At 45.2% G+C, this 62,826-nt stretch overlaps 1 long non-coding RNA gene and 2 gene segments (V, D, J or C); 2 read left to right on the forward strand and 1 right to left on the reverse strand.

Annotated features, from left to right (window-relative positions):
* Window positions 1–612, forward strand: part of LOC118078106 (Ig gamma-3 chain C region-like) — a 10,556-nt gene extending 9,944 nt beyond the window's left edge. The window contains 1 exon segment of the C gene segment in view: window positions 523–612. Coding sequence covers window positions 523–612 — 90 coding nt within the window.
* A 7,815-nt stretch (window positions 613–8,427) lies between these two features.
* Window positions 8,428–19,232, forward strand: LOC148684132 (Ig gamma chain C region-like). The segment is given in 5 exon segments: window positions 8,428–8,434; window positions 13,842–14,141; window positions 16,141–16,473; window positions 17,209–17,532; window positions 18,741–19,232. Coding segments are annotated over 5 exon segments (1,302 nt in total).
* A 24,365-nt stretch (window positions 19,233–43,597) lies between these two features.
* Window positions 43,598–54,980, reverse strand: LOC148684133 (uncharacterized). The gene is made up of 2 exons (XR_015946514.1): window positions 51,597–54,980; window positions 43,598–45,238 (listed from the first exon to the last, which is right to left on the reverse strand). It is a non-coding gene; the product is annotated as an uncharacterized LOC148684133 (long non-coding RNA).
* Window positions 54,981–62,826: the final 7,846 nt, after the last annotated feature.

Consider the following 62,826-nt stretch of genomic DNA (forward strand, 5'->3'; position numbering starts at 1 on the left):
ATTTGTACTGTTTATTGTAAATTAGTGAATGGTTCTGTGGAGGACTTTACACTGTGTCAAACAGTCCATTAAAATCAGAAGAATGGGTGAAGAAAAAGATGTGACTTGTTGGTTGGCAAGACAAGTTGAGGAATAGGAGGATGGGGAAAAGGTGACAAGGAAAGATTTTATTATAACATTGCCAAAAGGACGTACTTCTTCATAGTTAAACGATGGAATTTGCTCCCACAAGAGGCAATGTTGGCCATTCAACTTGTAAAGCTTTAAAAGAGGGTTAGACAAATTAGTGGATAAGGTTAAGACTGACTAATACCCGCAAGGACACTGTTTTACTTCCATTGTTGAAGGCAGCATGCCTTCTGAACAACTTGTGAGTATAGCACCTTCAAGTCCTGCTTTGAGGCTTCCAACGGGGGCATCTGATTGGTCACTAATAACAAATAGAACTTGCATATTTTTATTTTTCCATACTCATGTCTGTTCTACGTCTTTCTTTATCCCCACCCTCACTCCTTCCCACAGGTAAAATGGCTCTTCTCTATGATGCTGAAGCTGAAGCAGCAGCAGCCACCAGGCCCTGACTATAAGAATGTGATCCAACGAGCGGCCTAGAAGCATTTTCCTGGGAGCTTGCCCTATACCTTGGGAGGTGCAAAGAAGAAGTCGCTGGCTGGGGACAGGACTCCATCTCCAGTATAAACACCTTAAGTTTCTCTCTAACAGCCCAAGTTCTTCCCTGGTCTATATGAAGCCCTGTCCACTCAGGGACGTGTCATGTGAGAGAGGCAATTTTGCGAAAACCTAGAGCACGGCATTCCTATTATGCCATATGCTGAGACTGCGCTCCCTAGATACCTGATTTCCACAGTCAAGGAGAGCAACCAGTTCTCCCGCCCAGCCTGCGATTGCAAAGCATGGAGGCAGACACACAGGCCTTGAGAAAGGTGCTTTGGCATGTCGGCTTAGAAGTAAGCCCTACTGAATTCAATGGGGTGAATTTCTCAGTGTGCATAGGACTTCAGCCTTAGTGTCTTGAGCTATCGCTGAGTACCCTCAGTCCTTACTTCTACTGCAACCTCCCCATTTCAGAGCTTCAGGCCTCCTCTCCACCCCATGTGGAATCCTATGCTGTGCTCCTCCAATGTCCCCTCTTCACTAGCAGGCTTCCAGCCTCACGAAGCCATGAGCATCTCTGACCTATTCTAGTCAGATCCACTTATGTACAGTAAATAAACATTCTATAACTCTTTCCATATACTTAAACAAACCCATTTTATGACCTACCTACCACTACTGTGTTCTTCATCAGACCTGCGACTAGCACTGAAGACATTTCTGCTTATTTTCATATATTGCATGTTTTGTGGTCATAACTATGTTTACTAGACAATAATAAAAACACAAATAAAGAAAATCATCTTCTGAAGGTTTTTGTTTGTTTTTGTTCCTCCTTCTTCACATACTTCCAGGAAGGAATTTCATCCTCTGTTGTCCTTCATTCCCATAAAATCAGTGGCGGAGGAACCTGAAGACCACCAGGTGTCGTTGGACTCCAGCTCCCAGCAGCAACAGCCACGATAACAAATGGTCAAGGGTGATGGGTTTTGTAGTCCATCAACCTCTGGAGGGCCACAGTTTCCTCTGTCAGTTTGCATTTCTCAGTGCAGAAAGTATTGATCTGATGTGCAGAGCTCTTTCCTATTCTAATTAATTCAAGAGGGTTCTGGAAGATTCTCTGTGTGAAAGAAGCAAGCAGAAGGTTCATGTTGTTTGGGTTATACCTTCAGAGAAGCCGAGTACAGCTGGCTTAAACTGGTTTTCTTATCTCTTTCTGTCAAGGTCATGCTGACTATAAAAATAGACTAGAAGGAGCCTAGGTTTCACTTTCTCTTTCTATCTCTTTTCCTTCTGGTATGGTGTTCTGTACATGTGTTTAGTGTTAAGGCTTAGACTTATTATAAGTTATTGTAAGTTTAAGTTAAGTCTGCTGCAACTGGATTTCTTATGGACGGTGCCAATCCTGAATGCATAGTGGTACATTAATTCGTTCTGGAGGTCCATTCTTAACCTGAAACTGTTCTTAACCTGAGGTACCACTTTAGCTAATGGGCCCTCCTGCTGCCGCCACGCTGCCGCCACACAATTTCTGTTCTCATCCTGAAGCAAAGTTCTTAAGCTGAGGTACTATTTCTGGGTTAGCAGAGTCTGTTAGCGGAGTCTATAACCTGATGGGTCTGTAACCCGAGGTAACTGTATTGGATTTGTGACCATTATGCTCATTTGCCTTCAGTAGCAGTAAAGCTCTGCTGGATGAAATATTCATCGCCTGTGGTCTGTTTTTTTGGGAATCCTGCAACATGTTTAAGGTTTTACTCTGCTAACTATACGTCGGAGTTCTGCTCTGGATCATATTGAGTAGAATTTCAATGACATCCTCACCCTTTACTTACATCTTGGATTGCCTGGACTCTTTACGCAGAGCCACTTCTATCTGTTCCTTCAAAGGCTTTATCAAAGCTCACCTTTTCCCTAAACCCCTTTGGCCCTTCAGGCTCATCCATGTCTCAGAGGAAGCCGGATACTAGAGGAGAGAAAGATGTTTTTAAAAGCCTTCACTGCTCTTCTTTTGTAAATTTATGCCACTTTTACTACTGGGACAAAGCCTTGAAAAGGCTCCTGTTGTGATGCCAAAAGAAAACCCACCCACAATTTGTTTCACCTGATGGGACATTTCCAATACACATGCAACCTTTCTACTTAAAAGGCTTGTTGAAGAAGGAAGTCCTTGGGTGCCCTAGGTAATGGAAAGAAACTCCAAAGGGTAGGTAAAGGTAAAGGGGCCCCTGACCATCAGGTCCAGTCGTGTCCGACTCTGGGGTTGCGGCGCTCATTTCGCTCTATAGGCCAAGGGAGCCGGCGTTTGTCCGCAGACAGCTTCCGGGTCATGTGGCCAGCATGACAAAGCTGCTTCTGGCGAACCAGAGCAGCACACGGAAACGCCGTTTACCTTCCCACTGGAGCAGTTCCTATTTATCTACTTGCACTTTGATGTGCTTTCGAACTGCTAGGTGGGCAGGAGCTGGGACCGAGCAACGGGAGCTCACCCCGTTGCAGGGATTCGAACCACCGACCTTCTGATCAGCAAGCCCTAGGCTCTGTGGTTTAACCCACAGCGCCACCTGGGTCCCTATACAAGTATTTACATGTATATAAATTTTGGGCACTGGTCCCATCACCTCCTGGCAAATGGAAGGGGAAGAAATGGAGGCAGTGAGAGATTTTACTTTCTTGGGTTCCATGATCACTGCAGATGGTGACAACCGTCACAAAATTAAAAGACGCCTGCTTCTTGGAAGAAAAGCAATGACAAACCTAGACAGCATCTTAAAAAGCAGAGGCATCACCTTTCCTACAAAGGTCCGTATAGTTAAAGCTATGGTTTTGCCAGTAATGATGTATGGAAGTGAGAGCTGGACCATAAAGAAGGCTGATCGCCGAAGAATTGATGCTTTTGAATTATGGTGCTGGAGGAGACTCTTGAGAGTCCCATGGACTGCGAGAAGATCAAACCTATCCATTCTGAAGGAAATCAGCCCTCAGTGCTCACTGGAAGGACAGATCGTGAAGCTGAGGCTCCAATACTTTGGCCACCTCATGGGAAACATTAAGCCAAACCATGGCCTAGCTCGTTGCAGCATAGAGAGAAAGGTGGTTAAGTTTAATGAACTGATAATTAGTACAGTATATCCTTAATTAATTAAGAATTAGGTAAGGAAGTGAAAACTAACAGTTGGAGTTTTTCCTTGGCAAGGTTAACTGCAACAATTTTAGCTATTTCACAGCCATATGTATCTCAGGAAAGTAATGCCTGGATTTTGAAAACAAGTCAACAAGTCAACATAAACAACCGGGGGTGGGTAGGGGAAGTTGTGTGCGGATGAATGTTTCATATGACCAGTTTTGGATCCCAATTATAGCCCCTAGGCCTCACTCAACCATGCTAAAAAAAATTATTTCAGAACATCAGCTACAATGATGTCATAACTGTAATTTCCTTTTTTGGCTTCTTTTCTGATAGCATGATTAGGGGGAAAATCTCTGAAGCCCCCATTAGAACAGAAATGACATCCAAAGGGAAACAGATGGCAGGTCAGTGGCAAAAGACCACTTGCTTCAATCAACTCCAGACTTTGGTTGGGTGAGTAAGAAAAGGTTTGATTATGTGTATTTTGGAACTTGCTCCGCACAGAAGTACAGCCAGCATCTTTACACTTAAAGTACTTTGTTTTGAGGGACCCAACTCTACAATTCTATTATTCTATGACCCACCTTTTTGTGGGATTTATATTGTTCCATTTTGCTTGAAGCAGTCTTGCCTGTTTTATCATTGTAATGGTTTTATCTGTTTTATAAGGGCGTATCTTTTTGTTTTCACCCGCATTGGGACCTTAAGCTGAAGAGCAGGTAAGTAACATTATAAAACTCAATAACTAACACTTTGGGGCTCTGGAAAGATCGAAACATAGATAAGCCAGAGGAAGGGACTTTCCGAAATCAATCCCTGTCTCCAGGCATAGTGTGACTGAAACGTGGACTAATATTTCTCAGTGGGCTTCCAACCTCAGATTAAATGTAAGGTATAAATGTTATAAGTAAATATTTGTGTTTTGGGTGTGTTGTATTGATATTCAGGCCTCCCAGCTGAGATTGAACTGTAAGGCTTGCTTGCCTCCACCCTGGGCATCTCCAAATCAGGCACCAGCTTAATGTCAGTGAGTTGGAACAGGCTGAAATGGTAGCCTAGATCCATCCCATCAGCTTCCCTGGAGATAAGCAATGAGTGTCTGGTTTACTTACCAGAAACTTGGCATGTCAATGCTTCAGTGAAAGCAGATGCACGTGAACCTGATCCAAGTACTCCCTGCCACTAAGCTGAGCAAGAGGCCTTCTGAGATGGTGTTATTTGCCATCTTGCCCTACCCTAAGTGCTTCCCTCCTTTCCATTACACATTTATCCTTATGGAAGCTCTTGTTTGGTGGAAAGAGCTTCACCGGAAAGCCTGGACCAAGCCTGATTCATAGAATCATAGAACTGTAGAGTTGGAAGGGACCCTGAGGATCATCTAGGAATATGCAGCTGTCCCATAGGAGGATCAAACCTGCGACCTTGGTGTTATCAGCACCCTGCTCTAACCAACCAAGCTATCCCAGTCAAGAGATCTCCGATTCCCTGGCAAAACACCAGCTTGCATAAACAAAGTTAGTGTGGAGTAGGCAAGTCTCAATGAACCTGGGGCAGAAAAAGTGGGCTACTTTAAAAACTTATCGCAGACTTATCTTCCCACTTGGGAGGTTTTTCACTTCCTGGGTGAGCATAACGTTCCATGTAGCCAAGGTAGCAACCTCTCCAGAAGGCTGATAATTATAAAGAAAATTCTTCCCCTCCTAGCTGAGCGGGAGGCATGTAAGAATCTGTTGATGAGCAAATGGACCCTGGAAGTCTTCTTCGAGTTGGGTGTTCAGGTGCACTGTTGCCCCACCCCACACCCCACCCCATCCTCTCAGCTCAGCACCAGTTTTCAAGGGAGCAGGGAGCACGGAAGATATTTTAAAGTCAGCCCCAAACGTAACGTTCTGCTAGGAGATCACTGAGCTCCCCCGATATGTGTTAGGTTTCCAAGAAGCTGTCAGAGAGGAAGGGGTTTGCCTGACCTCCTAGATGAGCACAGCAGGCTTCACTGAGCCTGGACAAGGGCTACACAATAAGCCGCCCTAAATCTGAGGCTTCGTTGGGATTTTCTTCAATACCTTTCAGCTTCGAGAAACCTGACCTGGGGCAGGTTAGGTGCCCGAGCTCAGCTGGGACATCCCTGCCCTCCCAGGTGAGCAGCTGGCTTCACAAAGCTGTCAGCAAGCCAGGGGGATACCAGAAAGTATTTTGCAAGCATGATGCTCAGCCGAAAGATGTCTGACCTCCCAGGAGAGTCCCAGGCTTCAATGAAGTGGAAAGGGAGTGAGGAGGCTATCTGAAAGCTTGCCTGGAGCCTGATACTCAGCTGTGAGAATCCTGGCCACCCACCTTTGCAGTATGCTTCAAGGTGGCTTCCTGGAGGGTAAACCGGGAGGAATATGATTTTAAACTGAAAGATTCATGTGGCTCAGCTATAGGCTTCAGGGAATCTGGCTTGGAGAAAAAGGCTCTCTACCTTAGCCAGCCTGGTGCTCAGCTGGGCAATTGCTTGCTCCCCAACAGGAGTATCTGGCTTTGGGGGAGTCACCAGGGAGCAGTGTTTCCCAAGCAGCTCTGGGCTAACTCCAAAACAGCAAGCACAAACAAGGAGCAAGAGGGTTGAAGAATGAGGGCTCTGAGGAGCCGAGGCTCCTGGGTCCTGCTCTCTGCTCCAAAAGTCGGGGGGGCCTTTGGAGCAGAAAGACCCCTTCCCAAGCATTGTCAGAGCTGAGGCAGGCAGGACCCCTGGATTCTGGCTGGAGTGAACTGAGGAGTGGGCCAGAGCAACTTAGGGCACTTCTGAAAGCCTAAACTCTCCATAGCTGACTTATTCCCACTCTCAGGAAAACAGGGAAAACAATCTTGTTTTAGCTTGGGAAGAGTAGTGTTGACAAGTGGTTTACAGCAACAGCCAGACTGGGAGCTGGTCGCCCTTTCTAGTTCTTAAATGGAAATCTCACGTGGTGCATTTAAGAAGGAGTAGCATTGGCTGCTGTCCCCATGGAGGGGTGTAGAGCCACAAATTTAAAGCCCCAGCTTTAGAAAGGAAAGGTAAGCTGGAGCAAGTGAGAGCAAGTGAGAGGGCTCCTGAGTTCTGTCCTGAGCTCTGGGAGAGGGAGAGAATGACTGTGTTTTGCCCCCCAAATGCTCAAGTCCCATCCCTAGCTGAGTGAGGAAGGGGACATTTCCAGAAGGTTTGTCTGTAGCTCGTCAGAGGCAGCATGGCTCTGAATGCCAGTTTGCTGGGCAATCACAAGTGGGGAGAGCACTGTTTGTGGGGTTGCCATGAGCATCTGTGAGAATGGGATGATGCACTAGATTGACCATTGGCCCAATCCAGGAGAATGCTTCCTATGTTGTGTTTGAAGGTCCCTAGAAAGCCATAGCAGTGGGGTGTTGAGACCCAGCAGCTGTGGGTTGTATGTCAGAAGGAAAGTTAGCTATGGCATTCTAGAATAAAAGGAAGCCCAAGCTTTGTAAGGCGCGTGTTTTGTGTGTGCAGGGAATTGGGACTCCACCTAAGCTTTTATGTGAACATAGGAAGCTGACTTATACTAAGTCAGGTAATTGGTCCACCTAGTCCAGGGCTATGTAAACTGACTGGCCGTGGTTCTCCATGGTTTCTTTCCTGGTTGTAAGCAGAGATTCCCTGAACCAACTAGGTTGCAATGGGTTACAAAGCACCAGCATTGCCTAATGGTTTAGACCAGGCATCCCCAAACTTCGGCCCTCCAGATGTTTTGGACTACAATTCCCATCTTCCCCGACCACTGGTCCTGTTAGCTAGGGATCATGGGAATTGTAGGCCAAAACATCTGGAGGGCCGCAGTTTGGGGATGCCTGGTTTAGACTGAGCAAGACAGCTTATTGGGAGCCAAGTTTTTGGCAGCTCTGTTTAGGCAGATGGCTCAGATGTTCAGAGCACATCTTAGTAGGAAGGGGGGATTTAATGGCTTGGAGTGCTCCTAAGGACTCAACCAACCATTGCACAGAAAGTGGGGGTGCTTCAGGGGCATCTTAAGGTTATCTGGCGCCCTCTCCCTTGGGCCCCTCTGCAGCCCACCTTACTCCCCCCCCCACGCTGCCATGGCGCGCCTTCTGCTTCTTGCCCACCGCAGGCAGGAGCGATGCTGGCAATGCCGGACTTGCGCTCCACCAGCCGGGGCCAGGCATGGTGGGCTGCCGGAGGGGACGGCCCGATGGGCAGGGACGCTGCCAGCTGTGCTCCGCCTCCACCTCCGCCTGCTCGGCAGAAGTGGCTGCGCAGCCGTCCAGGGAGCCCTGGCTGCCGCACCAATGGGAAGCTCGCGGACGGCTTCCCCACAACGGCGCCCGCAGCCCAAGAAGAGGCGGGCGAGGGCGACGCTGCCAGCGGGGCTTGAGGCGGCTCTTCCAGCAGGGAGGAGGCTCCGGGCATGGCACAGCCTGGCAGAGGCGCCCTCTAGGACTTGCCACCGTGGCGCCTTGCACCAGTAGCCTCTATGACTAAGACGCCCCTGGGGTGCTTTAGCTTAGAGAGGAGTCCCTTCCACTCCTCAAACACACATCTTCAAGGGGAATGGAGTACAAATGTTGCTTTCTATCTGCAACATTCGCAGGGAAGGTTAGCCAACAGAGCAGGTTTGCCTTGGGAATAGGCCACTAGGCTGATCTGCACACAAGAAGCCTCCAGCTTGCATGAGGGGCATGGGGTAAAGATGGAAGGTGAGAGCAGAGAGTTCTCATAAGAAGCGTACCTGAGGTCTAAAAGATGGCTGAGAGCTGGAGGGGTGAGGAAGGGAGTGCAAGTCAGGACCCCAGGGTCCTAGTGCAAACTGGTGGAGAAGAGATAAAGTGGAGGACAGCAGATGAGCTGGCTGGGCAAAGACAAGCCAGACTCTCTGGCCTCTGCTCCAATGAGTTATTGCCAAGTGAGCTGGGAACCAGGATTTCTGGGTTCTAGGGCCAGCTCTGAAAGCCACACTGAGAAGCCAGAGTCTGAAAATGGAGCTGAGAGGGATGTGGGTTGATGAGACTCCTCAGTGAGAAGCAGTGTGGTGTAGTGGTTAGGGTGTCTTGCTAGAACCTGGGTGACCAGGGTTCAAATCTCCACTCAGCCATGAAGACCTTGGGCCAGTCACTCACTCTCAGCCTAACCTATTTCACAGGGTTGTTGAGAGGGTAAAATGGGGATCAGAACTATGTACGCCACTGTGAGCTTGCTGGAAGAAAGGTGGGGTAGAAATGCAATCAATCAATCCTCAAGTGGCCAGGTGCAAAACAGGCAGGGCTCTTGCGCTGTTTATGATTGCCTAGGAAAGGGGATTTTAGCGGGGGGGGGGGGTTTCATTGGCAAGGAAACTTGCCGGTTGCTGCCAGGGAGTGAGGATCTGGCTGGCAGGAGAGCAAGGGACTGGTGGGGATTAGGGCTGCTGCCTGCTTTTCTGACACTACTTCTGTACCTGTAACAGTAGTCTGAGAGGCACAGAAATTCTGCAATGAAAGTGTATCCAGGCATCAAATTTTTCTCCTGCTAAATTGTGCTTTGTGTGTGTCAGGCATTGGAGACCAAAAAATAATAATGTGCCAACCCCAGGGAGAAAGGCAACGTGGTTTTCAACTGTGGGACACAAGCAGTGCAAAGAGGGGGCAGAAAAGGCCTGCTGTCGTTGCTCCGTGGTTTCTGTACGTTGAAATGTGGGGAGGAAAAAGCCCAATATTTAGTTTAAGCCAATGCTTTACCCCAGGCACGTCCAATAGGTAGATCGTGATCTACCAGTAGATCACTGGACATCTGTGGTAGATCACTGGCTCCCCCCCAAAGAAGCTCAACAACTTTGACTCCCCTAAAAAAAGCTCATTTTTTGCCATGCACCCCCAAAAATGGGGCTTTTCCCCCCTGAAAAAGCTCAACAACTTTGACCTGAACCCCAAAAAAGGGGGTAGATCACTGCCAGTTTTTAACTCTGTAAGTACTGTAGATCGAATCTCTTGGGAGTTCATTTCTAACTTTAGATTGTGTGAGTTAATAATATAAGGTTAATAAGAATATGAAGTTAATACTAAAAAGGAGGGGGTTTCCAATCGTTGGGGGGGGGACGACTTGGTCTGTTGTTAACAGCTGCTAAATTTGCAGAAAATCAGTAATGCCTGCAGGTTGACTAATTGTTACAAAGACAGGCCCCTGGCTTTGTTAACCTACACACACACACACACACACACACACACACACACACACACACACACACCTCAGCTTTCCTTTTTAAGCAGACTTAATCAAACTCTTTTGTAAAAAAAACTCAGCTGAGCCTGACAGGTCAAGTGGGGAGCCAGCAAATGGATCAGAACAGGGAATGAGAGTCGCAAGCAATGAACTGAAGGAGGCATGTGTGAGTATTATGGGGTGGGAGGTAGGAGTCGGCAGGAAGACTACTGTATGGTCAATTGCCAACTTTTTTTACATGGCCCTGCAGCTGGGGGGCGGGGTGGTTGAGCCTAACAATTCAAGTGGGGAGTTATCAGGTGGTTCACAGAGCTGCAATGAATTGAATCCCAAGTTCCCAGGATTCTTTGGGGGAAGTAATATGCTTTAAATGTATAGCTTGGATGTGACCAAAATGGCAAACAGTAAGAGAAAATATGAAGCTCCTATCATTAGTGCAGCTACATCATTGCTGCATCTGCGTGCTGTGGGAAAAACTTCACCTGCTGAATTTATGCCCTGCTGATGGAAGTTCAAGTTCAATTTTTATTACAGCAAAAGCCAGCAATATAGAATATCATAACTCCAAACAAAAGAAAATCAGCAATAACATCACCAGAAATAGAACAATTACACAAAAGGAATTTGCAATGTGTCATTCAATAGAAGGGATTTATGCTTCTTAATAGCTAAAGTGCAGAATTTGGCCACGTCATATGACACTGGGCTTGAGGAATCTTCCAGAAGGAATTTTCGTAAGATTTCAGGGGGAAATTCCAAATAATATTGTAAGGGTGTAAATTTTGATAAAAGGGGTAAAATGAGTTGAGCTCGTTCTTCACTATAAAATTCACAAAATAAAAGAATGTGAGTCACAGATTCTACCTTGTTAGACATGCAAGGGCAAAGGCGCTCATGAATTGGTACCCACATAAATTTGCCGTACAGCACCGCTGAGGGCATTGCCTCAAAGCGAGCTCTAGAGAAGGCCCATCTATACGCTTCGTTAGTGATGTCAGATAAGTAAGGGGCAGCTGTAAAATTAGGCCATGATTTTAGACATCTATAATTCTCTGGGAGTAAGGCATCTTCTTGTTGTAATTCGACATTGTAAAGTCTCTGAGTAATAATTATTTTTGCCTTGTTCAGAGTTCCATTGAAAAGATCTTCAGGATTTAGGCCAATTTGTTTGATCTTGTTAGTTATTTGCATAAGCCAGGGTGGATAGGGAACAGCGGCCAGGAGCTGATGGAAGTTGTTGTCCAAAACATTTGGCTGGCTAAGACTGCACTAGAAGGAAAATGCTGGGCCAAGAATGGAGCCCCTGTGGCCCTACAGATGATGATGACTACGTCTCCCATCACCCCTGCCCTTTGGCAATGCTTGCTGGGGCTGATGGGAGTTGGAGTCCAGCAAGATCTGGAAGGCCCTGGTCCCTGGGCTGCCCAAAATACCATTATTTCTGGGTTATTTGGGGCCCGTAAAACTCCAGTTGTTGATAACCTGCATGGAATCTTCAAAATATTGAGCATAATATGGAACAGATTGAAATTGATTATACAATTTGTTATTAGTAATAGTAATAGTATTTAGTATCGCCATCAGCTGGTGTGGTTCAAATGTTCTCTACCACCGTTTGCTTGCTGTTTCTTCCATTTTTCTTCTGAAAAAAATTCTTCTGTACAGTTTTTCCATTTTTCTTCTAGATGCTTCTATTTGCTCTACCTTTTACTGAATGCAAGAGGGTGGTAAACAGGATGCAGGAAGCCTGTGCAGATACAGATGGTGCTGAAATAAGAGGAAGTGAAACAGAAAATAGAGCTAAAACAGGCCATGAATGTTGAGACCTGGTTGATGGTAGTAAAAATGCTACCTAGGACAAATATTTGGATCTTAATCTACAATTCATTTATAGGCCCAAATGATCATAGGAAATGTGCTTTTGAAACCAAGCACTGTGACTGAAGCATGTGTCTGCTCTTCTCCCTCTGCACATTAATTAAAAATATTAAACCACTTTTATCTACTCAAAAGAAATATACACACCATGCATTTAAAGCACACACTTAACCCAAAGAATTCTGGGAACTCTGGTTCAGAACTACAATTCCAGGCACCCTTAACAAACATTCCCAGGATCCTTTGGGGGGAAATTGTGTGCTCTAAATGTATGGTGTTTGTGTAGTTGGAGTCTAGCAGTGAACAATAAAATGGCATTAAAAACTTTTTAAAAGGAGCAACAGTTACAATAAGAATCAAAATGCACCCAGTAAAACACTTTCAAAAGCTAGCACATTCTCTCTTTCTCTCTTTCTCTTTCTCTCTCTCACACATACATATGCTGCAGCAGTTAATGTTTTTACCACAATTTTAATTCCATGTCTGCTAAATTTCCAAGTATCCGGCATTGGAACAGGACCAGTTTTTAAAAAGTGGGGAGCTCTAAGTAAAAATTATGTATTTTTGTTCGTGTGATGGCTCTGGCTGTTTATAATTTAGAAGCTATTGAGCCATGCAAGGTTCTTCTTTAGAATTAAAGTCACCTTCTGGTCTAGTGGCCACAGAAACACACATCCCTTTCCTGTAACCCACCCTTCTGGGGCCCCCCTGGGGCCCCTCTTAATGTCCCACTGAGCCTTCCGCATTGCCACAGAAGCATGTCCTTTCCTCACAGACAGGACCCCACCCACTTGGGCACCCATGAAATAAAATAAAATGTCTCCCATATTTAATTTCATATGATAGCTTAGGGGGAGAAATATTACCTTGACACAAAACTATGCACAATCACTTGGAGTCAACTAATTAACTATGTGGGGTATACTTCACAGCAAGCCTTCGTAGGATTGCACTGTAAGTGGATGTCAAATGAAATTATAGCAGAATCCCATGCATGTTTCCTCAGAAGTAATACCCACTGTGTTCAATGAGGATTATTCCTTTGGGAAGTGTGTGCCAGATCCTTTGGGGAGTGTGTGTGGCCTTAGGGTTTAGTGGTTGTTCAAGGTTGGGTCATGTATTCTACATGTGTGAGAGTATATGAGTGGCTTTTTAATGGATTGTTTTAGAACATAGGGAGAGTTATGTTGGATGAGGCCAATGGCTCATCTAGTTCAGCACAGGTCCAAGGCAGATGTTAATGGTTGTTTGTTTGTTTCTTTCAAATAATCTTTATTCAATTTATAAGAATGAAAAAATACAAAAGACAAAAAAAAGGAAAACCATAAAGACAAAACCCAAAAAAGAAAAAATAACAATAACAATGATATTTCTTATTACTTAACATTGCTATATAGACTTCCTAGATTCCCCCCCTCACTGGGTCCATTTTTAATCCATCCTTAGCAATTTTCATATTGTATCTTAATCCATTTCCTAACACTTATACATTTTCATCTTCCTCTATTTCATAAACAATTTCCTCTTCATTATCCCTCAAATATTCCTAGCCTTTAATCATCAATTATTCTTAACCTATAATCATCAAATATTCATAACCTTTAATTAACCCCTCAGCCTATAACTAATTCCCAAAAATGCCCATAATTTTAAACATTACTTCTTCTATCTCAAGAATGGTTGTTAATCAGGCCTGAGTGTTTTCTCCATAGAACTCAGCACTGTAAGGTTTTCAAACCTCACAACTGTGAAAATAAGCTTGAAAGTGGTTGGGCAGTCCCTGGAAACAAATCTTGGAAGATGGCATAAGGGTGCTGAATATGCTTCTCAGCAGCTTCCTTGTCCCTGGGGTAACAAGAAACCGCAACTCAAATTATGCAATAATTCCAGGTAGCCTTCACAGCTTTTGACCAGGGCTGAACACCAGATTGGCATGGAAGTGAACAATATCTTGTTTCCCACTCTTGGCAAGGAGACACAAATGCTTGCCCAAGGAATAGATTGTCATCGCATCTTTTTCTTCATTTGCAGCATCTCCCACAGCCCCAGTTGTCTTCCCATTGTCCCCCTGTTGCCAAGACCTCGCCACTGCCTCCCAGGTTACCGTGGGCTGTCTGGTCTCTGGCTTCTTTCCCGAACCAGTCAAAGTACAGTGGAATTCAGGATCCTCCTCTGACATCCGGACCTTCCCTGCACTATTGGATTCATCCAGTGGCCACTACACCCTCAGCAGCCAGCTCACCATCCCAACCAGCACTTGGGAATCAGAGAAGCTTCAGTGCCATATTGCACATACAGCTACCAGCTCCTCAAGCAACAAAGAGATTGGACGTGAGTCTGGTTGAGCCTTTGTTATCTGCTTTCTTCCTCCTTCAGTGTTTGAAAGAAAGAAATGAAAGAAAGTGTTTGAACAGAAAGAAATGAAATATGGATTGTGTGGGTGAAGGGATGGATAATGACTGCAATATTTTCTGGTCCTACCATCTGACTTTTGTATCTTCAGAAGCACATCGGGCACTACAGATAACACTCACAAATATTGTGGGTTGTATCCAACCAAATTCTAATCAAGAGTAGACCCACACATTGAAATTAAGGAACCTAAATCAGCCATGCCCATTAATTTCAGTGGGTCTGCTGTAAGTATGACTACCAGCGGATACAACCCAGCGAGATCAGGTGTAGGGAATCCTTGGCCCTCCAGATGTTGCTGAACTACAATTCCCAACTGGCCATTCTTACTTATGAGAGTTATATTTCAGCAACATCTGGAGAGCCAAAGGTTCCCCACATGTGCCTGAGTTAGACAAGACAGTAGTGGAAAGAAAGGATTTAGAATTATCCAGTTACAGCGGTGCTTCGCAAGACGAAATTAATTCGTTCCGCGAGTCATTTTGTATTGCGAAAATTTCGTCTTGCGGTTTTCCAATGTAAACAAATCAAAGCAAAAAAAATGCAAATAAATTCGTCTTGCGAAGCACGGCCATAGAAAAAATCGTCTTGCGAGTCAACAAAAATATCGCAAAACGCTTTCGTCTTGCGAGTTTTGCGTTGCGCGAGGCATTCGTCTTGCAAGGTAGTACCGGTAATAGGCGGCAAAATTCAGCAAAAACACCCTCTTCATTTTTCTTATGAGAATATTAGCAACACAGGATGTTCTGCACCTGCGCGCATGCACACACACATTCTTAAATTAAAGTCTTTTTTATATATAAAAAAGCAAAGGGAATGCTGCATTTAACATGCGTGATCTCTCTGTGGTCCTTAGGCCTACTCTGAACTGACAATGAAATAGAAGCAGGAACTGCCCTCCACTGTCCTCCTTGGCGCTGGACCCAGCAGAGTGAAATTTGATGTTTAAGAAAAGAAGTGGGTTTAGTGCAGGGATTCAGAGGATTCAGAGCTTGATTAACACAGATAGTGAGGCTGTTCTACCTTCTTTGGAAAAGGCTAGCATAAGGAGAGAGGGAAGTGAATACAGGAACCAAAGGGAACTAATGGTCAGTGAATTAGAAGCCACTCACATTTAGGGAATTGGGGGGGGGGGTTTCAGTTCAGTTTGCATTTCAATACAAAGTAATTCGCACCACCTGGAACAATGCACAAACAGAAAGCCCATTCACCTCCTAAATTCATGGTCCTCTGAATTTTGTAATGCAGTTCCCCTGCCCAAAAAGTGCACAAACCTATACAAAAAAAGACATATATTCACAAAAACAGCACACAGAAATGCATTATGTTCAGGAAAATTGTCTCTCTCCAGACTGTGTATTTTCAGGTGAGACTCGGAAAATTAGAATATCGTCGAAAAGTGTATTTATTTCAGTAATGCAACTTTTTATTTCTTATTTTTCTTTTAATTTTTATAAATGCTTTCTTTTGGAAATTCCACAGTAATAAAACAAATAGTTACAATAATACAAAAATAAACACCGCTATTACATTTCATTAATTACATTCCATTTATAATTGACCCGCCTAACGACAAATAATTACAATTACAACAAATAAAGGCTTGACATAGCTTGCTTTGCATGTCACGCATCTATCTCATATATTGGTTTCACCTTTTAAGTTGCATTACTGAAATAAATGCACTTTTCGAAAATATTCTAATTTTCCGAGTTTTACCTGTATTCAGCAAAATTGCATACGAGGCATGAATATTAAGCGCAGTTTGTACTAAAATCCTGGCTAATTCTTAACTAAATATTGTAGACATACGGAGAACTGAATTTAAGTTTGGGGAAATGGGACAGGTGGTAAGGTGCACTGTACATCATTAAAATACAGGTATTCATGAGACTCCCTATACTTCCTATTCCTCCAGCCTGTGAAAAGAAAGATCCCGTAGCCCCAAAGGTCCGCTTGCTCCATTCCTCCTGCAAGGCCAGCTCCGGAGATGCCACCATTGAGCTGGTGTGCGTTATCTCCAGCTTCTACCCCGACAATGTGACGGTAAATTGGCTGGTGAGTGGGAAACCTATGTCGCAACCCTCATTCACTGAGCAGCCCTGGAAAGACACCCGTGGCCACACCTTCAGTACCATCAGCACAGTCAACATTAGCCAAGCGGACTGGGAGGATGGGAATGTCTATGTCTGCCAGGTGTCCCACACAGCAACCCAAACCATGGTGAGAAGCAAAGCCAAGATCTGTGAAGGTAAGAACTCTTGACTCAGTTCTGACTTGGTTAGGCGTGGATTGAAGAATGGAAAAGCCAAGAGCAAAGGGCTACTTCCCTTTCATGGTGGGTTTCCCAATGACCCAGAAATACATCCATCATGGTCCTTTGGGATTTGGAATGGCTTTCTCCAACCTTTTGCCCTACTGGTGATATATTTGAGGTTTTCTCCATTTATCTGGAACTTGAGAGACTGAACCAACTGGAGCCAGGACTCTGTGTCATAGAGGAGGGCACCAACTCAGTTTTCCTTTGAAAAATCTTGATAGGTGGCTTTTTTGCACGCTCAGATTTCTCCAGTTTAGATTAAATATTTGTCAGGGAGTTGAGGGAACACATTTCTCTTCTTCTGCAGGAGGCAGTTTGGCTTGATTACTTGTGCCACCGGCTGTAAATCTCTCTATGGCACACTGGTGTTGAAAGTGGTCCATCGGGGAATCTGGGGAAAGGGCAAACACTCTAGTTAAAGGGGTGCAAGTTCCAAAAACAACAGAGAACTGGGATTATTCAGCAATGGTAGAAAGTACTGGAGTTGTTCAAAGGAAGGAAAGAGACAGACAGGACCTCTGGGTTAGCCAAATGGGGAGCCTGGACTTAGCTGTAGAGCTGACTCTGAAAGAGCATCAAACAGAGCAGGTTAAGATTCTGTGGGCAGGCTGGGAGGGGAGTGGTGGAAGGAGACTTGGGACTTGACATGGGTTTTTACATTCCCAGAATCCTCAGGAACTCCCCTCAAAGTTTTCATCCTACCCCCAAGCCCCAGCGACATTTACATGGATAAGCAACCCAAACTCAGCTGCGTGGTAGTCAACTTAGAGAGCGAAGAGGAAGAACTGGAAGTGACCTGGTCACGGCAGGCAGCAGGAAGTCTAAGCCCTGAGCCACTCGCCTGGAGAGAGGAGGTCAATAACACCTTCACAGCATCCAGCTCTGTGACCATTTCCGAAAGCGACTGGTTGTCAGGGGCGACTTTTATCTGCACAGTCAAACACCCGTCCCTGCCTCAACCAAAAGCAAGAGAGATTAGCAAGAAGAAAGGTAAGCGGGAAGCAGGCCTGCTCTCCACCCTGCAACTGATGTCCCTAATTTCCCAGCAACCTCCTGAGCAGGAAAGAGATTACTGAAAATACATATCAACATGGCACCATTTAGAACAGGCACCCCCAAACTTCAGCCCTCCAGATGTTTTGGCCTACAATTCCCATCATCCCTGACCACTGGTCCTGTTAGCTAGGGACCATTGGAGTTGTAGCCAAAACATCTGGAGGGCCGCAGTTTGGGGATGCCTGATTTAGAACAAACACAAAATACCAACGTGGGAAATGAGATCTGGCAACGCAAAATAATCATAATCATAATCATAATTCAACATGTTGCAAGTAGTTTGATGGGGGCATAGTTGCTTATGGTCCCCACAACCATCCCACCATCACCTCAACCCACATGCCGTGCTTAAAAAACCTGTACAGCATGTTTTGACGCTTGTGCCAAGGAAAGGTGTACCACATAGGAAAGGATGCCTCTAGCATACTGCCTTCCACCGTCATAAAAATTAAGTCTTTGTTCCGTGTGATAACTTTCCATCTGACTAATAATAATAGTTGTGCAACATGTCCTGATGTAAATGGACTATTGTTGCTATTATGTACAAAGCAGTAATTAACATCATTGTGTCTTGTTCATTCACCACAAAGAAGCCCGACATGTCAGGGGGTTTTCTGAACCATGTTTCCCTAAGCCAAGGATGGGAAACCTGTGGTTCTCCAGATGTAGCTGGACCTCTGCTCCCATCAACTCTAGCCAGCAGGACAAATGGCCAGGGATTATGGGAGTTGTAGTTCAGCAGTATCTGGGAGGCTACAGGTTGCCCATACCTGGCACAGAAGCCTCCACAGAGAGCCAGCCTGGTGTAGTGGTTAAGAGCGGTAGACTTGTAATCTGGGGGACCGGGTTCGTGTCTCCACTCCTCCACATGCAGCTGCTGGGTGACCTTGGGCTAGTCACATTTCTCTGAAGTCTCTCAGCCCCACTCACCTCACAGAGTGTTTGTTGTGGGGGAGGAAGGGAAAGGAGATTGTTAGCCGCTTTGAGACTCCTTTGGGTAGTGATAAAGCGGGATATCAAATCCAAACTCTTCTTCTTCTTCTTCCATTCCCCAGCTCCCCACATGGTTTGCACTAATTTGACCTAAACTGAATAGTCATTTCCTTTTTCTCTTTCTTTCTGTTTCCCTATGGCATAACAAGAAACCAAAGAAGCTCCAGGTGTGTATCTCTTCCACCCCCACAATGATGAGCTCAGGTCTAATGGCCGTTATGTCTCCATCACTGCCCTGGTGAATGGGTTCAAGCCCAGTGACATATCCCTGAAATGGCTCAAGAATGGGAACCCACTTCCTGAAGCTGACTATATCAGCACCCCAGTCTACAGTGATGGCGACGGTTCCTATTTCTTGTTCAGCAAGCTGAAAGTCCCAAAAGCAGACTGGAACAGAGGTGATGCCTATACCTGCATGGTTGTCCATGAAGGTCTGACCCTCAAGTTCATCCAGAAGACCATTGAGAAATCCCGGGATAAAAAATGAAAACTGCCCTCAGCCACCACTGCACTGCAATCCCCTCGCCCTATGGCCCCAGATATATATTTTCTCTCTCTCGAGATTGTTAGACCAACCCTGTGTAAGTAATCTCCATGCAAAAATGTACCCAATGGCTGAATAAAAAAAGAACTCATCCAAAGACTGCCATAGATATCTATTATTGTCGCTCTTCCAGGAGCAAAGGTGACTTGTGTGGGGATTGATGGGGAAACGGGGTTAATCTCTCAAAAACAAATGCCAAGTGTTTAAGGTCGGAAGCAGAGGGAAAGTGTGTTCATCATTGTCACAGTTGTATCCTATTTCCAACAAGGAGCCCAGGCCTTGATAAATCAGGTAATCTCAAACTAGTCTCACAGCAGCCTCGAGGAAGCATGGTTTCTTCCAGGCCACCCAGTGAATCTTCATTTCCAAGAGGTGATTTGACTCTCCAAGCCTCACGCACATCTCCCTGCACCAAGTGCCAACACACTGCTCCACACTGCCCTACGCTCTTCACATGCACAGAAGGGCACACTCTTATTTTCCATTTGGGGAAGCAAAATCCGGCTTAAGTGTTTCAGTCGGTCATACTGCAAGGACACATATAGATACATGGCGTGGTCTCAAAAGGAACACACAGACACACATGTACACCACAGGATTTTTATATAAAAGAGACCCTAAAAAATAAGAGACAAAATGTCAGGTGTGTTTTACAATTTCCTGTCATTTTAAAAAAAAAATTTTAAAGCAAGCTTTGGTCAGTATGGTCACTTTCTTGGCATCTATTTACAGAGAGAGAGGGCAACAGAAAATTATGTTTTCTGGTGTAATCTCTCCTTCCCCCATCCCATTTCCCCCATCAAACAGGTACAAAGCATATGGTGTAAAAACTGGAGTCAGAGGTTGACCAAAAAACAATAGGATAATGTTTTCTTTGGGAAACTTTGGTGGCGGTAAAGGTTAGAAGAAGTAGAATTTGGAAATTGGGGGTGTATGTAAGGGGTCTTACAGGGAAAGTGGGGTATCTTCCTCCCCTGACCCCCACCCCCCGCAAGCAGGGGCGTAGGAAGATAGGGGCGGTGGGGGCGGGGCGCCCCGATCGGCGCAATCCCAGGGGCGCCATCACGGCTGCCCGTCCCGCCCCCAAAACGCGTGTCCCTCCAGTGACAGTCTGGAGGCACCTCTTATAGGAAGCAAGGAAATCCAAATTCACAAAGCATTCAGGCCAGATTAATGGAGCGCAAGATTGAAAGTAACATTTACTTTGACTTAAGGGGCTTGTGAACTCTGCCTCAGATACAGCTGGGCCTAAAAAAAATGACTCAGAAATAGACACCAGACCTCAAGCACAGAGTGTGCTCTTGTTCACCTAACAAGGCTAGAAACATTGTAAGAGACATAACAGCTTGACACTAGGAATTTTTTGCATTTGAATGTGTAAGAGAAAACTATTTAGGGCCAACAGAGCAAACAAAGAGACGGGGGGGGCACAAAACCAACATAAAACATCCACATGCCCATAGAGAAGAGCATGGATAAATGAACATGTGCACACAAAATTCATTATGCCCTCTTCATGTGTGGACAGAAAGTCGCCAGCCCTTATTTGGCACAGCTGTTTAGAAGCCGCAGTTGTAAGAGATGTGTTTCTTGCATAACGAATCTGTTAAGCCAGTCATAGGAAATTTGTGCCTTATATGTGGCCTCTTGACTTTGTTAGCAAAATAATTGGAATAAAGCAGAGAGAATCCAGAGAGAAAGGAGACAGATAAGACTGTACTGTACTGAGGTAAACGGGGCAAAACCAGTTTATGAAATGAAACAGGGAGATTTGTCTTTCTTAGGTCAGATCTATGCAGCTGGGAGGGGGGAATCCTTCAGAACCACACATATCTCTACCTCTCCTCCAGCTGTCAAATCTCAGCTTCCTTCCTCATGGACAAGGAATCTCCAGTCAATCAGAGTCTGCTGTCACCAAGACCAATAGCAGAATCAACCCCTTCAAGGCATGCACTGAATGCATTTCCAACAGACTCAACACAGAGAGACTCACAAACTTCTTCTTTTTTCTACACTGCCCTCACCAAATCCTTGGTTACTTCTACGCCAAGGTTAACCACTGCCCTACTTGTTGGTGTTGGGTTTGGTGGCTAGGCCTCCAGATTCAAATCCCTGCTCAACCATGAATCTCACTGCGTGGCCTTTCTAAAGCAACTGGCTCCCTCGTAAAATAAGTTTACTAAGGCTGAATTAAGACATCCCTGCTCTCTCCAAGTATCACAAGTTTTCCACAGGATTGTTTCATCCTGTCGTTCCCAGTGCCTCGTCATCACCATCAAGGATAGGATCCAGTTTGCCATGTGGCAAACATGTCTAGCAACTGTTTTCAACACCTCTGCAGATCCGTAATACTCAGGTGCTCAGTAAAATGGCCAAAAGGGCATCACAAGTGGTGCCCTAGAGACATGAGAAATAAACCCAGAAAAACTGGGTGAACCAGTGTTTCCGCAGAGAGACACGAGAAATGAAGGGAGGGAGAGCTCTCATGAGAGTGAACCTACTTTGTATGCCTTGGTCTAAATGTCACATGGGGTGAACAGATGTGTTCCCCAAACCACCAGTACACAATTTAAATGATTGTAGTTCTTGTTATGTGGAATTTGGAGACAAACCAACGCTTGTGCATTTCGTTCATATTCACAGTGCATCATAAGCTTCATAGTTGCCATCAGACTAAAAAAATAATACTGAATCCATGATGCAGCACAACTGTGAATGAAGTGTGGATGAAAAGGGTTATCTGACACCTGTATAACATTAAAGATAAGACTAGATGGGAACAAACATTTGCATAAGAGTTCGGTACAGTGGTACCTTGGTTTAAGAACAGCTTACTTTATGAACAACTTGGATTAAGAACGCTGCAAACCCGGAAGTAGGTGTTTTGGTTTGTGAACTTTGCCTTGGAAGCAGAACATGTTCCACTTCTTGTTGAGCGTGTTCCATTTGTAAATTTAGTCCCCAGCTGCTATGGGAAAGCACGCCTTGGTTTAAGAGCACTTTGGTTTAAGAACAGACTTCCGGAACGGATTAAGTTCGTAAACCAAGGTACCACTGCACAGTCATATTCTAGGGGAAGGCAGGCTCCATATTTATGCAGAATGGTGGGATTCAGAAGTAGATGGATATACTTGGGGGTCAATAGATGGATGGACTATTCATATTGGGGGATTTTATATTCATGAACACTGAGAGTGGTGTCTCTTTCTTCCCCGTAGTGATAATATCAACAGGGGTTGATCTCAACGACGAGGTTGAAGAGGAACTGGAAAATCTAAGGACCACCATCTTGGTTTTCTTCGTTCTCTTCCTCATCAGCGTGTGTTACAGCACCACAATGACACTCTTCAAGGTGAGGGGAAAGGAAAGGGAAAATACATCTCAGCATTTGCATTTGGCAGTGAGGGAGCCTGAAGGAGGAAGTAAGCAACAACTAAAACCCAAGAGATAAGTGTTTAAAATATATGTATCATTCACTGCTTGCTGGGGAGGAGAGAATATAGGTTGCACACACTAGACATTTAAAGCCCTTGGCTTCCCCCAGAGAACCCTGGGAACTCTCATTTATTCCTCACAGAGCTACATCTTCCAGCAGCCTTAGCAAACCACAGTTCCCATGATTCTTTGGGGGAAGTAGGGTTGCCAGACTCAATAGAGGACAGGACTTCTGTGCCTTTAATTGCCCTGCTCTCTTTTGAGTCTGGAAACCTTAAAGAGAAACCAGCAGACCCTTTGCTTGGAAATTAAACAAAGGGTCTGCTGGTTTCTCTTTAAGGTTTCCAGACTCAAAAGAGAGCAGGGCAATTAAAGGCACGGAAGTCCTGTCCTCTATTGAGTCTGGCAACCCTAGGGGGAAGCCGTGTGCTTTAAATGTATGGTGTGTAGACGGCCTATTTCTTTAACCTCCTAACCTACTCTCCTTCCCCTTTAATAAACCTCTATAGCACGGGTGTCAAACACAAGGCCCGGGGGCCTAATCCGGCCCGCCAGACCTCGTCATGTGGCCCACGTAGCCGCCGCCGACAGTAGCCGCTGACAGTAGTTCTGGAGCCTGCGATTGGCCGAGGGTCAAAACCGGGGGCGGGGCTGCAGGCGGAGGCCGGGGCGCTGGAGCCACGCTGACGGCCTTGGCCAGGGAATTTCAATTTCGAATGAGGCTGAGGGAGGCGGTGGCACAGCGGCCAGACGGGGAAGTGAGATGCAGGAGGAGGAGGAGGAAGCCCGCCGAAGAGGTAGGAAAGCCCTACAGGCGCCGCCAGCAAAGTTGGTGCCGGGACGGAGCAGCGCTGGATTTTTTTTTGGCGGGCTTTGCTGTTGTCTCCGAGAGCGAGTGAGGCAGCACTGGGGAGCCGCCGCCCGCCGCTTCCCTTCCTCTCCTCGGCTGCATCCGGGAGGTGGGCGAGCGAGCGGGCGAAAGGGACGCGGAGTGAGCCTGAGGGGGAAGTAGGCGAAGCGCAACAGTCGCTCTCTTGATAGAGCCAGGTTTCTCTTCCCTCTTCCCCCGTTTTCTCCTCATAGACACCCGGGAGGGTGCCTGGCTTTTGCTCTGCCCCCCACCCCGAGCCGCCCTTTGGCTTCTCAGTTCCGGCAGAGCTGCTCCCCGGGGGGCGGCCAGGAGGGAGGCGGCGGCGACGGCATGGGTTCCTGCTCTTCCCGCTCTGCCGCCGCCTCCTCTCAGCCCCTCGTGATTTAGGGCTCCAGATGGAGTCGCCTCGCGGTTTGAGTAGGTGGGAGGGGAATTTTTTTGGGGGGGGAGGTTTTCAAGCCTCCTCTGCCTGCAGTCCCGGTAGGGAGAGGCGGCGGCGAAGACGACAACAGCGCGGGTGGGGGGAAGAGCAGCTCTGAGGTGAAGATGCACGTCCGCTGGGGCTGCCGCCGCCTTCCTCCTCAGGAAATCCGCTGCCCTCCCTCAGCGTGAGGGGAAGGGACTCTGGCGCTGAGGAGGGAGGATGCAAAAGCAAAGCAGGGAGTTGGTGCTGCACCGCATGTTCCTGCCCCTCTCCAAAGCATGGGGTGGGTTGCAGCGTGTGGCATCCTGCCTAGCGGGGTTTGGGTGTGCGCAGGGCCGGAGAGGGAAGCCCTCTTTCCATCTGCAGGTTTTTAATCCCAGCAGTGGCTTTCTCCTTCCTGCCGAAGGTTTAGTTGAGCCCCCCCCCCCCGGAAGCCGTCGATCCCCACCTTTTGTTCAAATTTCCCTTGTTTACATCCCCTCCCACACACACGCCACGACGCAGGAATGTGATCCGCGTGGGGGCGGGAATGAGCTTACATTATTACAAAAAACAGTAATAATTGAATGCAGTGACAATAATTTATGATAATAAAGAGTGGACACATAGTCCTACAGACACAACCGGCCCTTTGAGGGTGACCAAACTGCTGATGCGGCCCCCCGATGAATTTGAGTTTGACACCCCTGCTCTATAGGGTCCAGAACTTGTGGAAACTTCCAAGGATCTGCTACCACTCTGGATCATAGCTGCCAAGTTATCCCTTTTTTTCAGGGATTTTCCATTATGCTGAATAGGCTTCCTCGCGAGAAAAGGGAAAACTTGGCAGCTATGCTCTGGATCATGTGGAGTATGAAAGGCTCAAGGCACAGGGTGTAATAAAAAAAAAAGACTGCATTTGTTTGAGGAAAATATTCTTTATGTGGCACTTCAAAGTGGAAGAAAAGAAATATCTTAAAATGGCAAAAGTGTAATAACAGTACATTCGAGGTAACTTAGGTGAAAGTCCTTTTTACACTGACTGCCTTTGAACATTCCTTCAGCCATTGGTTGGCAGAGTTTTGCTTCTAAATAACCTCATGTTAATGTAGGCAAGAGACGACATTTTTGAAGGTTCAAAGAACAGCATAGGACTGTTTGCAAAGGGGCTTTCAAAAAGCCCTGTACTGTTCTTTTCTATGTATGTATCTATCTATTTATTTGAAGTCCCAATAGTCAGTGTTTCAAAATGCAGCATCACCTGATGTACCTAAGACATACCTGCCAAGTCTCCCGCTGAAAAATGCAGGATCAGCAGCAGCATGGCACCAGAACTTGCATAGAAGCAACTCCCGGGGCCACTCTGATCATGTGTGGGCACCGAAAATAGGGCAGAGCAGCACCGAAAGTCGCTTCTACGCATGTCCAGCAGCCATCTTGGTGGTGGTGGCATGGCGGCGGCCATCTTGGTGGTGGCCACATGTCGGCAGCCATCTTGGTGACAGCCGCCGCCATGAGGCCACCACCAAGATGGCCGTTGGGCATGCGTAGAAGCGACTTCCGGTGCCGCTCTGCCCTGTTTCCAGTGCCCAGAGTGGCACCCAAAATGGAGGCTCCCTGGCAAGTAGGAAATCCAGGGAATTTCCGGGATTTTTCTCCATTCGGGAGAACAGCAGGAAACGGATTAAAATCTGGGGGTTTCCCATGAAAAATGGGATACTTGGCAGCTAAGACCTAAGACAACAGGTGACTGACATGTGAGAGCCCTCATCTATCTGTTAAATTATGCCCTCTCAGGTGTGCAGATAAGGACCTGGTCCACCAGCCAAAAAGGGTTCCCCAGCCCTGTTCAACACTCACCCCTGTCCTCTCTTCCCCACTCTTCACCCTCCATCCCAACAGGTAAAATGGATTTTCTCCACTATGGCAGACTTGAAGAAGCAGCCTGTAGGCCCTGAATACAAGAATGTCATCCCACAGACATTCTAGGGGCATTTTCCTGGGAATCACATCCTCCATCTTCAAAGGTGCAAAGAAGAAGCCACTGCTTGGACCCGCAGCTTCATCTCCAGTGTCAACATCCTGGGCCTTCTCTTGTTTCCTATCTCATTCAGCTCCTACTTCCCTCCTGGCAAGTGACAAGGCCCTTTCAGCACAGTGATTGTCTTAGGGGGAGGCAATTATCCTGAATGGCATGTGTTGGGACAGTGCCTTCAAGAGGAAACACTTTTATGTGGTCTGATATCCTAACTGGCTTCCACCAAGAGTCAGAAACATCCAGTATCTGCGTCTCCCACCCAGTCTATGCTTGCATTAGAAGTCTCTGAGAAAAGGAGCCTAGCCAGCTGCCCCAGAGATGTCCTCTGCCCTTATATCTACCACACCCTTCCCCTTTCGGAACTTCAGCTCTCCCTTTCACCCCCATGTGAGTTGGGATCCAAAAACATCTGTAGGGCTACAGGTCCCCCAACCCTGACCAAAGGATGATCAGGCAGGGAGGGAAATCTGGACCAACAACACTTTGTGTGGTCTTGCATTATGGCAAGATATAACGCTGACATATATAGCAATCCCGCAACTTGCGCACATTTAACTTGTGTGCATTCAGCTTTACGCAGGTGGTGAAAAAATTAAAGGGGTTGAGGGGTGGAAATGACTTTGGCAATTGCACCAGCCATTAGACACAATGAGTTTTGACGACACATGATTTTGGCTTCCATCACAATCCCTGGAACGTAACCGCTACATAAAGTTGCAGGCCTACTATATGCACACCCACAAAGACACAGATCACTCTCAAGATTTTATAATAAGTAAAGAACCGAAGGACAGTCACCCCCACAAATAAAAAGGTGCCTTTTCAGTGGTGGTGCCCCTGTTGTGGAATGGTCTCCCTAGAGATATTCTGCTGGCACAGGTGAATAAATACTAAAAAGCAGTGGTAGTTTTACTCTTATTGTTGCTTTTACTGCTCTTATTTTGTGGAGGGGGGGGTAAAATTTCTTTTTTACTATTTTAGATTTAGTGTGTGTGTGTGTGTGTGTGTGTGTGTGTGTGTGTGTGTGTGTATCTTATTGTGTGCTTTTAAATATTTCATTATTTTGAATCTAGTCTTCATGTTTGAAATGCATACCATCCTGGCAGCTTTTGCTTTTTTAAACAAATGAATGAATGTCTGGTGTCTCTAGCCCCAACATGCCTGACACTATCTGACTTCTAACTTCACCCAGAGATGTGAAACTCCACTTTCCAGTATCTTTGCCAGGCTTCTTTAACCATATGAAATAAATATCCTTATCTATCTAAGTGCATGCAATATGCTCAAATAAGCCAGCTCTTTTACCCATCTCTTACACACCATTTCCTTACTGCCACGGGATTGGAGTCAGCCAAGTCCTACTCAGAGTAGACCAAATTAAAGGCATGCCCATTGAGGTGGCACTGTGGGTTAAACCACAGAGCCTAGGGCTTGCTGATCAGAAGGTCGGCGGTTCGAATCCCCGTGACGGGGTGAGCTCCCGTTGTTCGGTCCCAGCTCCTGCCAGCCTAGCAGTTTGAAAGCATGTCAAAGTGCAAGTAGATAAATAGGTAAACGGGAAGGTAAACGGTGTTTCCGTGCACTGCTCTGGTTCACCAGAAGTGACTTTGTCATGCTGGCCACATGACCTGGAAGCTGTAAGCCGCCTCCCTCGGCCAATAACGCGAGATAAGCGCCGCAACCCCACAGTCGGTCACAACTGGAACTAATGGTCAGGGGTCCCTTTACCTTTAGGCATGCCCATTAACTTCAACTGGTCTACTCTGAGTAAGACTAGCATAGGATACAGTCTATGGTCTTCAAACTACCAGTGACTACCAATCCCTTAATATATTGCATACCCATTTCTTGGAGGTTGTTAAGCAGAGAATGGATAGCCACGTATCTGGGATACTGTAATGCTTTTCTGCACCATTAAGGGGTTGGGCAAGATGACCTTTGAGTGCCTTTCCAGTTGATGCAGGTTTTGTGATCATTACTGCTTTTAGTGTACAAGCATCCCAGAAACAATACGCAAAAACTGCTGAAGTGCTAATGATGTGAACCCTCCAATCCCTGTATATGCATGTAAATAAACCATACATCACAAAACTGGCAAAAGCCTCCAGTGACCTTATTCCAATGAAACAGAACTATCAGAGACCTGGAGCAAAAGTCACACTACGATGCTTCCAAAGAGGAAGTCTGGCCCTACACCTGTAGCAGAATGAGGTCGGGACGAGGTGGAAGAATGGAGTGCATCACTTCAAGTGGGGGATAACATTTTCAGTGTTCTCTTACAAGAGTTGGAGGGGGGGAACTCTCTGCAAATAGAAAGCTAGCGCAATTGGAAAGAAAAGTTCCGGGTCTAACCTGCTGTGCTGGCTTTTGACTTACAGTTTGGTTGGTTGGTTGAACAAAGCAAGGTGTTTCAAAATGGCATCCACCACCTATAATCTAATGGGTAGTCTAAAAGTAGCTAATGTGGTGCTCTCTAGATGCTGTGGACTCTCACCATCCCTGATCTATGACCAGGAGCTGCAGCTAGGGTTGCCAGACTCAATAGAGGACAGGACTTCTGTGCCTTTAATTGCCCTGCTCTCTTTTGAGTCTGGAAACCTTAAAGAGAAACCAGCAGACGCTTTGCTTGGAAATTAAACAAAGGGTCTGCTGGTTTCTCTTTGAGGTTTCCAGACTCAAAAGAGAGCAGGGCAATTAAAGGCACAGAAGTCCTGTCCTCTATTGAGTCTGGCAACCCTAGCTGCAGTCCACAAGATATGGAGGGCACCATGTTGGGTACCCCAGGGAAGTCCATGCAACCACTTTCAGTAGCCTCCCACCCCATAATACTACATGTGCAGACATGGGGGGCAACCTTTGTGTGAGGGGGGCATAACATCAGTTTGCTATGTATTTTTATTGATGGGGGGGCAGGTGATTCTCCCTGCCCCCCCCTTGACTACGCCCATGTGTGCGGACCAGGCCCATAATAGGAAGCTCATGAGAATGGAATGACTCTGGCCAAGCAGAGGAGGCTGGAAAGAGTGGACCTTAACAATGGAAAAAGGAGAGGGTGAGAGGTGAGATACAAGAAACTGAAGCTCCAGGAAACGCCATCTTGCAGGACGTTTTTCTGTTGCTATTCTTAGCGCCTCTCGGTTTCAAACCTCACCAACAAGAGGCTATAATTATGCCGCAGTGTGAAACCGCGAGGGGAGGACCAGGGCCTTGGGGGCTGGGTGGGATCCAGCTGGGCTGGGTGTACGGTAAACATCTTCCAAGCATGTGAGAGAGCGACATTTGCATCGCAGAAGCGGCCATGCAGCGAGGAGCAAGTGGCGTACGCAGCAGCAGCAAAGGATTCTGGGTACTGCTCTCAGCTAAAGAGGTCACAGTGGCATGGCTGAAAAAGAACTTCAATAAATGTGCCCAACCCTGAGGCACCCCACTCCCCCCCCCAAAAAAAAATGCCTGTCACAGATACTGGATGGGAGAAGAAGTTTTGTTTTGCCCAGTATTGATTCATTAAAGTGTGTGTAGTCTTTTATCCCTTACATCACAGAAACTGAGAGGTTTGCATGCTCCCCAAAACCAACCCAAGCCAGTAGATGCGTCAGATTCGTGAACGCAGAGGAGAAATGGAAGTCTCAGGCTGGTCAGGGTGGGTTTCAAAGCAGCTAATATCATCACTGCCATCACTGCTAGTCGCTGGGTCTTCTGCATATGTTTTAATTGAATTAATGGCAATTGAATAAGAGCTCTTCCTCCCAAGGACTGTGTCAGCATAGGTTGTGTGAACAGAGGAAGCTGCCTTATACCAAGGGCTCATCCATAGAATCATAGTTGGAAGAGACCACAAGGGCCATCCAGTCCAACCCCCTGCCAAGCAGGAAACACCATCAAAGCATTCTTGACATATGCCTGTCAAGCCTCTGCTTAAAGACCTCCAAAGAAGGAGACTCCACCACACTCCTTGGCAGCAAATTCCACTGCCGAACAGCTTCACATTTCACTTGTCCTGTGTCTACAAAGCATGAGTCCGAGAGGTTTTCCGCTTGTTTCATGCTCTCTAGGCAAAGGGTCCAAGCCGTTTTCTGTCCCTGCCTGCAGGCATACAATCTACAAAAGGAACACAAGGGGAAAGGGACAGGGAGGGAAGAAGAGGGAAAAATCTAACTGAGGGACCTGCTCTGCAACATTTATTCTTATCCTGACCAGCTGGCACAGAACTTCAGGGGTAAGAGGAGCCTGATGGAGCTGGTGTTTGGGGCAAAACTGGTGGAACGAACTCTGCTTCTCATATCTCCCCCACTGAGGCAGTCTGGTGGAATGGCTGCCCCCCAGTTGAAGGAGATGAGGCCTGGTGGTCTGCCACAGACCTGGCTTGAACCAGGGACTTTTTGCATGCAAAGCAGGTGCTCTGCTCCTGAGCTCTGACCTTGCGCCCCCACCCACCCACCCAATCTACAGTAAGCAAAGAAGGGGCAGACAAGCGTATCTAGCACGCAATTAGAAAATGTGGCCTGCTTCCTTTGTTATAAACCTGGTAAACAACAAGCTAAACTTGGGAATTCCTGACTCTAAAGGAGAGGCACTGTCCTAACTCGCTCTCTCCCTCATCGTCCAATTTAACACAGTGCAGTGCCCAGAATTCCTTGAGAGGGGAAAATGTGCTTTGAAAGAGTGGTGTGAATTGCAGGTCTTTGCACCAAACACCACACTTCTACCGTAACAATCCTGCTAACAGGATTTCTCAGACCAGTTGCACCGTATGTGGACTGGGGAGAATCATGCTTTCTCCCCACCATCCCAACAGGCCATCTGTGGGGAAAACAATCTATGCATGGGTACATGTACTAACTAAATTTAATCTGCCAAGTGAAGATTAAAGGGTGGAAGGAGATAGCGATGGACGCAGACTTGAGATCCTGGGAAGAAAGGAAAAGCACAAATATATAACGGCATTCGCAGATCATGTAAAGAGAAATGAACATGGGCAAAGCCCCCAAAAGAGCCGATTTTCCAAAGCCACCCTCAATCACCTCAGAATAGGAGTAAGATTTGTTGCTCCAGACTTTACATTCTAGGAGACAAAGCTCACAGCCATACCTTTTAAAGCACTCTTCCACCACTGACAGTCATGGCTTACCCCCATCCCCCAAAGAACCATGGGAACTGTAGTTTTTAAGGGTGTTGAGTGCTGTTAGGAGAAACCCCAGTCGCCTTAACAAACTACAGTTCCCAGGATTCTATGGGGAAAGCCATGACTGTCAGGGTGGTACGAGGGGGATCTACACAGATGGTGTGAATGAACTCTAGTACAATGGTTCCCAAACTCCTCCCGCCCCTCCATGCATACACACACTCAATGAACCACTTGAAAATTGTGGACAGTCTTGGTGGACTTCTTAATGGTTTTTCTGCCTGTTGTATCAGTTGAAATACACTGGGCTAGATGCTGTGTGATTTGAAACTGTATTTTTGTAGACACGCCATGGACCATCTGAATGAAGCTCGCAGACCACTGGCGGTCTACAGTCCACAGTTGGGGAATCCTTACCCTAACAGATCAATCTTACGCATGATTGCTTGAAAGGGCCATACTGGACAATATTTAGCTACCCCTAAAGTTTAGTGGGTTGTTGTTGTTGTTGTTGTTTACATGAGAGCTTGCAGTCTACAGCTTCTTGGCACCATGCTCACTTACATGGAACAGGGACTGAGCCCCCACCCCGCTCCAAATGCAGAGGGGTTTATTTCCAAGTAACCCTGCGTAGGAGTCAGCTTCAAGAGAGCAACAACAAACTTTAGCTCGTTGTGTGCAAACTCCTTACGAGCATTGTAAACTCTCGAAATGACTCCTGTCCTCAGTTTCACTTCCCTGCTTGTGTTTGCCCAAAAAGCACCCCTGCAAAAGGACACTTTGGGTTTATACTAATCATTACTGATACTCAGCGACCTGCTTCTTCCAGAATATGTTGTAGTCTGAGAGTGTTGGGAATTGTAGCTCTATGAAAGGGTGAACTACATTTCCCATTATTATTGCCGGGATGTGTGTGTGTGTCTTTAAGTGTATGGTGTGTACACAGTATCAAACTCTAGTCCTTTTTCTTATAGATATATAAGGAGGGAAATGTGCAAACAACATTCTGCCTGGAGTGATTGTAATGATTTGGAGACATATCTTTACAAGAGGGATTAGGGTGGGAGTTTGGAGATGATCCCTGAACAATGGTGGAAGTGGCTGGCTGGCTAAGAGGACTCCAGTTTGTTGCAACTACTTGGTCACAAAACCACCATGTTAACTATTGCCTCAATAGAGTGAACTCAAAACTCAAACCCAAGTCCTCTGGCCAATGAGTGCAAAATGACTGAGATTACTGGCCAAAATTACCTTTAAAGCATTATGGTACAACACTCAACAGTCATGGCTCCCCCGAATGATTCCTGGAAACTGCAGTCTGCTCAGGGCACTGAGACTTGTTGTGGTTGTTTTGTTGTTTAGTCGTGTCCGACTCTTCGGGACCCCATGGACCAGAGCACGCCAGGCACTCCTGTCTTCCACTGCCTCCTGCAGTTTGGTCAAACTCATGTTGGTAGCTTCGAGAACACTGTCCAACCATCTCGACCTCTGTCGTCCCCTTCTCCTAGTGCCCTCCATCTTTCCCAACATCAGGGTCTTTTCCAGGGAGTCTTCTCTTCTCATGAGGTGACCAAAGTATTGGAGCCTCAGCTTCACGATCTGTCCTTCCAGTGAGCACTCAGGGCTGATTTCCTTCAGAATGGATAGGTTTGATCGTCTTGCAGTCCATGGGACTCTCAAGAGTCTCCTCCAGCACCATAATTCAAAAGCATCAATACTTCGGCGATCAGCCTTCTTTATGGTCCAGCTCTCACTTCCATACATCACTACTGGGAAAACCATAGCTTTAACTATACGGACCTTTGTAGGCAATGTGATGTCTCTGCTTTTTAAGATGCTGTCTAGGTTTGTCATTGCTTTTCTTCCAAGTCTGGAGTGCTCACTGGAAGGACAGATTGTGAAGCTGAGGCTCCAATACTTTGGCCACCTCATGAGAAGAGAAGACTCCCTGGAAAAGACCCTGATGTTGGGAAAGATGGAGGGCACTGGGAGAAGGGGACGACAGAGACTTGTTAGGAGACCCCTATTCCCCTCACAGAACTACAATTCCCAGATTTCCCTGGAGATTGATCATGAAACCACTCGGGGATTTGTAAAGCAAAGCCAGCCCTGGAGAAACAGCGCCCTGGGCAAGGAGGACCTCCTACTGTGGTCAGCTTTCCAAAAGGTTTATGGCACCTGGAGCAGGTGTGATATTAGGGGCCCTTCTGCTTCCACACCCCTACAAATTCCTTGCCCTGAGTACCTCCTCCAAATCCCAACCCCATTGTGGCAGAGCTTCTTTCTGCCACAATGGGGCTCAGCCTTATAGGTCTTGCTGGCTGCGGCCTTCTCTACTCAAGAAAGAAGGTCTGGCCTCGAACCCATAATGCGCCTTTTTCTGTGGCCACAGAAAAATTACTCTCCAGTGGCAACTTGCCTGGAAATCTTAAGTGCTCACTCACCATTAGGGTTGCCAGACTCAATAGAGGACAGGACTTCTGTGCCTTTAATTGCCCTGCTCTCTTTTGAGTCTGGAAACTTCAAAGAGAAACCAGCAAACCCTTTGTTTAATTTCCAAGCAAAAGGTCTGCTGGTTTCTCTTTAAGGTTCCCAGACTCAAAAGAGAGCAGGGCAATTAAAGGCACAGAAGTCCTGTCCTTTATTGAGTCTGGCAACCCTACTCACCATTGGTGGCCAATGGTATGTGCAGAAACCAAGGAACCCCTTGGTTTTTGCAGGCCCCCCAACTGCCCCCTTCAGGCAGGTCTGCAGCTTTGCGGCGTTACCAAGTTGTGTGGCTTGTGCAGGATTGCAAAACAGGCCTGCTTCTCCCAGGCTTTCCCCCCAGCAATGTCTATGAGGTCTCCACAAACTGAGCTACCTCTTAGAATCATAGAATCATAGAGTTGGAAGAGACCACAAGGGCCATCCAGTCCAACCCCCTGCTAAGCAGGAAACACCATCAAAGCATTACTGACATATGCCTGTCAAGCCTCTGCTTAAAGACCTCCAAAGAAGGAGACGCCACCACACTCCTTGGTAGCAAATTCCGCTGCTGAACAGCTCTTACTGTCAGGAAGTTCTTCCTAATGTTTAGGTGGAATCTTCTTTCTTGAAGTTTGAATCCATTGCTCCGTGTCCGCTTCTCTGGAGCAGCAGAAAACAACCTTTCTCCCTCCTCCATATGACATCCTTTTATATATTTGAACATGGCTATCAAATCACCCCTTAACCTTCTCTTCTCCAGGCTAAACATACCCAGCTCCCTAAGCCGTTCCTCATAAGGCATTGTTTCCAGGCCTTTGACCATTTGGGTTGCCCTCCTCTGGACACGTTCCAGCTTGTCAGTATCCTTCTTGAACTGTGGTGCCCAGAACTGGACACAGTACTCCAGGTGAGGTCTGACCAGAGCAGAATACAGTGGTACTATTACGTCCCTTGATCTAGACGCTATACTCCTATTGATGCAGCCCAGAATTGCATTGTCTTTTTTAGCTGCTGCATCACACTGTTGACTCATGTCAAGTTTGTGGTCTACCAGGACTCCTAGATCCTTTTCACATCTACTGCTCTCAAGCCAGGTGTCTCCCATCCTGTATTTGTGCCTTTCATTTTTTTGCCCAAGTGTAGTACTTTACATTTCTCCTTGTTAAAATTCATCTTGTTTGCTTTGGCCCAGTTGTCTAATCTGTTAAGGTCATTTTGAAGTGTGATTCTGTCCTCTGGGGTGTTAGCCACCCCTCCCAATTTGGTGTCATCTGCAAACTTGCTCAGGATGCCCTTCTTTGTCTTCTTTGTCCTGTTCTGCTTTCAGTGCATTCCTCCAGTTCCAGGATCCCCAGAGAAGCTTTCATCTTGTGGGGTGGCTCTCAAAGGATTACTCTCATGGAGTCACAGGCTAATGTGCTTTATTGTGCTCTGCACACACACACACAAAGTCTCTTCCTGCAAGTTCTCCTCTCTCAGCACCAACACTCCCTTACTCCTTTGCAACAAGTAGGCCCTCTCTTGGAGTGCTATAATAACTAACCTTCCATTTATGTGCATACCTGTATATAGAAATCTTTTTATTTATTTAAACAAGAACCTATGCTTTATTATCACAAGTAGTCTTGTGTATGACTAGCATTAAAGGGACAGACTGTCAGCCTGGGGAACTTTTTAAGTTTCTTTTCGTTATGGGGCTTGTTGCAGTTAGGGATATTCATGTTTCGCATCTTTATTTTAGATCTTATTATTTATGTGAAAATTGTTTCGTTGTGTACTTTGTTTTATTTATTGTTATGACGACTTTTATTATGTTTGTAATTGTGTAACTTTTTCCATGTTTTAGTTACAGGTAGGTAGCCGTGTTGGTCTGAGTCGAAGCAAAATAAAAAAAATTCCTTCAGTAGCACCTTAAAGACCAACTTGGTTTTTATTTTGGTATGAGCTTTCATGTGCATGCACACTTCTTCAGATACTGAAGGATTTTTTTCCATGTTGTAAGCCGCCTTGGGCATGGCTTGAACAATGGAAAAGCAGCATGCAAATAAAATGATCACTATATACTTTTAAAAAAGTTTTTAGTTATACTTTTTCAAGTTTATACATTTCATTAATTTAACAATCATTTAAACATTTCTAAATTTGACTTCCTTCCCCCTCTTTCTGCGGTTCCTTAAATTTTTTTTTTTTAACATCTTCTGCATATCCAAATTCATTTAATTTACTCATTTAATTATCCACTTTAAATATATACTCTTAGGAAACTGCAGGTTATTACTATAACCCTGCCAGTGTTTTTAATCTGTTTGCAATTTATCTGTAAATATTCAATGAACCATTTCCATTCTTTTATAAAAAGTTTGTTATCTTGATTTCTTATTCTTCCAGTATATACTAGCCTCCCAAACTGTAGCATCCTCTTCAGTCTTCTTCCCTTGCTGCTTTCCCCCCCCTTTCTTTTTATTAAAAGTGCCCCAAACCTTTTTTTGCCCAATGCATGACCTTGAGATTAAGAATCTCACGCTCTACTGACTGAGCTATGTGGGAACTTCAGAGAACAAACTCAAAAAATGCAACTTGGCTCCCTCCTCAGCTCAGTGCAGGAATTTGCTTTTTCCACCTTAGCTCTCTGCAAACAGTACATGGGGAAACCCAACCACTGACCTCAGCTCAGCACCCCAGATGAACACCTAGCACACCCACCCCCTAACTCTGTGAGGGGAATAGGGGTCTCCTAACAACTCTCAGCACCCTTAGAAAAACTACAGTCCCAAGGAGTCTTTGGGGGAAGTCATGGGTGTATAAAGAGATATCATAGTGCTTTAAATGTATAGCTCGGATGAGGCCTCAGCCAAAAAAAAACCCCTTCTGAGCCTCCAGAGTTAATTGTTTATATTTCTGTATTAAATTCATATTCCTCCCTGGAGCATGTCAAGGGAAACGGGCAACAATAAATCTCTTGCAATGTTATTGTATCCAAAAACAACAATTGAAATGACAGGTTTTTTAAAACCTCCGGTGCCTAAATGTCACTATCCCCTTCCCAAGGCCTGACTGGTCGTCACAGTTAGTAGGGTCAGTTAGTAACTAATTCCTCTACCACATGGGACACATTTGGGTTTTTGAGAAAGGGGCCATGGGTGCCAGTCACAAAATGGCTGCTGTGGTGTATGTGGGGCTCAAGACAAAATGGTTGCTGTGGTGTTTGTTGGGGGGCACAAAATAAAATGGCTGCTATGGGGGGTGCCACAAGACCAAATGGCTGCTGTGTGTGTGTGTGTGTGTGTGTGTGTGTGTGTGTGTGTGGCACAATATAATACAGTATGGCGGCTGTGAGGTGTGTGTGTGGCACAAGACAAAATGGCTGCTGTTTTGTATGTGGCGCAAGACAAAATGGCTGCCATAGGTATGTGGCATGAAACAAAATGACAGCTGCATAACACAAGAACAAAAAATGGTGAGGGTAGGCCCTCTGATCTCATGCGTCCTGAGTTTTGAGGGGACATTTACTGAGGGCTTTTTAAGGGACCATGGGACATACTGGTGGGCACACTGGCATCCTGAAGCAGCACATGGGCACCCCCTGTCCTGCTATACTGGCACAGGCACAACCTCAGAATCTATTTTAGAAAATTCGGTTTTAATACAGTATTTTTATTACTGAGCATCTCCATATGATTCCAGTGAAAGTCTTTGCCGCCATTCCTGAGGGGACATTGGCAAGGGGTTAGCCGACACGAACGTTTGTTCTTTCACAGGGGAATTTGGGCCAATTTTTATTTTACAATTGTACATTTACTCAATAAATCTGGTCACTTTTAACATGTCAGACCACGGCCTTTTAGAGGGCGTCAGGAAGGCCCTATGGGCATGAGGTGGTCCAGGCCCTTGTAACACCACCTGCTGGCCGAAAGCTTGAGAGCAGCTGAAATATTTGTTGGTTGGAATAGAGCTTGGAACCCCGTTCCTTAAAAACGTTTCGGGGAGCAACCAACCAAGGAAAGTGAAATGTGGCAAGGGAGGCACAACTGTGCCCAGTTTGCAACCCCAGTCCAAGGGGACACAGCCATGGATTTGTGAACTCAAAAGGCTTGATGTGTGAATTAAGCTAAGATTATCCGCCTCCCTTATTCCACCTGCAGGTCACTGCAAGGCATGCAGCAGAAATGGTATTTAAACAGACCTTCCCAGTTCCTAAATGCTCGATTCACTTCCCCCATTCCTGTATATTACAGGGCATTCACAAAAACATGTTTTAGGTGTTGTTGTTCTAATTGTTTTTACCTGCTAAATTGTTTCTAACCATCTTTAATTGTTTCTAAATATGTTCTTCTTTCTCGCATTGTTGTTTTATCACCAGTGTGTTGGGAGGAAGGAGGGGAGAATACATTTAAGGAGAATACATTTAATAAATGAAATAGCAGTAAGGATAACTGAGGGATAGCTCTTAATCTCAGTGTCATGAGTTTGAACCCCACATTGGGGGTGTAAGATTCCTGCATTTCAGGGTGTTGGACTAGATGATCCTCGCGGGCACTCCCAGCTCTGCAATTCTATGTCAAAAGTTGTATTCCCTTCATTTCTCTGCAAGTTCTCTGCCCTTCCCCACCGAAAACAGAATCTTCTAGCTAGACTCTTTCCTAATTCTGTACAGTACTCTGCTTCCCTCTCCTGGACATGTTGAGTGGCAGTACCTTAAAAATCAGTTATTTGTTAATACATCAGATGCAATGCAAACAGATGGCCCGTTTATTCAGCATCCATCCATATTTGCTTGTGGGGTACTTGGGACGTCTTCCCATTACCGTAAATCATTTGTTCACTTTTCAATAGATTTGCTTTCAAAACTGTGAAAAGTCCAGGTGCTTCAAATATATACGTGGGGTTTGTCGCAGTAGAGAGTCACACCTGCACTCACAACTAGAAGTCAAAATCAGAATAATTTATTACTTTTATCTCCTTCTTCCACATTTATGCTCAGAGTGGCTGACAGCATAAGCATAGAAGCACACAATTGTAAAGAGATCTTGAGGGTCTAGTCCAGGCATCCCCAAACTCGGCCCTCCAGGTGTTTTGGGACTACAATTCCCATCACCCCTGACCACTGGTCCTGTTAGCTAGGGATGATGGGAGTTGTAGTCCCAAAACATCTGGAGGGCCGAGTTTGGGGGTGCCTGGTCTAGTCCAACCCTCTACAATGCAGGAATCTCACTTAAAGCATGCATGACAAATGGATATCTATCTATCTATATATCTATATATATATATGGATGTACTGTATATCAATAATACACTAAAAATGCAATAATACACTGTTAACAGAATAATTTAGTATTAAAACTGTGGTTTCCATCCCCCCCATGCGTTTGTCTTCACAGTTCCTGCCCCTCCCCACTAAACTTGGAACTTGCTAGGGTTTTTCTCCTAATCCTCTGCTGCACCCATGTGGACATACTCAGTACTGCACCCTCTTAAAGTGTGCAGCACACAGACACAAGCTTCGATTTCATAGAATCATAGAATTGGAAGGGATCCTCTGGCCCAACCCCCTGGAATTCAGGAATCAGCACACAGTCCCTCACTCAATTTGAAACCATACTGGAGCCTGCTTAGCTTTGCAAGTGTGCTAACACTGCATAAGGATGTAGGGCAGGGGTCACAGAACTAGAAGCATAAATGATAATAATTTATTATTTACATCTCACTCTCCTAAATTTCTACTCAAGAGTGGCTTACAGCACAATATGCATAATATTTTTTTCTGGGGCAGTTGTATGACAATGAGATTTGCCGGTGGGGTGCTAATCCACCCCTTTCCATTCGTCACTTATCCACTTTTCAATGCATTTGCCCATTACTTTCTAAACGGCAAAAAAAGTCCAGTTGTTGTTTTTTAAACTGGACCTGTTGCAAGAGGGCTTGCTGCATAGGGAGGTGCTGGGGGCCCAGTTATGTTCACAAGTAGAGTTTATTGTATTTGTTACTTATGTCTGTTCTACATTCATACTTAGAGTGACTTACAGCATAATGTAAATAAAACACATAAAATGCAGTCATACGCTACTGTTAATAGAATAATTTAAGTTTAAAGCAGCAATTTCCACACCCCATGCATTTGTCTTCACAATTCCTACCCCTCCCCACTGAATTTGAATTTGCTAGGGTTTTTTCCCTAATCCTCTGCTGCACTCGTGTGGACATTTTTGAGTACCGCATCCTCTTAAAGTCAATACTAATTAATTTACAGCACACAGAGGCAAAGTTCTATACTGCACAGTGGTACCTTGGTTTGCAAACACAATTGGTTCCGGAAGTCTGTACTTAACCTGAAGCGTACTTAACCTGAAGCAAACTTTCCCATTGTAAGTGATGGGAAGTGCATTAATATATTCCAGACAGGTCTGTGGAGTACTCAACCTGAAGCGTACTTAACCCGAGGTATGAGTGTAATTGGTTCTGGAAGTCCGTACTTAACCTGAAGCAAACTTTCCCATTGAAGGTAATGGAAAGTGGATTAATCCATTCCAGACAGGTCCGCGGAGTACTTAAACTGAAAATACTCAAACCAAGGCGTACTTAAACCGAAGTATGACTGTACATTTAGAATATAATGCCATTGATTCCTTTCACTTCCACCTTTCTTGCACCTAGGATAGCAAACAGGAGCATTTTATATTCACTTATTTATTATTATTATTAGTAGTAGTAGTAATTAAATTTATATACTGCCCTTCCTTGGAAGATCAAGGGGCACTTTACAATATAAAAACACAAAAATATATGGCATATTAACAAACAAAAATAATACTACACGTACACACACACACACACACACACACACACACACACACAGTTTAAAAGACCATAGATTGTTTAAGTAACCAAAGGCCCGGTAGAAGAGGAATATTTTTGCCTGGCACCTCATTAACTTTCTGCAAATGACCAACGCCTTCCCATAAAAGCGTCAACTACCGGTAGCTAGATTCATACCAAATCCTCTGCTGCCCTCATGTGGACATATTCAGAACTCAACATTTTACTTTAAGGTAACCCATATTAATGTCAAAACAAAATTAAAAAAGTTCCTTCCAGTAGCACCTTAGAGACCAACTAAGTTTGTTATTGGTATGAGCTTTCGTGTACATGCACACTTTTCTGAAGGGACGCGGGTGGAGCTGTGGGTTAAACAACAGAGCCTAGGGCTTGCTGATCTGAAGGTCGGCGGTTCGAATCCCCGTGACAGGTGAGCTCCTGTTGCTCGGTCCCAGCTCCTGCCAACCTAGCAGTTCAAAAGCACATCAAAGTGCAAGGAGATAAATACGGTAGGTACCACTCCAGCGGGAAGGTAAACGGCATTTCCGTGCCCTGCTCTGGTTCAATAGAAGCGGCTTAGTCATGCTGGCCACATGACCCGGAAGCTGTCTATGGATAAATGCCGGCTCCCTCGGCCTGTAAAGCGAGATGAGCGCCACAACCCCAGAGTCGTCCGCGACTGGACTTAACGGTCAAGGGTCCCTTTACCTTTTTAAGGTGCTACTGGATGGAATTTTTTTACTTTGTTTCAACTACGGCAGACCAACACGGCTACCTACCTGTAACCAAATTAATGTGCAATGCGTAACCCCAGTGGTTGGAGACCTCAATTCTTTAGTTATTTCCATATTGCTAGCAACTTCTGCAACCTGCTTTCTTGCTTTTCTGTATACTGCATCCAATCAGTCTATGTAGCCAACTGCTGCCTTTTTAATATATATTTCAAGGCTCTTGTATGTGATTTTTTTCTTTTATGGTTTTATTTGTTAAATGCCTAATAAAGGTTTGATAAGTAAGTATACTGCATCACCGCTTAAGACAACAGGAGGCAAGGATGAATCCTGAGCACTAAGCCCCTAGGCCTGTTCCCTCAGGGAAGAAATTTTTCTCCCCAGGCCACCTTTTCTGAACTTATCCCACAGGTGGGGCCAAAACCATCACAATGCCAGACCTCCTGGCCTACGTTCAAAAGACTTGTATGGCTGGTGGCCTTGCTTGCCACTGAGCAATCTGCGCCTCTCCCAGCAAAGGTCATCAAGCAAGGTGATCAGTCCCCAAACCAGGTCTGAAGGCCACAGACTGAAAGGTGCCCACATCACCAGCTTCATCCAAGAGCATTTTGGGTAAATTGCAAAAATAAAAATCAATGCAAAATTGTGGCCTGCCTGCAGGCAGTGTCTGTATAGTTCAAGAATAGAGTTGAAAAGTCATGAGGGAAAGTTGTGAGATGTATTCACTCCCAGTTCCTTGCTGAAAGAAGATTCCACCTAAACATTAGGAAGAACTTCCTGACAGTAAGAGCTGTTCGACAGTGGAATTTGCTGCCCAGAAGTGTGGTGGAGTCTCCTTCTTTGGAGGTCTTTAAGCAGAGGCTTGGCAGGCATATGTCAAGAATGCTTTGATGGTGTTTCCTGCTTGGCAGGGGGTTGGACTGGATGGCCCTTGTGGTCTCTTCCAACTCTATGATTCTATGATTCTATGAACCGCTGAGGTTAAATCTTCTGAAACTCCTACAAGCCGCTGACCAAGGATGCTCAATCTACTCCCCACTTTACTGCACATTAGCTGGGTGTTTACATCCATAGGAAAAAGAAAAAGAAGAGTAGTATGTTCTCTTCACATTACTTTCTCATAAATTACCTCTCCCTCCTCATGGATCTAAAAACCAAGGCACCTTTCGTAGTTCTCTGCTGCCATCATGTGGCCATTTTTATCTCTCACTTTTTTGAAATAATGTTTATTTGATTTTACAAATACTGTACAGTGGGACCTCGGTTTAAGAACGGCCCTGTTTACGAATGATTCGGTTTACGAACTCTGCAAAACCGGAAGTAGTGTCCCGGTTTGAGAACTTTACCTCGGTTTACGAACGGAATCCGAACGGTTGAAGGGAAACTGCGCCTCGGTTTAAGAACGGTTTGGGTTTAAGAACTGACTTCCGGAAAGGGATAAGTTCGTAAACCAAGTTACCACTGTATAGAATTATAAGCAGTTTTTTTTCTTTAAAAAAATGTTTAGAGGTACTCTTGTTGTAAGCCAAAAATGGCTTATCTTCTGAGTTAGACCAATAAAACTCAGAGACAAGAGGCTTTAGGAGTCCATTTTGTTTATTGCAAAGCAATAAGGTTACAGTCAAATCTTTTCGGAAAACTGCAACCCCGCCCAAAGGTCGGGCAGGAATTTATAACTTTTCAGACAAAGGATTTTGATTTAACCATTCACATAAAGCATTACATCATTTAATATTTTAATATTCATCATTATCTCATTTCATATTTAATACACATGTCATTACCTAATCTAATGCGCATGTGCAATAAGCATTGCTAACTAGGCCAAGGATTGCTAGCTAGGCCTTTGATTCTCAATAATACGTTACATTGTGAGATAATATGCGTGTTGGGAACCTGTGTTACATATACCATGTAACAATTTGTGTTCTAGCTTATGAATTATATCTTTGTGATTTGCGTGTTAGCTGACCTTCTGTTCTGGTAAAAGAACGGCATCTTGCTAAATCATCAGTTTCTTAAAGCAACAAGCTCCCATAAGTCACTATTATAAGTATATTCTAGGATTTATAGGGATTTACATTATCATCTTAATTGGGGCCCTTTGGGCCCCTGCTACACTCTCATTTTGACTCAAGAAAATCACCATTTTATAGTTCAAATCGGGGAAAATAAATACTGTACGGTAAATGGACAAAAGTACAAAGATTCACAAAATATTTAGGGGTATGCGTACCCCTGCATACCCCACCCCCGAAAAAAGCACTGATTATAACCATATTTAGAGACTCCCCCAAATCTCTGGACTTCCTACCTTCCCCTCCAGGGATCCTATTGTCCACCTTTTCAACTTCATATTATTTAATAATTTGGCCATTTTCATCAAGGCATTATAAATTATGTAACTTATGAGAGTTGTTTTGATGTTTCTGCTTAGTATACGTCATACTTTTATATAACACTTCAATTTTCTAATAAATACAGCATGTGATAATTAAGTTCCCACTAGGAATGTAAGGACACCAGAAATGTAATATGGATGATTGGCTTCCCAAATTGACCAGATGAAATCTCAGGCAGTTGTACATATTATAAAACAGATTTATTAAAACATTTATTGCAATAAATGGTGGCAGTGAGAATGAGTTTCTCATTCTGCCCGACCCATGGGCATACACAGAGTGCTTTTATAACAAAACTTACCCACCGCCACCCCCATGTAAATTACAAAGCTTATACAGGATGTGCTCTTGTGGTTTATGCTAGACAGGATGGAACAAAGGAACAAAATGTGGTGTAGCTAGAATTTCTTAGAAGTGCTGTGTGTGGTTAGATCTTTGCATTAGATGTGCAAACATGCTGTGCCTGTGTGCAAAGTGCTGTCTGGTTTACTTTCTATCAGAGGCAGAGAGATTTAGAAAATGGAGTTCCTCTTGCTTTTAGGGCCTGCATGGCCTGACCAGGATTATTCTGGCCCTGGTCATTGCCACCCTATATTCCCTCCTCTTCAATATGGAGATGAAGAACAGGTGTGTTTCTGCATCTCCATTTGATTGACCCATCGCACTACAGTGTTTCCTGGTGTTTCCTGCTTGGCAGGGGGTTGGACTGGATGGCCCTTGTGGTCTCTTCCAACTCTATGATTCTACAGAGGAGCCAGCAGCTTCCCATGCTCCAATGTTAGGCCAAAGGATGGGCAACAGAGAGCAAAGTAAGTGAGGAAGCTTCTGCTGACTTTTCCCAGCTTGTTACTCAGCTTGTCTCAGAAGGGTTACCAGAAGCTTTATACAGACCAAGGTTCTGCATAGGGCTAAGACAATAAGAAAGAAAATTGATATTAAGAGCAGAATCTCTTTTAACTATGACCAACCTGGGAGCCAAGAACTAATCTAACTCTATACACTGGGCAGACCTGCACCGTCTAGGCTAACCTTGTGGTACAAGTCAGCCTGCTTCTTAATGTTTTTAACATCACTCTCAACACGTTTACTCTAGTTGTATACAGATGTTAGTTCAGAGCCCTCAGAAGATTGCTGGGCTTCAAAGAAGTATGTAGGGCAGAAGAAGGCTAACTGGAAGCTTGCTCAAATGTTAGGTTTTTGACTTCCAGGGAAATAGTGCAAGGCAGATAGATAACTTCGGGGTGGGGGCTGCCTTTTCTACTGAACAGTTAAAATACCTAGGAACCTCCGGCTGTGATCAGGAACTAGCAGTCATTAAAGACATTAGTACATTGCTTTTCTTAAATCAAATAGCAAAATATTTCACAAACAGACCTACATTTTGTTACCTGGCACATTCAGACCTTCATTTCGAAACTTCTTAAGGTATACAGTGTTTCTAAAACGTGTAATTATGCTATCCAAGTGAATAACGTGCATCACAAAACAGTTTCTTAAAAGTGCTACCACACATACACATGGGGTTGGAAATCTTTCCTAAGGGGGGGAAGAATAATTCACTGTTAGGACAGACACCATCAGCTAATTCATAGGACTATACACAAACTCTGAGAGCCTGTAGATTAAGGCATTCAGTCTGCAGAACTGTCAGTGTAAAATAACCATGAAAGTTTTTTCTTTTTCTTTTCCTGCTTCAGCTTGATGCTATAAACCAGAGTAAAAATGCTTGCTGAATTTAAGCCTGGTTCAGCTTTTGATTAATCTATTTCCATAACTCCTAAGCATTTTCTGTTGAAGTTTTTTAGCCTTCGTGTTAGACCTAACTGGAAACATATTTGCATTATACAAACATTATTTTTGTCGAAGCACAAGTGCCACTTTCTACTACATTGCATTTCCATTTGAGGCACAACAAAAAAATCGCAATACAGACTTTTGGCAACAAAGGGTTCTTTCTCTCAGGTGGGCCATGAATCTATAATGGCCACACTAGATACTGGGATACTATAGTTGCTGGAAATCTAAAAGCCAAGGGGCTTTGGCCACTGTTTCCAAAACTTTATGTCAGCAGGAAAATACACAGTTCTCTCTCAGCTCAGTACTGGGCTTCAATGCAAATCAGTGGGTTTCAAGAGTTCCTACACAGTTCTAAAGGCCAGGAATATATATATAACAATTGGAGGTTTGTCCTAGCTGAGCATTTGGCTACAGAAAGAATGGCTATTGTTCCAGTTTGCCAGAGTCAGGAGAGGCTTACATTAGACATCAGTGGGCTACCATCATTTCCAAAGCCAGAACTGAGGGGTGCACCTGGCCAACTTCTTCCAGTTACATCCCCAACCCAGCTACAGCCCTGTATGACCTAGGGAGTTGCTGGAACCCTTCCCATAATTTTCCATGGTCCAATTTCTGAAACTGTTTTGGGTCCGTTGGCTCAAATGAGGCAGGTACACTGCCCTTCCTTCCAAATTAAGGATACTGCTTTGGGGCAGGTAGAATTCTACTGTGGGTCCCACTCAATTGATGCCTCCCATACAAATATACATACATACATACATACGGGTCTAAGATTTACTGTGCCTTCTTGATGGCGTTGCATAAGATGGACGTTCCTCAACCCGTGCGTCGAGTGACAGCGTCCGGAGTGTCACAGCAGGGGCTACTTCGGTTTCCCATGCGCTGGGCGTCTTTTGCCGGTCAGACGCTGCAAGGGGAAACTGGTGCACCGTGCGCTGGGTACCCACTCCTGATTAGGTACAGCAGGGTGTGGATCCAGGGGGTCATCTCAGGCACTTTCACCGGATGGAATGGATACCTCACCACCTAGGAATGAAGAGGGTCTCGTCTCCCTTCCTTCAAGGATTCACTCAGGGACTCGCTAGCGTCAGGCTGGAACCATCGTGTCAGGCTCCGCAAGGCTACACGCTGTTCGCTCGAGTGATTTCCTGTAGATAAAAAAACAAAGGAGGGGGGGGAGAGAGAGATTGTCCTTGTAGCTGCCGCTGCTGTTTTAGAACTTCTTGCTGGTTAGTCCACCACCAAACTCTCCGAGGTAGTGCGTCCCACGTATTGGACATTGAGGTGTGTCTGGCACACAGAAGTCATCTCTGGGATGTAGCAGCAGTTAGTTGAGAAGTCATCTCTGGGATATAGCAGCAGTGCCTTACAGCAGTCTTTGCCGAATTTCACAAGGCTTGCAACAGGATTCCACGTCTGGTCCATCTTTCAGGATCTCCCCGTGGTTTCTCTTTCCTTCCACAGAACTTCATGCATGTGCAGGGTTGAGGGGGGCGCTTTAAATCCGTATTTGCCTCCCATCCAGCTGCCGACGGCTGAGTTCTGCTAGGATACTGAAGCCTGTTTTTCAAATTATGCAAAGTCTTGTGGTTTCTAGAAGAAGAAAAACTTACAGCTGCTTTGTAGCAACGGGCTGTTTCCGTGAGACATACAATTTTTTAAAGTCAAAGCATTTAGAGCAGTAGTGTTTTTGTAAGCTGAAACGTGGACCTCCAAAGCATAACATCTTTTTCTCCCTACTTTCACAGCAACGGTCTTGGTCACACAATGTCACACAATAGAATGTCCAAAATGGCAACACCAGCCAGGCACAGCCACAGTCTCTAAGTGCAGGTTGCAGGAGAAAACAAGTTGTGCAAATACAAATCATGCAGAATCGCTTGTGTAACCAAATAAGGGAGGTTACGCCACACATCTCTGCCGGAGGTTTGAGAGACTGCTTGAGATTTTTCGCAGCCTGTCTTCCAATGGTAGTGTTAGATTCAAACAGACAATGTCTTTACACACAAATCTCAATTCAGTATAACTTCCTTCTACCTTATCCTGAATTCTTTAGTTGACAGACATTCATTTCATTAAAATATGCAGTTCTACAAATTTTCCAACATGTTGCTGTCACAAAAACACATGAAATGGGGTTGCAGGTAGGAGGGTTAAACCCTTTAAACGTAGTTTGCTTTTAGAAGGACTCAAATGTCTCTTTTTCCCCATTCTTGTAAGTTTCCCAAAAAACTAAAGTCTGCACAGTTCCAACAGGACTTGGGGAAAAGATGTTAATTGTTCAAATAAAATCTATTGTCTCTTGCGTTGTGAACTACTTAAGTACATGATTTTTTCCTTTTCTTTTCTTTTGAAGCCAGCTGAAGCATATGAAAACATTTTCTGAGCACCGTTACTGGCATTTTGTCAGTATCCTGTGCGGCGGTAGCCTCATTTCTAGTGTGGTGAATAGCATTTTAAAGGTTGCAGAGATGATTTTTCTGAACCAATCCTCCGCTGTCTGTTTGTACAGCCCTTTTAGGCATAAAATCAGTCTAATGCTTCTTTTGGCTTTTTGGTGCTGTTTCAAGGATATTTAAAAACAGAATACTGGGTGCCTATGTTTATAACAAAGTCCAGATGCAGGTAACTCTTAAGTCACCTTGACCATGGCTCCTTGCCATGCCTGCCAAACCGACGAACTCTCTTCTGCTGGGACCCCCTTGTCCCATCTTTCTCAGAACACTCTTCCTTCCTCTTTTATATTGACCGAGACATCTCCGTCCTTTAAGGTCCAGTGGTTCCTTTCCCTAGCAACTGACCTTCACCAGTGACCTTTGAACCCCTTCTGGTTCCTCACTGGTCCTTGAGCCATTATTTGTTGCTGTTTAACCACTGCCTTTCTCTTCATCTTCTTTCTCAAAATGCCTTTCTTCTCTCGGGGGGGGGGGGGGGAATACTGGTTTGCGCCAGCCTTTTTCTCTGAACTTGTTGTTGGCAGGACTTGTAAATTAAATGTCTTTTATGACATTCTGAATTTATCTATCATGAATTCTAGGGAAATCACATTTTTCCCTCCTCTTGACCATACTCCTCCCATTTATGGCCCTGTAAAGTATCCCCTCATTCAACCAGAGCATGCACTGCAAACTTTGCCACACATACCATGCATTGGACACTTTACCACACTCTACCTCCCAGTTTTTCCTTGTTTCCTAAGTATCTATTTGTCAGGGGACCTCCTCCCTACTGACTACTAACATACACATTTTCCTCCTCCCTTTGCCTCTTACCCAAAGCGCCTGGTTTTCCCAGTTGACCTCTAATTAACTGAGTACTACCAACACGCTGGAGATGTGATCAGGATCTCCCTTCCCCTCATTAAAGGGGGCCAATTCCCTTCAAGGTACCTTTTCCCTTTCTACTTACCCCAGCCGGCTTTTCCTGTTCTTCCCTTCCAACCTCGGTCCTTTTGCCTCTTCGTCCAGGGCATGGAAACTCAAGGGCCACCTCTGATCCTCCGGAAAAAGTCTGCCGGTGTGCACCAGACCAGAGGCGCCGTTAGGAATCTGCGCCCTGTCCAGTGGGGCAAAGGGGGACTGCCTCTGGTTCAGGGAAATGCCCTCATCCGAGTCACGGAGGCACCAGAAATGTAAGGTCACCAGAAATGTAATATGGATGATTGGCTTCCCAAATTGACCAGACGAAATCTCAGGCAGTTGTACATATTATAAAATAGATTTATTAAAACATTTATTGCAATAAATGGTGGCAGTGAGAATGAGTTTCTCATTCTGCCCGACCCATGGGCATACACAGAGTGCTTTTATACCTTTTTTGACAGAGTGAAGGCCAGCCTTTCTGCAGTACTTCATCAACCAATCAAGAGAGAGCACCCCAAGATGCAAAGTCATTTACCTAACTCCACTAAGTGGCGTTATGTACCTGGTACTTTCATACACGTGTCTATCTGGAATTTTACAGGCACAATTGTGGTTGTGCCCTACTTAGAACTGCGGTTTTGTGGCAGGGCTACATCCTCTGACAGTGGGTTGAAACAGGCCCTGTCTAGTTTGCTAGAGTTTCTCAGAAGTGCTGTGTGTGGTTAGATCTTTGCATTAGATGTGCAAACATGCTGTGCCTGTGTGCAAAGTGCTGTCTGGTTTACTTTCTATCAGAGGCAGAGAGATTTAGAAAATGGAGTTCCTCTTGCTTTTAGGGCCTGCATGGCCTGACCAGGATTATTCTGGCCCTGGTCATTGCCACCCTATATAGCTAGGCCTTTGATTCTCAATAATACGTTACATTGTGAGATAATATGCGTGTTGGGAACCTGTGTTACATGTACCGTGTAACAATTTGTGTTCTAGCTTATGAATTATATCTTTGTGATTTGCATGTTAGCTGACCTTCTGTTCTGGTAAAAGAACGGCATCTTGCTAAATCATCAGTTTCTTAAAGCAACAAGTTCCCATAAGTCACTATTATAAGCATATTCCAGGATTTATAGGGATTTACATTATCATCTTTGGGCCCCTGCTACACTCTCATTTTGACTCAAGAAAATCACCATTTTATAGTTCAAATCGGGGAAAATAAATACTGTACGGTAAATGGACAAAAGTACAAAGATTCACAAAATATTTAGGGGTATGCGTACCCCTGCATACCCCCCCCCCAGAAAAAAGCACTGACAGTACAAATTACATAACCATATTTAGAGATTCCCCCAAATTTCTGGACTTCCCACCTTCCCCTCCAGGGATCCTATTGTCCACCTTTTCAACTTCATATTATTTAATAATGTGGCCATTTTCATCAAGGTGTAAGGTGGATGACTGGCTTCCCAAATTGACCAGACGAAATCTCAGGCAGTTGTACATATTATAAAACAGATTTATTAAAACATTTATTGCAATAAATGGTGGCAGTGAGAATGAGTTTCTCATTCTGCCCGACCCATGGGCATACACAGAGTGCTTTTATACCTTTTTTGACAGAGTGAAGTGAAGATCAGCCTTTCTGCAGTACTTCATCAACCAATCAAGAGAGAGCACCCCAAGATGCAAAGTCACCCACCCAACTCTACTAGGTGGCGTTATGTACCTGGTACCTTCATACACGTGTCTATGTGGAATTTTACAGGCACAATTGTGGTTGTGCTCTACTTAGAATTTGCGGTGGGCTGCATCCTCTTGCTCTTGTGGTTTATGCTAGAATTTCTTAGAAGTGCTGTGTGTGGTTAGATCTTTGCATTAGATGTGCAAACATGCTGTGCCTGTGTGCAAAGTGCTGTCTAATTTACTTTCTATCAGAGGCAGAGAGATTTAGAAAATGGAGTTCCTCTTGCTTTTAGGGCCTGCATGGCCTGACCAGGATTATTCTGGCCCTGGTCATTGCCACCCTATATTCCCTCCTCTTCAATATGGAGATGAAGAACAGGTCTGCTTCTGCATCTCCATTTGATTGACCCAACACACTACAGTGTTTCCTGGTGTTTCCTGCTTGGTAGGGGGTTGGACTGGATGGCCCTTGTGGTCTCTTCCAACTCTATGATTCTACAGAGGAGCCAGCAGCTTCCCATGCTCCAATGTTAGGCCAAAGGATGGGCAACAGAGAGCAAAGTAAGTGAGGAAGCTTCTGCTGACTTTTCCCAGCTTGTTATTCAGCTTGTCTCAGAAGGGCTACCAGAAGCTGTATTGAGAGACTTAAGAGCCCTCAGAAGATTGCTGGGCTTCAAAGAAGTATGTAGGGCAGAAGAAGGCTAACTGGAAGCTTGCTCAAATGTTAGGTTTTTGACTTCCAGGGAAATAGTGCAAGGCAGATAGATAACTTTGGGGTGGGGGCTGCCTTTTCTACTGAACAGTTAAAATACCTAGGAACCTCCGGCTGTGATCAGGAACTAGCAGTCATTAAAGACATTAGTACATTGCTTTTCTTAAATCAAATAGCAAAATATTTCACAAACAGACCTACATTTTGTTACCTGGCACATTCAGACCTTCATTTTGAAACTTCTTAACTTAAGGTATACAAGCTAGTGTTTCTAAAACAAATGAATAACGTGCATTACTAAACAGTTTCTTAAAAGTGCTACCACACATACACATGAGGTTGGAAATCTTTCCTAAGGGGGAAATAATAATTCATTGTTAGGATAGACACCATCAGCTAATTCATAGGGCTATACACAAACTCTGAGAGCCTGTAGATTAAGGCATTCAGTCTGCAGAACTGTCAGTGTAAAATAACCATGAAAGTTTTTTTTTTCCTGCTTCAGCTTGATGCTATAAAGCAGAGTAAAAATGCTTGCTGAATTTAAGCCTGGTTCATCTTTTGATTAATCTATTTCCATAACTCCTAAGCATTTTCTGTTGAAGTTTTTAGCCTTCGTGTTAGACCTAACTGGGAACACATATTTGCATTATACAAACATTATTTTTGTCGAAGCACAAGTGCCACTTTCTACTACATTGCATTTCCATTTGAGGCACAACAAAAAAATCGCAATACAGACTTTTGGCAACAAAGGGTTCTTTCTCTCAGGTGGGCCATGAATCTATAATGGCCACACTAGTCTTCAGAGATACTAGGATACTATAGTTGCTGGAAATCTAAAAGCCAAGGGGCTTTAGCCACTGTTTCCAAAACTTTATGTCAGCAGGAAAATACACAGTTCTCTCTCAGCTCAGTACTGGGCTTCAATGCAAATCAGTGGGTTTCAAAAGTTCCTACACAGTTCTAAAGGCCAGGAATATATATATATATAACAATTGGAGGTTTGTCCTAGCTGAGCATTTGGCTACAGAAAAAATGGCTATTGTTCCAGTTTGCCAGAATCAGGAGAGGCTTGCATTAGATATCAGTGGGCTACCAGAAGCTTCTCCCATCATTTCCAAAGCCAGAACTGAGGGGTGCACCTGGCCAACTTCTTCCAGTTACATCCCCAACCCAGCTATAGCCCTGTATCACCTAGGGAGTTGCTGGAACCCACCCCATGGTTCAATTTCTGAAACTGTTTTGGGTCTGTTCGCTCAAGTGAGGCAGGTACACTGCCCTTCCTTCCAAATTAAGGATACTGCTTTGGGGGCAGGTAGACTTCTACTGTGGGTCCCACTCAATTGATGCCTCCCATACAAATATACATACATACATACATACATAAGGGTCTAAGATTTACTGCGTCTCCTTGTCTCCTTGATGTTTGGTGCTGCATAAGATGGACATTCCTCAACCCGTGCGTCGAGTGACAGCGTCCGGAGTGTCACAGCAGGGGCTACTTCGGTTTCCCATGCGCTGGGCGTCTTTTGCCGGTCAGACGCTGCAAGGGGAAACTGGTGCACCGTGCGCTGGGTACCCACTCCTGATTAGGTACAGCAGGGTGTGGATCCAGGGGGTCATCTCAGGCACTTTCACCGGATGGAATGGATACCTCACCACCTAGGAATGAAGAGGGTCTCGTCTCCCTTCCTTCAAGGATTCACTCAGGGACTCGCTAGCGTCAGGCTGGAACCATCGTGTCAGGCTCCGCAAGGCTACACGCTGTTCGCTCGAGTGATTTCCTGTAGATAAAAAAACAAAGGAGGGGGGGGGAGAGAGAGATTGTCCTTGTAGCTGCCGCTGCTGTTTTAGAACTTCTTGCTGGTTAGTCCACCACCAAACTCTCCGAGGTAGTGCGTCCCACGTATGGGACATTGAGGTGTGTCTGGCACACAGAAGTCATCTCTGGGATGTAGCAGCAGTTAGTTGAGAAGTCATCTCTGGGATATAGCAGCAGTGCCTTACAGCAGTCTTTGCCGAATTTCACAAGGCTTGCAACAGGATTCCACGTCTGGTCCATCTTTCAGGATCTCCCCGTGGTTTCTCTTTCCTTCCACAGAACTTCATGCATGTGCAGGGTTGAGGGGGGCGCTTTAAATCCGTATTTGCCTCTCATCCAGCTGCCGACGGCTGAGTTCTGCTAGGATACTGAAGCCTGTTTTTCAAATTATGCAAAGTCTTGTGGTTTCTAGAAGAAGAAAAACTTACAGCTGCTTTGTAGCAACGGGCTGTTTCCGTGAGACATAAAAATTTTAAAGTCAAAGCATTTAGAGCAGTAGTGTTTTTGTAAGCCGAAACATGGACCTCCAAAGCATAACATCTTTTTCTCCCTACTTTCACAGCAACTGTCTTGGTCACACAATGTCACACAATAGAATGTCCGAAATGGCAACACCAGCCAGGCACAGCCACAGTCTCCAAGTGCAGGTTGCAGGAGAAAACAAGTTGTGCAAATACAAATCATGCAGAATCGCTTGTGTAACCAAATAAGGGGGGTTACGCCACACATCTCTGCCGGAGGTTTGAGAGTTATTGAGATGTTGCAGCCTGTCTTCCAACGTAGTGTTAGATTCAAACAATGTCTTTACACACAAATCTCAATTCAGTATAACTTCCTTCTACCTTATCCTGAATTCTTTAGTTGACAGACATTCATTTCATTAAAATATGCAGTTCTACAAATTTTCCAACATGTTGCTGTCACAAAAACATATGAAATGGGGTTGCAGGTAGGAGGGTTAAACCCTTTAAACGTAGTTTGCTTTTAGAAGGACTCAAATGTCTCTTTTTCCCCATTCTTGTAAGTTTCCCCAAAATTAAAATCTGCACAGCTCCAACAGGACTTGGGGAAAAGATGTTAATTGTTCAAATAAAATCTATTGTCTCTTGCGTTGTGAACTACTTAAGTACATGATTTTTTCCTTTTCTTTTCTTTTCCTTTGAAGCCAGCTGAAGCATATGAAAACATTTTCTGAGCACCGTTACTGGCATTTTGTCAGTTTCCTGTGGGGGGGTAGCCTCATTTCTAGTATGGTGAATAGCATTCTAAAGGTTGCAGAGATGATTTTTTCTGAACCAATCCTCCGCTGTCTGTTTGTACAGCCCTTTTAGGCATAAAATCAGTCTGATGCTTCTTTTGGCTTTTTGGGGCTGTTTCAAGGATATTTAAAAACAGAATACTGGGTGCCTATATTTATAACAAAGTCCAGATGCAGGTAACTCTTAAGTCACCTTGACCATGGCTCCTTGCCATGCCTGCCAAACCGACGAACTCTCTTCTGCTGGGACCCCCTTGTCCCATCTTTCTCCGAACACTCTTCCTTCCTCTTTTACATTGACCGAGACATCTCCGTCCTAGCAACTGACCTTCACCAGTGACCTTTGAACCCCTTCTGGTTCCTCACTGGTCCTTGAGCCATTATTTGTTGCTGTTTAACCACTGCCTTTCTCTTCATCTTCTTTCTCACAATGCCTTTCTTCTCTTTGGGGGAATACTGGTTTGCACCACCTTTTTTTCTCTGAACTTGTTGTTGGCAGGACTTGTAAATTCAATTTCTTTTATGGCATTCTGAATTTATCTATCATGAATTCTAGGGAAATCACATTTTTCCCTCCTCTTGACCATACTCCTCCCATTTATGGCCCTGTAAAGTATCCCCTCATTCACAGCACGCACTGCAAACTTTGCCACACATACCATGCATTGGACACTTTACCACACTCTACCTCCCAGTTTTTCCTTGTTTCCTAAGTATCTGTTTGTCAAGGGACCTCTTCCCTACTGACTACTAACATACACATTTTCCTCCTCCCTTTGCCTTTTACCCAAAGCGCCTGGTTCCCCAGTTGACCTCTGATTAACTGAGTACTACCAACACGCTGGAGATGTGATCAGGATCTCCCTTCCCCTCATTAAAGGGGGCCAATTCCCTTCAAGGTACCTTTTCCCTTTCTACTTACCCCAGCCAACTCTACTAGGTGGCGTTATGTACCTGGTACCTTCATACACGTGTCTATGTGGAATTTTACAGGCACAATTGTGGTTGTGCTCTACTTAGAATTTGCGGTGGGCTGCATCCTCTTGCTCTTGTGGTTTATGCTAGAATTTCTTAGAAGTGCTGTGTGTGGTTAGATCTTTGCATTAGATGTGCAAACATGCTGTGCCTGTGTGCAAAGTGCTGTCTAATTTACTTTCTATCAGAGGCAGAGAGATTTAGAAAATGGAGTTCCTCTTGCTTTTAGGGCCTGCATGGCCTGACCAGGATTATTCTGGCCCTGGTCATTGCCACCCTATAAAGGCATTATAAATTATGTAACTTATGAGAGTTGTTTTGATGTTTCTGCTTAGTATACGTCATACTTTTATATAATACTTCAATTTTCTAATAAATACAGCATGTGATAATTAAGTTCCCACTAGGAACTTGACCTGTACGGCCGAACCCTGCGCAAAGCAGGACTGAAACACACACATCAGGTCATGTGCAGGGAGTTCAAAAATGATTTGGAGTGATTTGGCTCACTCCAGATATTCCTAACTTTCCATTTATAAAAGATTTTCAGTAAACAAAGCCATTCCTTAACCTGACCTGTTATGGTGCTCTTTATTAACATAACTTCTGGCTACGTAATGATTTTTCTGCCTGTTGTAGCCATTGTAATATGCTGTGCTGGCGGTTCTGTGATTTGTAAATGAATATTCGTTGCTCCTTTTATTGTAAGGACACCAGAAATGTAATATGGATGATTGGCTTCCCAAATTGACCAGACGAAATCTCAGGCAGTTGTACATATTATAAAACAGATTTATTAAAACATTTATTGCAATAAATGGTGGCAGTGAGAATGAGTTTCTCATTCTGCCCGACCCATGGGCATACACAGAGTGCTTTTATACCTTTTTGACAGAGTGAAGGCCAGCCTTTCTGCAGTACTTCATCAACCAATCAAGAGAGAGCACCCCAAGATGCAAAGTCATTTACCTAACTCCACTAAGTGGCGTTATGTACCTGGTACTTTCATACACGTGTCTATCTGGAATTTTACAGGCACAATTGTGGTTGTGCCCTACTTAGAACTGCGGTTTTGTGGCAGGGCTACATCCTCTGACAGTGGGTTGAAACAGGCCCTGTCTAGTTTGCTAGAGTTTCTCAGAAGTGCTGTGTGTGGTTAGATCTTTGCATTAGATGTGCAAACATGCTGTGCCTGTGTGCAAAGTGCTGTCTGGTTTACTTTCTATCAGAGGCAGAGAGATTTAGAAAATGGAGTTCCTCTTGCTTTTAGGGCCTGCATGGCCTGACCAGGATTATTCTGGCCCTGGTCATTGCCACCCTATATTATTTCTCATATTGTATTTTATATCATTTTATTGTAATAAAATTGTATTTTGTTAATTATCATTGTGCTTTATATGGTATCCTATGGAATTCAAATTGTAATACAATAAAAGACAAGATAAGAAATAAAAGAAGCCGCGCACACAAAAACCACCATTTAAATTAATAATAATAATAATAATAATAATAATAATAATAATAATATCCCATGGTCTGTTCCAACTGCTCAAAAGCAGTTGCTCCCTCTGGCCTTCAGTTTCCAAGGCAACAAATCGTCTCCCAAATCATTCGTCCCATAAAATAAGGTCTTTGGGATTGACTTTTTTTAAAAAAATGAGGAAAAGTAACGGGGGATCATTTGTTCTTCAAATGTTCTGTCATTTTTGTGTGTGTCACGACATCCCCTGTTCCTTTTACATTAAATGTATGGGTCTTTATTTCAGCTGCTTGTGAAGTATTGTTTTGTTCTGCTGTCTCTCCTCTGTTGCAACTTCATTGTAATGTAATAAAATACTTCATTTTTGCTTGTTGGGACTACGCCTTGCAGCCTCTCTTCCTATTATTATATACCAATTTCAGATACTGTATTGAAAACGCTGAGGCCTGCTGTCAGTTGAGTCCTGGAGCTGAGGAACTGAGGCCTGCTGAGGCAGTTGAGGCCTAGGGTGAAACTACTGAGGGAGGGTAGCAGTTGACCAAAGGTGACATTGATGGGCATTGTGGAAGCTGAGGGAGAGTTGCAACATAAACTCTGTGGAGGAGACTTATAGGTCAATATCCCTCATTAGCAGCACCTTCTCAGCACACAGTATGAAAAGGAGAGCACCCTCCTGAGCAGGGCCAGATTTAGGTTTGATGAGGCCCTAAACTACTGAAGGCAATGGGGCCCTTTATATGTCCAGCTGTCCTTTGTCAGCAACAAAGTGCCGTTGTGTGTGTGTGTGTGTGTGTGTGTGTGTGTGTTGAATATACAGTATCTGGAGCTCAACATAAAAAAAAGAAAACCCAAGATCATGGCCATTGGTCCCATCACCTCCTGGCAAATAGAAGGGGAAGAAATGGAAGCAGTGATAGATTTTACTTTCTTGGGCTCCTTGATCACTGCAGATGGTGACAGCAGTCACGAAATTAAAAGATGCCTGCTTCTTGGGAGAAAAGTGATGACAAACCTAGACAGCATCTTAAAAAGCAGAGACATCACCTTGCCGACAAAGGTCCGTATAGTTAAAGCTATGGTTTTCCCAGTAGTGATGTATGGAAGTGAGAGCTGGACCATAAAGAAGGCTGATCGCCGAAGAATTGATGCTTTTGAATTATGGTGCTGGAGGAGACTCTTGAGAGTCCCATGGACTGTGTGAGAGTGAGTGATGATACAGGATGTGCCTCGAACTCAGTGGAAAGTTCCAGGGTGCCACGTCAGCTAAGTTAGAGTAGAGATAAGAAAGTATAGCCCATGCTTCCTAATAAGGTTAACTTTAGAATAGAGAGTGTAGATTGGTTAATGTATTAGAAATGTGTCTTTCTCTGATAGATAGATTGTAAGCCAAGCCTCTAAGGAGGGGCGGCAGCAATAGGCTTATAAGCTTCAGCTTGTGTGTGGGTCGGGGCTCTTCGCACCACTCCGGTCGAGGAGCCCGCCTTTGCAAACGCGTTATAATAAAGGGAGTTTCAGAGCTTACTTCGGTGTCTCCTTGTCTGGTTAATAGCCACGCTCCGTGACTTCTCACAATTTTGGCGCCCAACGTGGGGCCCTCGACGGTCTGCGCGGCGGGGTGCTGGAAGAAGGTCCGGCGCCACTCCGGCCCTTTTTCGGAGGGACCCGTTGTCCGGACCCCGTGGTGACAGACTCCGAGGGCTGAACGACGGAGAACCGATTTAAGTAAGCCAGGGAAGCTTCGCAGTCTGGGACTGCTGTGCCCTGCAGGGACGCCTGCCAGTTCACTAGCCGGAGGAAGTGGCGCTGAGCTGAAAGGGGTGAGTATTAAGGGAGTCTGGGAAAGGTGTGAGTGTTTTGTCTCTAAGGGTGAAAGAGAGGTTCCATACGGACGCGTGAGTGTGGACCGGGGCCCGGGACCCGGCGAGAGGATTAGCTTGCGGTTCCGTCCTCCCGCGAGGGAAACGGCCAGGCGATTCCGTGCGGTTGTGTGAGTGTCTGAGAGACGTTATCATGGGGAAGGCACAAAGTACATGTAGGAGGACTTCGGAGGCAAAGGATAAGGATCCCATTGATCCCAATAGTCCTCTAGGACAGGTATTATTGCAGTGGGATGATAAAGAAGTCAAACCCTATAGTCGGGGACTGTCCAAAGTGACGCTAATAAATCTGTGTCGAGTAGTATGGCCAGAATATCCTATAGGGCCAGGAGGAGAGTATTGCTGGAATCCTGATGGGGAGACCGATCCATATTGGATAAAGCAGTTAAAATATTACTTGATCAAGTCTAAGAAAGATAAGGAGAAACCATACATTGAACTCTGGTCCCATGTAACTTTCTTCGGTCCAGATCCTCCCCCTGTAAAACAATTCCCCTTAAAAGAGAAAAAAGAAGAGTCAGAGGATGAAATGTCCCCAGTTCCTACCACCCAGAGGCCACCCAATCGGCCCGTAGATTCCCAACCCCAACGACAACGGGGCGGTGTAGAATCCACCCCACAGGCGGAATCCTTAATTGATTTAGATCTAGATCAGCCCCCGGAATATACCTCTTCGGTGACCCCGAAGTCTCTTGTCACCGTCCCAACAGCGCCCCCCTTATATACCTCTACCCCATCCGTACCTGCGCACCCCCGGTTGCAAAAAGAGTTAGAACAGTTGAAAAAGGATGTGGACAATTTACCATTTAGTCCCCCTAATTCCCGCTTGGCATGCAAATTCGGGGATGACAGTCAGACATCTGTACATTCATATCCCCTGAGAGAAGCCCCGGGGGGAATAAATGCAGCAGGAAATCCGGTAATGGTATATGTAGTCAGCCCCATTAAACCATCAGAATTGAGGGAACTTAAACAGACCTTACCTAAACTGCATGAGAATAGCCAGGAAGTGGCAAGCCTGTTACAGATGTGGATGGGACCCCATTTATATACATATACCGAGTTAATGTACATTCTCGGACACCTTTTTACACCAGAAGAAAGGGCTATGATTAGGCGGGCAGCCATGAATTATTGGGAAACCCGTCATCAGGGAGGACAACAGGTTGTAGCCGCGGACGTAAAGTTCCCGCTACAGGATCCCAAATGGGATCCTAATGTTGCGGCCGATAGAGAACATATGAAGGATTTAAAGGAAATGATTCTGGAGGGGATCAAGACAGCGGTGCCACAGAGCACCAATTTGGCTAAAGCATTCGAGGTAAACCAACAAAAAGATGAGTCCCCTGGGGACTTTGTACAAAGGATTAGGGACCATCTGACTAAATATTCTGGAGTGGCACCAGATTCCCCAGCCTTTGACAATTTACTAAAGATGCAATTTGTCACCAAGGCATGGCCAGATATCCAGAAAAAGTTACAGAAGATGAATTGGCAGGATGCAACTATAAGTGAATTAGTGAGGACCGCGCAGCAGGTCTTCGTAAATAGGGATGCAGTAAAGCAGAAACAGAAGTGCCAGATGATGGTGACAGCCATACAGAAGGCAGGAGAGGAGTCTAAAGGGACAGAGAACCGTCAGGGTTCAACAGGAAGGGGAGGAATGAGTCACAGAGGCAGGGGCGGATGGGTAGGACGGGGAGGAAACCCTCGCCCAACAGGCCTTGTCTGTTACCGATGCCAGAAGACGGGTCATTTTGCCCGAGACTGCCGAACTCCTCGGGACCAGATACCTGATAATCACCCACCGAGGAGAGAGGCAACTCGGCAGACCCCGAGAGAAGAGACGGCTGAACTGTTCAGCCTCTATGATGAATAGGGGTCCTCCGGCTCAGGCCCCGGGACCCGGAATGAGCCACTGGTGAATCTTTGTGTGGGTCCCCTGCGAAAGTCATTAGTATTCCTTGTAGATTCCGGGGCGACCCGGTCATCAGTGTCCGTGATGATACCTGGGGTAAATAGGACACAGAATAACTCAAAGGTAGTGGGGGTCAGCGGGAAACCGAAGGAAGTAAGTCAATTAGAAGTTACAGACATATCTGTAGGGGAGATTGGAGGGCCAGAGGATCACTTTTGTTTATACCCGAGTCTGGAGTAAATTTACTGGGGAGGGATTTGATGGTACAGTTGGGTTTTCAGCTGATGGACATGAGTCAAGGAGTGCCCATGTATGCCCTCAGGGAGGAAGACGAGGGTCAAATAGACTCAAAAGTATGGGCGGATGGCAGGACGGTGGGTAGGTTGGATATAGATCCCATTAAAATAACAGTTAAACCAGGAATCACTCATTCCTGGACACCCCAATATCCCATGAAGAGAACTGGAAGAATAGGTTTGCAGCCGGTGGTGGAAGCCTTAATACAACAGGGGCTCCTTGAACCCACCATGTCCCCATTCAACTCCCCAATCCTGGCAGTACAGAAGAAGGACGGTAAATATAGGATGGTGGAGGACTTGAGAAACATCAACAGTATAGTGGTACCCAGATTCCCAGTAGTGCCGGACCCCTATACTTTGTTGAGTCGAATTCCACCCTCTACTCGGTGGTATACAGTAATAGACTTAAAAGATGCCTTCTGGACATGCCCACTGGATGAGGGCAGTAGGGACTTATTCGCATTCGAGTGGGAGGATATTCAAACAGGGCAAAAGCGACAGTATCGGTGGACAGTGTTACCCCAGGGATATACAGAAAGCCCCCTGCTGTTTGGACAGGCGTTGGGGGAAAAGTTGAGTGATTTTCAGACGAAAGGTTCCAATAGGTTGTTACAGTACGTGGATGATTTGTTATTAATAGGGGAGAAAGAGAAAGAGGTCAAACAGGATTCCATCAGACTGCTAAATTGGCTGGGACACTTGGGGGTAAAAGTATCAAAAGCAAAGTTGCAGTTTACCGAGCGTAGGGTGAGATATTTAGGACACATCTTGGAGGGAGGCACTAGACAATTAGACCCAGACCGGGTAAAAGGAATTATGGAACTCCAACCTCCTCGAGGGAAGACAGATGTAAGGAGAATGTTGGGTCTCATAGGATATTGCAGGTTGTGGATTGATCAGTATGCACGTTTGACCCAGTTCCTGAACAGAAAACTGATAGGGGAAGGAGAGGAAATACAGTGGGACAAAGAAGATAGGGAGCGGTGGGAAGAAATAAAGAAAACCCTAATAGCAAGTCCCGCTTTGGCACTGCCAAATCTACAGCAGCCCTTCCATTTGTACGTGACAGTAGCATCTCAAACGGCAGTAGGGGTATTGGCCCAAAAGAGAGGGGGGCGATATCAGCCAGTGGCATACCTGAGCGCAACCTTAGAGCCAGTAGTAAGGGGATGGCCGGCGTGCATCCAAGCCGTGGCCGCAGCAGCCGAATTGGTACTGGAGAGTAGGAAACTAACCTTTGGAGGGGCGTTGATAGTACACAGCCCACATCAGATAGGTGCGGTAATGACAGGGGCGGCGCCTACCTGGATGACGGATAAGCGCCTTGTCAAGTATGAGGGGATACTCAGAACTGGGTCCGATATTACCATAGGAACGGACAGAAATTTGAACCCAGCAGAGTTCCTAAGGGGAGAAAGGAAGGAATGGGAACCAGATGAACATGATTGCCTGAGGGATATAGAGATGATGGCCAAAGTGAGGGAAGATTTGAGGGAAGAGGCGCTGGAGACCGGAGAAAGATGGTTTGTAGATGGGTCCAGTTATGTGAAGGAAGGGAAAAGAAGATCAGGATATGCGGTAGTCCGGGAGGATGGGGAGACGATAGAGAGTGGGGCTCTCCCCAGCACGTGGTCAGCCCAGAAGTGTGAGGTAATGGCATTGACACGAGCCCTAGAATTGTCAAAAGGACTGGATGTGACCATTTGGACGGATTCAAGATATGCTTGGGGAGTAGTACATACTTTTGGTAGAACATGGAGGGAGCGGGGTTTCATCAAAGCAGATGGAAAACAGATCGAACACGTAGCCTTGCTCGAGCGGTTGTTAGAATCTCTGATGGGGCCTCGAAGGGTAGGCATTGTGCACATATTAGCTCATACCAAAGGAAACAGCCCGGAGGAACAGGGAAATGCTTGGGCAGACCTCAGGGCGCGGGAGGCAGCGGAAGGGGTACCGAGGAAAGAAGTGATTCAGCAGTGTATTTTGCGGATACCAGTTGTGGATCCGCAGGACTTAAAGAATCTCGCCTTCACCCCGAAGGAAAAGGAATACATGGAAAAAGAGGGATGGGAAAGGAAAGGAGACGGATGGGAAACTCCAGAAAGGCAGATGGTCCTTCCAAAATCGGCTATGTTGAATATATTGGAGAAAATACACGAAGGAAGCCATTTGGGCACTGAGGGAATGGTTAATTTAGTGAAACCTTTGTATTGGAGTAGAGACA

This window comes from Zootoca vivipara, chromosome 12 (assembly GCF_965207765.1).
Source record: "Zootoca vivipara chromosome 12, rZooViv2.hap1.1, whole genome shotgun sequence".
Classification (NCBI taxonomy): Eukaryota; Metazoa; Chordata; class Lepidosauria; order Squamata; family Lacertidae; genus Zootoca; species Zootoca vivipara.